The sequence below is a fragment of the Balaenoptera musculus genome, chromosome X (genome assembly GCF_009873245.2).
Source record: "Balaenoptera musculus isolate JJ_BM4_2016_0621 chromosome X, mBalMus1.pri.v3, whole genome shotgun sequence".
NCBI classification, from domain to species: Eukaryota; Metazoa; Chordata; class Mammalia; order Artiodactyla; family Balaenopteridae; genus Balaenoptera; species Balaenoptera musculus.
Window position 1 is genome coordinate 20,356,762 of NC_045806.1, and position 71,784 is coordinate 20,428,545.

Here is a 71,784-nt window from a genome sequence, read left to right on the forward strand (position 1 = left end):
GGGCCGCTTGGGAAGCAGCTGGGAGAGGCGCGGCTGCGGGGCCCGCTGCTGGCTTCTCCCCAGGAGAAAACCGTGGGGCAGCTGCACCACAGCAAAGGGCCCGAGACCCGAAGCGTCTTTCAAAAATATCTGAACCTCTACCGGAGGAGGAGGAGGCGGAGGAGGAGGAGGAGGAGGCGGAGGAGGAGGAGGAGGAGGTGGCGGCGGCGGCGGAGCTCCTGCGGGCAGGTGGCCCGGCTGCATCCCCCCGGGAGCTGGGGCCCTGGTGGCACAGCCTCTCCCCGAGGCCTGGCCTCTGCGACTGGGGCCCACTACTCTGGTGACCTCCACGCCAACGGACGTGACCGTGACCCGGGCATCCGGGGTCGTCCGTGATGAGCCCGCAGTGGACAGGGCGGTGGCAGGAAGCGTGCTAACCGGGCTCAGCTCCACAGAGGATTTCTGGGAAAGACCTGGTGGCTTAGGAGCAGGGCCAGGAGGTGGACATGGCTGAGAGCTCCCTGCCTGCTGTGAACTGAGGCTGTCACCCCAGGAGCTCCTTCCTGAGCGCCCAGGAAGTCTCATGGGTGGAGCTGGATGTTTGGCTCCTCTGCCGGGCACTGAAGACTGAACCCACCCAGTCTTAGGCTGCTCTGGTTCTTTCCCTGGAGAAGGTTGCCCGAGACCGGCGGAGCCACTGGAGCTGTGTGACATCTGCACTGGACACTGGGTGCTCTTCTGGACCGACTCCTCGGGCCGACTGACCACTCTCCCAGCATCAGTCTTTGGCCTGGGCAGGAAACTGCAGGGATGGCCATCTGCGGAGGGGTGGGGGGGAGACAGCTGTCTCTCCCACGTGGCTTCTTTACCGGACCCTTTTCCAGAGGCAAGTGAATTATCAGTCAGCTGCCTGACGGTCAGCCTTGTTGCCTGGGACTGGTAGCCAGCCTCACATCCAAATCCAAGACCACCTTGTACCTCATGCACGGGCCAGACTGTTGGTTGTGAATCATCGTATCCGACAGACTTTTTCCCTTTAGCATATTTCTCCACGTCCACTTGAGAAGGTACGGCCAAGTCACAGGGTCTCTGTTTCCACGTATCTACACAACTTCCTGCTTTAAAAGTTTTGAGGCCGGAATTCCCACCTGTTTTACTTTCTCTTATTCTTTTGCAGGAAGTCAGGGCTCTTAGCTCAGGAGGAGGTGGACGAGACAGCTCCTGCTGCCGATTCAGAGAGGCCATAGAATGCCTCTTGAAGTTCCTTTTCATGGGAAGAGTGTTCAGCTTTTGTTTGTTATAGAGCAGTCTGTTTTCAGTGCAGACCACTGATATAGAAGGGTCTAGACACAGTGGTTCAGCTGTAGCTAAGATCAGTTGGCTCTCAAGCAAAAGTTTGTCCTCCTGGGTCCAATTCTGGTTATCGCTGGCTATGGCCTCTACATCGCAGGCTAAAGTCTGCATCGTGGGACGTAAGAGAATATGCCTGCTTTGGTAATGGGGAGGTTCCCTGCCGCTGGACTGCCTGTAGTCCCGTATTTCTGCTATGACACACCCACGATGAAAAACGTTAACCTGAGACTTTTCCAGGAAATCCACCAAAACAGGAGGTAATTCTTCTGCATCCAAGTATTCGAGCAATTCCCCTTCTTCATAGGGCAGTCGAATGGTCTCTGCAGATGATCCATGTTCCCCCTTGAGCATCAGCGAATAGCCCTCTTTTCCTGGGTACAGGTTGACCACCAAACACGGCAACGACTCTCTCCTAAGAAGCTTCTCTAACAGGTTCACATTGCTTCTTAATTCCTCCGTAACCTCAGGCTCCTTTTCACATTCTTCAACATAAATGTCATAAAGTTTTTCATAGAGAGACTTCTCCCCATTAGATGGGTATTTCCTTTCCGGAGGTCTCTGTTGGGCACTTGCAATGACATACTCCGCACGATCCAAAGCTCTTTCTAGAGCCTGCTGCATTGCGGTACAAAACAAAATGGGGGCCCTAAGAGAAGAGAAAACCTAAGTGAGCGGATGAACCGGGTGAAAACCCTGTCTGCAGTATCGACGAGCATTCTTGCAAACGCGGCCACTCCACAGTGGCGCGACCAGCCTCACCTCAAAAAGGACACCAAGACACCCGCCCCCGAAGAAGCAGCCCGCAAAGTACCTGCGTTTAGGGAAAGACCTAACGGTGTTCGAGCGGCCACCGCGCTGGATCTCGCTCGCCTCGCGCTGCAGCGGATGGCCCGGATGTGAATGCAAGCGTTTCCCGCCCCCCCCACCCCGCCCCGCACGTCCTCCCCGCAGGCGCGCGCATCCGCGTGTGCGCCTGCGCAGATCGTAGGCTCAGGCCTCATCCTTCTATTGCCTGTTGGGCGCAGGCCCGCCCCCCCTCACTTCTGGTTCTCGGGCCCGCACTTCCACCAAGGGCTGGGCTTCGCCACCCTTTCTTTTCTTGGAACCTTGAAAAGCACAAGCAGGCAACCAAAAAATCGATCATTTTTTGGTGCGGCTTTAATACACACCAATTTTCGTGGTACTGCAGTTGCCGGGAAGGTCATGAAAGGTGGTCATTTCTTGGCGATCACTTCAGCAAGCATTATTCACTGTTTTTGGAACGTCTTGTTTGTTCCCGGTGGCAGGACTGCTCCTGGTGTCCGTCGCCAATTTAACACACCCAAAGAGTCCCCATACATAGCTCTTGCCTACATGGAGGCTCGCTGTATGTGGTGCAAGCATCAGAATTCTTCATTGATTCTTCCAGTGATCTCCTGCCTAATGGTTTTCAGAGAGATGTGCACGTAACATGACATTCTTTTACAGAAGTACTTACCTTTTATTTCTCTAGGTATTTCAGAAAGGGCTTTATAGTCTTTTTCAAAGTATGTGGGAGGTATGTTATATCGTCTAAGAATTACATTCAGGATTAAATTGTTTGTTTTAAAAGGTGGTTTGCATCTGATAGGGTTGAGAACTGTTGTTCCAGGTGACGGCAGTACAGTTTAAATGGTTACTCTAACTGTAGACCACAGCTACAGTCCTAGTGGTGGTTTGGAGTGGTATGATTGAGTCCTAGGTAATTTATGGGCCATTGTTTTCCATTAATATTGTTGCCTTGCAATCTGCCAGCCTTTTTGGACAGGTTTTTTTTTTTTTCTTTTTAAAGAATCTCTTGATGTTTAGGTGTAGACATAATGATGATACAATATTCATAGTGAAGTCACAAATGAGAAGAATCCAAGATAAACTGGTGAAATTCCTGAATTACAGACTACCATAAAATAAATGTGTTTTTCTAACCAATAGCAATTATGATAATTACATATTACAGTAGATACAGTCTACTGAAATAGGATTAAAAACTCCTTGACTAAGAGTTCCTTAAACATGTCCCTCGTTCAGGAATGGACAAGAATAATTTTCTCCTGGCATATCAGTTGCCTTGGGGCAAATGTATACAGTCATCCCTCGGTATCAGCGGGTGATTGGTTCCAGGACACCCACCCGCCCCGCTCCGCCCCGCCTCAAGGATGCTAAAATCCTCAGATGCTCAAGTCCTTACAGTAGGCCCTCCGTATCCCCATCCCTGGTTCTCCCTCTGCAGATCTGATTATATTTGATCCGTGGTGGGTTGAAACCGCACATGCGGAACCCGCGGATGTGAAAGGCCAATGTGAATACTTGTGGATGCCTCAGGGGGGGCTTGAAATCGGTTTAGTTTCTTAGCTCTTTTAAGCATCCTTCCCTGTCTCTCTCTTTTCCCCTCCACATGCCCACCTTTAGGCTAAGTGTAAGACTGGATAGTTAAACCATAGTTTGCTATCCAGTCATCCAAATATCCAACTGTAATCCAGCCCAACTGAATGAGGTGAGCAGGAGCTCTGACCCTCACTCAAAGCACTGCCTGTTCTTCCAGCCTGAACAGGTGAACTTAGCTGCCTGCCAGACTCTTGCAGGCTTCTCACCAACCATGATCCCGTTCACCTTCTGTCCTCAGGAATTTGCTGTGTGTTGGGTCTGAAAAAGTACCGGTCTGGGACAGTATTCCGTTTAGGTGGAGAGGCTAATTAGAAAGGGAAAGCTCTGCTTTCTTGGGGATCTGAAGTAGACTCTGTTGGAGGGGAAGTGGCACAGTGGACCTGTGTTTGAGTCAGGTTATCCTTCTAAAAAGTAAAGAAGTGCAAGATTTCTGGGGGCTGCTCCCAGCCTGCAGACCAGGCCCCGTAGCTTCTCAGCATGACAGGGGAGGAGGGCTGGGACTAGGGTGAGGCAACCAGGAGCCTAGGGCGTAGGGTGGAAGGAGACAGCCACCCTCGGCTTGTGCAGGTCCCAACAGGGCCGGTGCCCTGGATGCCTGGCTGGCTCACCTTGTCCCAGCCCTGCAGACAAGGCCCCTCACCAGCCGGCGCCCGTCTCCTCCCCACCTCTTTCCTCTCCTCTCGTTCCTTTGCTTTCTGTGCTCTGAGCGTAGTCACGGGGCACCGACAGGCCCACCCCTTCAGGGCTCTGTGCCCTCTCTGCTTAGTCACCTGCCGATCTCCACCCATCACCTCAAACACCCCTTCCTGACTTCCAAGGAGCTCGCCTCCTTGTCTCTGCTGTTCTGCCAAAGCACACGTACCACACGCCGTATCAGAGCCAGGCTTCGCGTCGGAAGGGAATCGAGTGTTTGCACCGTTCTCCACACCCAGCCTCTGGATTCTCTGAGGGCAGACACGATGCCTTTCCCATCTTTGTCTGCTCACCAACTTGGTCATTCCTTGGCACAAAGTTGGCACAAGAATGAAGGAACGATTGAGCCCCTGCTCTAGTTACTTTACTTCAAGACTCGTGTGAAGAAATATTTCATCCCCTTTCTAGAGGTGAGAAAAGTGTCCCGAGCCGGGTCTTCTGAGTGCTGTGCTGCAGAGCGCCAGGGTGCCTGAGCCTTGGCACTAGTGGCACTTGTTAGGGGGCATTTTCCTGTGCACGGTAGGATGTTTAGCAGCATCCCTGGCCTTACCCGCTAGACGCCAGCAGCACTCGTCCCCCGTTGTGATAACCCAGAATGGCTCTAGATATGGCCCAACAGGCCTTGCGGGGGCAAAATCATCCCCCTGGTTCGGAACCCCTCCACTACCCTGCTCTGTAAACCATGAGCTTGATCCAAATGCAGCCCCTAAGCTGGCGTCCCCGGGTACCCCTCTCTCAGTAGAGAGGTGTATCTGCCCACTCTGTCATGGGACGGACTAGATGTTCACTTGTCGTCTTGACTGTGCCTTTGGTTGGGTTCCCCAGAAGCAAACCCTGACAAGAGGATCCGAGTGCAAGGAGTTTATTTGGGAGCTCATCCCGAGAAACACTGGTCAGGGCAAGGGCAGCTCGGTCAGGGATGGGCAAGAAGGTGATCAAAGGCCCAGTCATGAGCAGAAGCCTGCTGTGGACAACTGGTCCCTGCTGGGCCCTTGGGAGACAGTACAGGACAAGCTCAGGTGGTTCCACCCTAGAGGCAAGGAAGCTGGGCTGTTTCTCCATCCACTCCTCTCTCTCACCTGACTGACGACAGTCCTGAGGGCATTATTTCCCGTCACTCTGGGTTGCCACATGTGAGAGCCACTCACGCTCCTGTGGCCTGGATGCCCTCAGAGAGAGCGTCAGGAGTGCTTGCAGTAACACTCAGTCCTCGTGTACAGGATGGCAAGTACCCCGGGGAGATGGGCAGGGCCCCGGCAGCATCGGCTACACCTGTGGCTGAAGAGCCATGGAAGAATGCGGCCACTCACTCTTGGTGATGGAGAGAGTGTGCTCCGTAATATATCTGGGCGTGTGGAGAAGTGAAACTGTACTCCATCCGAGTGAACTGGGCGATTCCATGTGAGGTTTTCGTCAGCTACTACAGCCCACAATGCCAACAGTGGAGAGTGTGGCCCACGCCTTACTCTTCCCCGGGAGGACCCCCAAGGCAGTCTGGCCACACGTGCACTGGCTGAGGCTCTGTCCCTGGCCGTGCGTGTATTCCAGCGAGCTTTAGTTGGCCCGACAGCGCTTACCATGGCTCAGCACCCCCTGCACTTGAGCTCCCTAATCGCCTGGCTTTCCACAGGATGAGGCCTTTGGAAAACGTTCTCAGTGCCCACCATCTTTGGAGCCTTCCGAGCACACCAACGAGCACGCTGGCTGATTCTAAGGAGTCCAACTGCTGCCGTCCCCTACAGCAGCTCGACAGAGATGCACAAGCTGAGAAAACCCATGGCCAGAAAAGACACGCTAGAGGAGGCAGAGAACTGAATTAATTGCAAGATGATTAACCTAATTTACAGTAGTCAATTGGTTCATTCTCTACCCGCTGAGGTCTAGATCTAGGTTTTTGCCACCTCTCTTTCTGCGGGTAATTAGAGGGACCAGCCACAGCCTTGGAACTGCAGGGATCAAAGACTGGGGAAGGTAAAGAGTCATTGCTTGTTGGTCTCATCTCAGGTTAACCCTCCATCACTGGCATTGAGACTTAATGTGTTACTCCTGTGATCAGGCCCCAGATTCAGTAAAGCAAATCCCAGGGAACGTTGTAGCTCTGTGAGATTATGTGAGCGAAGATCACTCCCACAGCCTGTTACGTCATTCTGTGCTGCCACATCTACTAGTTGTTTATTGAATCTAAGAACTTCTCAGAGCCCGTAAGTGTTGCACTGCATATTTATTTTCCTCTTTTCCCCTTTTCTTGAACTGTGTCTCCCCTCCACCTTCTTCCACTTGTGCACCTTTTTTATCATTTTACTGAAAAATAAATGAAGTCGGATGTTTTTCTGGTGTTATTGCTCTGTTATAAACTCCCTGAGATAAATAGCCATAGCCTGAGTCAGGGTTTCTCAGCCTCTGCTTGTTGACATTGCTGTGGGCGCTGTCCTGCGCAATGTAGGGTGTTCATTAGCATCCCTGGCCTCTACCCACTAGACGCCGATAGCAGCCCCATCCCAGTTAAGACAACCAAACACGTCTGTGGACATGGCTAAGTGTTCCGTGGGGGCGCAAAGTTATCCCCAGCTAAGAATCACGACACCATGGTATCACAAAATAGCTGGGTTTAGAGAAAGGAAGCAGCAATCTACAAACCACAAAACACTTTGCACCTTAATTTCTAGGACAGTTCCAATGATTAGGTGTGACTTTTACATTTTTTGTTTGTTTTTTGCTGCAATTACTGCTAAGGTTGGCCCTGAATTATCTTGCTAATGCTCTAAAATTTCCATTGGACCTGATTAATAAATAGAGTCTGGCCTGTAGGAGAGATGCAAACAAAAATATCATTAAATCTTTAGAAAGTAGATTTTCAAAAATATACTAGCAGAGATTTTCTTTTTTAATTCAGCTGCCTGATAATAGTCACTAACGATTTCCAGATTTTCCAAGTTTATTCAACAATTGAGAATTTTTGCTCATTTCAATAATTTTTCTTTAATCTTCATTCAATATTTGCTCTTTCAATGTATGTTCTCTGCACTTTATTTTGCTTTCTTAATGTCAGACTGTCCCTGGACTCACTCCTTCTCCCACTTTTCTCTATTTACAGTCAATCCTTCAATGACTTCATCTAGTCTCATGGCTTTAGGTACCATCAATACATAGATGGTTCCTCAATTTATATCTCCAGGCTGGACCTCTCCCATGAACTACTCATAACGTCAACCCTCCTATCCAAAAATCTCTACCTGGGGACTTCCCTGGTGGTGCACTGGTTAAGACTCCACGCTCCCAATGCAGCGGGCCCGGGTTTGATCCCTGGTCAGGGAACTAGATCCCATATGCATGCTGCAACTAAGAGTTCGCATGCCACAACTAAGGAGCCTGCCTGCCACAACTAAGACCCAGTGCAGCCAAAAAAAAGGTAATAAATAAATAAGTAAATAAAATAAAATGCTATGATGAATGTGGATAACTGAGAGCTATCAACTATCTGTAAAACAAAAAAAATCAGGACTTCCCTGGTGGCGCAGTGGTTAAGAATCTGCCTGCCAATGCAGGGGACACGGGTTCGATCCCTGGTCCAGGAAGATCCCACATGCCACGGAGCAACTAAGTCCGTACGCCACAACTACTGAGCCCGCGAGCCACAACTACTGAAGCCTGCGCGCCTAGAGCCCGTGCTCCACAACAAGAGAAGCCACCGCAATGAAGAGTAGACCCTGCTCACCGCAACTAGAGAAAGCCCGCACACAGCAACGAAGACCCAACTCAGCCAAAAAAAAAAATCTAGTTTTTAACTAGGAGACCCATGGATGGGTTTCAGAAGGTCTTTGAACTTTCTAAAACAGTAGATGAACTTCAGATCATTCCTGAGAACCTGTATGGTGTTTTTGGGTTTTTTTGAAGGAGGAGAGAAAGCATAGGGTGGCTGAGGGAGGTGAGAAAAAGACCAGAGACTGGTGGGGCCAGGAAGACATATTTCAGCTACCCTACAACTTTCTCATGAAGTGGAGGAAAAGTCACCACCCAGGAAGAGACCACTGTGTGTGTGCCACGTGGGCGGGTGGGACAAGCTAAGCCAGCCTGTGGGACTCATGGGCTATGGCCTAAAACATTACCCCTGGGAAACTGTGCACAATAAAACCACCAAGGGAGTTAAAACACTAAAACCAACTGTTCAAGAACGGCCTTTTCCTTCCTAAACCCTGTAGGCCAGATGCCACTTCCCAGCTGTTTCCTTTCATAGTTTCTCTGCTTCTGTGGATCCCTCAGGGGCCTGTTGATGAGTAAAGAATGTGGAGATCAAATGATAGCCCAGCCCATTCGAAAAGGGTAATTCAAGAAGAGCACAGGTCCCCATTGCTGCTGCTTCTGTCTGCCCAACCTACCAATCACCAGGTGAGTTTCCTTTGGAAAGCCGCAGACCTAACAATAAGGGCCGATGAAAACCATCCTGGAATTCATTTTAGAAAGAACCACTTTCTCCAAGTGATCTCTTCAGTGAGTTTCCCCAATCCCTGCACAAGTGTCCCCTCATCACAAAAATGTTCACTGGTCCTTCTTATTCTGGACAGTGATGTCAGCATTGGCAGTGAGTTTGTTTTGAACTTCTTTCATTAAGCTGAGAGTTTTCTTCCTGAATTATAGCAGATTATTTAATGTAGACAAAGACCTTAGAATCATCATAGTAGACACTCCATAAATAGGGCCTATGTGCCACATAAAATAGGTGATATGCTTCCCAGTTTATAGGCAAGGAAATAGGTGCCCGGAGACTAATCAAAATCATCCTGGCTGACGACGGTCAGCCTTTAGAGCAGAGGTTTGTACCCGTGGCTATTCATTAAAGTCACCTAGGGAGATTTTAAAACTAGCAACACATGGAACCACCCCCAGAGATTCTGTTTCATTGGTCTGGGTGGTACCTGGGCATCCTTCACTTTCAAAAGCTTACCAGAGGATTCTAATGTGTAACCAGGATTGAGAACCAATACTTTAAAACTTCACTCTAGTCTACAAGCTCTATTTGCCTCTTCCAGACAGCATTTGGTCCAATGGCACAGTTTCACAGATGAGAACACTGAGGTCCAGGGGAGATGAATGATTTTCTTAAGGCATCAGAACTGGAACTAACCATTTAAAAAAATCACAATTTATAACCCTTCTTTGCCTCTGCATCATCTAAACGCAAACTTGGTTGAGCATAAGAATCACCTGATTGCTTGTCAAAAATAAAAACTCCCATGTTCCTCCCCTGGATATTATTATTAAGTAGATCTGTGGTAGGGTCCAGCTGTCTGTAATTTAATAAGTATCCCAGTGGTTAATATAATGTGGCCAATTTGTCCGTTCTGTATCATTTTTGTTTAAGATTCCACATATAAGTGATATCATGTGATATTTGTCTTTCTCTGTCTGGCTTACTTCACTTAGTTTGATGATCTCTAGGTCCATCTATGTTGCTGCAAGTGGCATTATTTCATTATTTTTTTTTAAATTTTATTTATTTTTGGCTGTGTTGGGTCTTTGTTGCTGCGTGCGGGCTTTCTCTAGTTGCGGCGAGCGGGGGCTATTCTTCTTTGCGGTGCTCAGGCTTCTCCTTGTGGTGGCTTCTCTTGTTGCGGAGCAGGGGCTCTAGGCGCGCGGGCTTCAGTAGTTGTGGCTCGCGGGCTATAGAGCGCAGGCTCAGTAATTGTGGTGCACAGGCTTAGTTGCTCCGCGGCATGTGGGATCTTCCTGGGCCAGGGATCGAATCCGTGTCCCCTGCATTGGCAGGCAGATTCTTATTCACTGCGGCAACAGGGAAGTCCCTATTTCATTCTTTTTTTTTTATGGCTGAGTAATATTCCATTGTGTATATACACCACATGTTCTTTATCCATTCATCTGTCGATGGACACCTATGTCGATTCTGAACTAATGTGACGGTATTTTCTTTCTTTCTTCCTTCCTTTCTTTTTTTTTCCTGCAAAAAGCTTTATTGTTTCCATTTGGTCCAAGGCTTGGGAGAGGGCTCCAGGGTGGTTAAAAAGCTGCCTAGTGGGGCTTCCCTGGTGGCGCAGTGGTTAAGAATCTGCCTGCCAATGCAGGGGACACGGGTTCGAGCCCTGGTCTGGGAAGATCCCACATGCCGTGGAGCAGCTGAGCCCGTGCGCCACAATTACTGAGCCTGCGCGTCTGGAGCCCATACTCCGCAACAAAAGAGGCCGCGATAGTGAGAGGCCCACGCACCGCGATGAAGAGTGGCCCCCACTTGCCACAACTAGAGAAAGCCCTCACACAGAAACGAAGACCCAACACAGCCATAAAAAAAAAAAAAAAAAAAAGCTGCCTAGTGGCTGCAGAGAGGGGCTTCAGGCAGGAGCCCTGACGCCAGAGGGGCTCCTCAAAGGCCGCTGGGCTCCGGAGGCTCCTAGTCGTGCTGGAGGGTGAGCCTTTCGACGAGGGACTCGCCCAGCCCCGCCTGGGGACCAGCCGGCCTGTGGAGGTTGGTCAGGTGATCGCGCATCTTCTGGATGAGTTTCACCTGCTCATCTAGGAGGCGGCTCTCCAGGAAGTCCCAGAGGCGGGGGTCTGCGCGGGCAGAGCCCAGGGCGTGCAGGTGCGCAGGGGCCTGGTTCAGGTTCTGCTCCATGATAATGGCGGCTTCCACAGCGTCCTGGGTTTCACCCCGCTCATCCTGAGACGCTTCTGCACGTCCTGGAAGAGGGCGCGGCCGCCGCGCTGTTTCTGCATTTTCAAGAGGCGCTTGGCGCCCTCACGCTTCCCCTTGGGCACTTCGCGGAGAAAGTGGCCCAGGCCCTCCAGAGCGGCGTCGTGGCGGTGGAAATAGGAGCCCAGAGAGAGGTAGGTGCGCGAGGCCCGCAGGTGCATGTTGACCAGGCGGTTGACGGCGGCCTCCACCTCGGCGGAATCATTCTGACGAATCTGGGAGCTCGTGGTGGATCGGTAATACGGCGTTAAGCTCAAAATATGGTGCTGGCGGTCCCGGTGGCCGAGGACAGCTGAGCGGCTGGTTCCGAAGGTTGCGAGTGGAACACAGGTTGGAGGTGGTCGGAGGCGGGAGCGAGGGGCGCCCCTGGGTCTGTTCCGTCCACACACCGCCGTAGCAGGAGACGGAGCCGCGGGACTGCCCAGCGCACTGCCTGTTGATATTTTCTAAGCTAAAGAAAATGTTAGCTCTTTCACGGTGGTACAAAAAAGAACTTAAATATCATTTTAATGATTTCCCCTGTGTGAAGACATTAAGAAAAGGTAACAGCCCTGCTTTATCAAACTCTAGGCTTTAGTTACAATTCCGTAATTCTTATTTTGTTTGGTTGTTGTTGTTGAAGTGGGTAGTTCTTTACGCAGAAGAACATGGATATTCGTTTCAGTTTGTAATGAGTTGTGAGCTGAACTCAAATGGTTATAGCTTCCGGAACAGAGAATAAACTGGCTACTACTGTGACCAATTATAATGACACATGCCACTCTGTTCTCTGCTCCAAGTTTGGTGGTTTCCAGCCAGGAAGGGTGAAGCAGCCGTAGTCTTAGGTGGCCAAGCGAAGAGTGCAGCTCAGCAACCATTTGTCGTAGGATCCCTGATGACCATGTGACTCCACAGGAATGCCCTTAAACTCCACTCTTCCAGGCAGCTTTACTAAGAGGTGCGGTGCAAAGAGCCCTGGAATCCAACTCTGAAAACCTAGGTTCTGAAATATTGTTCTCCCACCTACTTGCTCTAGAACTATGATCACATCATTTGACTTCTATGAGGCTCATTTCCACATCTGTAAAGAGAGGATAATGATATCCGTTCTACTTATCTAGTGAGGGATATTTGAGTATTATATTAGCTAACATATTAGTTAGCATTTGCCTTGTAACAATCACAAACCTCTGTGGTATATGACAATAAATATTTATTTTTCATAGATCTACAGGTTTTAGTTAATCTAGGCTGGGCTTCCTGGGCAACTCTGCCGATGTTGGCTGGATTCACATGCCTGGAACATTGACCGATCTCCCCGGGGCTGCACAAGGGTGATTAACCCAGATATATCCTTCTCATGGAAATGGCAGGAGTGCAAGATAGCAAGAGAACAAGCCCCATTGTGGAAGCACTTTTACAAGCCTCTCCTGTGTCATATCTACCATTGGTCAAAGCAAGCCACATGGCTGAACTGAAACTTAAGGAGTGGGCTTGTATACCTGGCCTTTTGATGGAAAGATGTGTAAAGTCACACAGTAAATGGTATGGTTACTGGGAAAGATGAAGAAATTGGGTTATTAATGCAGTCTAACACAGCTGATGCTTATAAAGTGCTATGCAAAATATATTAATGTAATGAAACTTCTGTGATCCAGAATATGTAAATTAACCATATGTGAACTAACTTGTGAGTAACTTTTATGGATAGAAGAGAGTATAACTCAGTTTATATTCCAAATATTTTCCGTTTTAGTGGGTTTATAGGTAGCGTTATATATAGTGCCTTCGTCAATTATTGTGCTGCTTGATTGGTAGTATGGGACACAAGTTTAAATGACTTGGTTGTCTGAGAGAATTTTTTCTTTTCTCCTGGATTAAGATCTTGAAGAAAGCCAGTTGTGTATGTCAGAGTTTCATTTCACAGTTTAAAACTATGTGTCTCTGGCTGATTCCAGGGAAGGAGCAAGATCGATTCAAGAGGAGCATATGGAATATCATGATATGTCAGGAAGTAAGGAAGTGATGAGAAAAATGTTAGGGACATGCCACAAGTACAGAGGAGCCAGCCTGAAGGGGCTTCTGCTGGCTAAATCTTGGACAATTTGAGCACCAAAATAATTAATTACAGTACTGAATTATAAACCAATGGAAAAACAGGTATATAAATGGATAAATGGGGGAGAGGGGTGGTGGGCTTTTGCTTACAAGTACAATGCCAAGGGTCAATGTGGAGGGAGCCCTAGAGTTGGAAGATTATCATTTTGCAACCATCATAATAAAGCCTCGGTCAGGCAAGAATCATCAATGGATACTAAATGTAGGGGAAATTTTGATGGGCAGGATATTTCCATGGTTGTTAAGTGTCTCCCCAGAGATTGCTCATTAGTAGCAAGGGAAGGAAAAAAATAGTAATTATACAATGGAAAAATTGGACAACACCTAGACCAGGTGACCAAAATTAACATCACCAGTGAAGGAGAGATGGATATCATGTAGCTCCAGAGGTGATACCCTGAAAAGGATACATGCGACCTATGTAGTATTTTGAGTGAGAATGTATAATCTGAATCTAATCCTGAGGAAATATCAGCTGGACACAAAACAAGGAAAAGGAGGTGGGACAGTATTCTTTCAATGTCAGTGTCATAAAAGACAAAGAAAAGCTGCAGAAATGTTTGAGATTAAAGGAGTCTGAAAAGATATGACAGCTAAATGGCAACACCTGAGCCTAAACTGAACCGTATACTGCAGGGGAAGTGAAAATACCATAAAGGACATTATTAGGTCAACTGACAAAATTGAAATATGGACAGTAGATTAGACAGAAACATTGTTCTGACCATGATGAAGTAACAGGGACCAGATTTACCCTCCTACCTTAAACAACTAAAGAACCAGATAAAATGTACAAAACGATGGTTCGCAGACATTGGACAATAGGCAGCACAGGACAGAGATCCCTAAGAGAAGAGAAACAAACAAGGTGAACCCTATAATTGCCCCTGTTTACTGCCTGGAGCCAGTTTGCAAGCCTCAGTGCAGGGACGGGAAACGCAAACAGAACCCCCAGGTTTCCGGAGTTGAGGAGACATAGTTGAGAATTTGGAGAGGCCACGGTGGCTAGGATTCGCAGGGCAGGGGACCAGAGAGGAGAGCGCTGCCTGGAGATTGAACTCTGGAGGTCTGCAGAGGGGCTCCCTTGAATCGTCATCTTAGTGCTGATCTGTACCTGAGTTGTTTTTTTTTTTTTTTTGTACATGAGTTTTTAAGGAAACTAGCTGAGGCCAGGGAAATAATCTTCCAAAAGTATCAAGTGGAAAACTTCTTGGCCATCACACAGGTTTGGGAGTAGTTCATCTTCCCTTTAGCTAGACTGGAGAACCCTCGTACTATGTGGGCATTAGGTAGAGTACTTAGAAAGGTGTTATCTCAATAGTGGGATCAAGCTAGGCCTAGACTAAAGGCTGCTCTGGTCTGATTCAGCCTAACAAAGCTGAAAAGCAAGATTTGAAAGAATCAAATTATTTCCAAGTAACTTAACTGCATCCCAGAGGAAAGCTCAAAATTATTTACCAAGAATTACAGAATATTACAAAAAGTACTTTTAAAAAACCCAGCAGCTAACAATGAACCCAATGTCTGGCATCCAATTAGTCTGTAACTGTACTGTGGTTATGTAAAAGACTATCTCTACTCTTAGGAAATATACTCAGAAATATTTAGGGATCAAGGGCCATGACGTATGAAATTTGCAAAGAGAGAGGGGTGGAGAATAGGTGAATCTGGGTAAAGGATATACAGGGTTCTTTGTACAATGTTTATTTTTACAGCTTGTGTATTTGAAATTATTTCCAAGTAAGTTAATTCAGAAAAGAAATATAAAAACGGTGTTTCTTATACCTCAGAAACCAGCAGAATCCTATTTGGATAGTGCTATGATGGTGCTCAATCAATCCACAATACTGTGTATAACTTTCAATTATCAACTGCTACAGAGAATTCAAAATAGCATTTAGGGGGGATCCTGCAAAGGCAGCAAATTGGGGGAAAAAAGAAGAGAAATATAACAAATAGCTATTTGTTACCATGATGGGCATTTGGAAATTCTTTAAGTGTTGGCTTTTTCCCCTCATCAGCCAATTCCTATATTTTGCTGAAGTGAGGGATTTTCCAATTTGCTTTTCTCCACCCTGTCCTGACATTGCTATCTATTGCATTCTGGATGAATGGAATCTAGAGCCTTTCTGATGTAGGTGCTGAGGCAATCTGACTTACTGCGCAAGGAAGGAACAGCTTCTAGTATGAGGCAACCAGCGACAGGGAGACCAGTTCCTGGTCTCAGTAGAACACAGCAGTTCCAGGTGGAGCCAACAGTTTTCTGCAGCACTTGATGCTACAGTGTTTCCACATGTTCAGTCAAAGGTGGGGGCATGTGAGCATTCTGATGGGAACTGGATTTGTCCGAACAATAGGAAATAGACTTAACCAGAGAATTCTGGTTCCTTCTCTTCCTGGATAACCCTTGAGGTCCTGCAATGTGGGTCTAATGTTCTGTTGAGGTCTTCATTGTTCTTATCCTGTGACCAGTTGGAATTATTTTTCTACATCCTGTGATCCTCAGCTGCAAGAAGAAAATCCCTAAGTTTATGCTGCATCAAGGTGATGAATGTAAATTCCCTGATCAGTTTGGGTTTTGTGGCATCTGTAATATACTAGCATTTGGGCCTGAGAGAGAGGAGGAAGTGTCACAGGTTTTGAAGCCAATGGAATAGTCCCTATTTCTGATATTTGGGAATAAATTAGACCAAAGGAAATAGGTTATTAGTGGTGTGTGTGTGTGTGTGTGTGTGTGTGTGTGTGTGTGTGTATGTATGTATGTATGTGTGACAGTCCCTGTCTTTAATAGCCCAGGAACTTACCCCTCTAAGATGCCCAGAGAGGTGTTCATTGACCATTTTTCTGTCTCATGGTCTATTGATTTGCTTTAATATGAAACTTCTATTCCCATGTTGGGTCTTTCCTAATCAGAAACATTAAGCAAGCATAAAGTATTAAGTAATTTTATTTTGGGAAACCATGAAATTTAGTCTCATCCGTAACTAATGAAAATTTATGATTCAGACAATCTCTAAAAGTTCCGAAAACCATACACAAAAATCACTGACTAAGAACAAAATGGTCAGCCTGGCAGATAAAGAGGATGTTGAACGGCATTTATCAGATTCTATGCTGTATGAAGCCCAGGGGGATCTCAACTCTGGCTGCACATTAGAATCATTTGGGGAGCTTTAAAAATTCTATGACCAGGAAGCCAAACACTGGATTGATTAAATCAGAATCTCTGGAGGTGGCTTGGGTATTAGGAGCTTTTAAAGCTCCGCAGTTACATGTGGAACTTAAAAAATAAAACAAAACAAATTAATGAATATAACAAAACAGAAACAGACTCACAGATGTAGAGGACAAACTGTTGGTTACCAGTGGGGAGAGGGAAGGCGGGAAGGACAAGATAGGGGGAGGGGATTGAGAGACACAAGCTACTATGTATAAAATAAATAAGCTGCAAGGATATATTATACAGCACAAGGAATATAGCCAATATTTTATAATAACTATAAATGGAATATAACCTTTAAAAATTGTGAATCACTATGTTGTACACCTGAAACTTACATAATATTGTACATCAACTATACCTCAACTAAAAAAAATAAAGCTCCCCAGTTGATTCCCACGTGCAGCAGCGAGTATTGAGAACCACTGACCTAGAGTGATATCTGATTTTCACCTTCACCTTGCGGCAGGTATTTCAAAGAAGAAAACCCAGGGGATGATTTTCAGTTGTTCTACATACATGTATCAATTATGGCTATTTGTCCAAACTATAAACCCAAATTCCATTCTGTGCCTATAAGCAATTTCATCTTCATAGATTACTTTTTAGGGGATACAGAGACCACTATTTTACCACTATCTATAAATTTAAGGACCCATACATGAAAAATGAACGAGTGGATGGAGATAATGCACATAAAGTGCGTAACAGGACATGTTATTAATACACTGCATTAACAGTTAAAATCAAGGAAAAGTCTGTCTTAATTTCAGCCAAGAATTAACCAATAGAGAAGGCTTTAAAATAATGTTTCTTATCGGGTGTCTTAGCCCATTCACGGAAATGTAGGCTTTTCCTAGCGTGCACCTCAAAACTCCTCTAGTTATTACCCTGTTCCAATGCCGCTTCCACATTTTTATGTATTCTTTTATAGCAGCACCCCCATTTCTTGGTACCAATTTCTGTCTTAGTCTGTTCAGGCTGCTGTAACAGAATACCATAGATTGGGTGTGAGAAATAAAATACTGCCTGCCGTATCAGTAAACAAAGCATGTCACGGTCACCTCGGAGGTGAGCTGATGAGCCCTGCGGGAACTCCGGAAGGAAACAAAGAATACCTGCCATCTAGCAGCCATCAGACTGCAGCCACTCCCCACGGTGAGCCCTGAGGGAACTCAGGATGTGAAAACACAGGATACTGGCCCCAGAGAGCTGAGGTGCATATCAAAGGAATGGTTTCAGTGAGCCCAGACTCTTGCATCTTCCCATACAAAGAAAAGTGCTAAATTCCTTAACTTGAGATTTCTAGCTTTCTTTAATTAACAGTAATCTTTTGTTCCTACTACCTGCCCTTTGTTGCAAAACTATTCTATATCCTAGCTCCCCACTCGCCTCCTCAGAGCAGTTTTTTCAGGGTTACCTGAGATGCTGCCTCCGGGTTTGAAGTCCTCAGTATGTCCCCCGAATAAAACATAACTCTCAACTTTTAGGTTGTGCATATTTTTTTAGTTGACAGGTGGCTTATAAACAACATAAATTTATTTCTCACAGTTCTGGAGGCTGGGAAGTCCAAGATCAAGGTGCTGGCAGATTTGGTGTCTGGTGAGGGCCTGCTTCTTGATTCGTAGATGGCCATCTTTTCACTATATCCTCACGTGGCAGAAGGCGCCAAGGAGCTTTGGGAGTCTCTTTTATAAATGCACTAATCATATCCCAAAGGCCCCACCTCCAAATACCATCTCAGTGGGGATTCAGTTGCAACATGAATTTTGGTGGGTCATAAACGCTCAGTCTATGGCACTGGGGATGAGAGGAGGGAAGCAAAGCAACGTCAGAATCACCTGAAAAGTTTGTTCAAACCATACATACTCCTGACCATCCTAGGTTAATTCATTCCCTCCTTTTGGAATCACTGTCAACATTCAATCTTGGAGAAAAGTGTTAAGGATGGTTATATCAGTAGGTTGCTTTTGATAGCAAGTGACAGAAAATGTAACTCAAAATGGCTTAAATAATGAAGGGATTTATAACCCATGCAGGCAAGAAGTTTACAGACTAGGTTGGCTTTTGGAGAGCCTTGATCCAGTAGCCTAAATACATCAGCAAGGATTTTGTCTCTCCACTCTGCTTTTTGCAGAGTCATTCAACCTAAAGACGCATCCTGTTGCAGTCTCAGGATGGCTGCAGGCAATACCTAAGGTTCCTTTTTCTTCCTTCACTTCTAGCAGGAGAAAGAGAACTTGCTGCCTTCCCAGCAGCAGTTCTAATATTCACTCCGATTGGCCTAGAGCATGCCACATGCCTACCTCTGAACGAATCATTGTATAGAGAGATGGAGTGCACTTACGGGCTTAGTTTTGCTCAAATGCTCCACCCCTGAGAAATTGATGGCTGTTGGAAGGGAAAGTTGGGGGGTGGGGATGAGGAATTGATGTTGGCAGTGCAGCCAACTGAGGCCATGGGATGGTCTCAAAGGTTAAGTGTGAATATACTTCAGTAATAAAAAAAAATAATGAGACTCATTTCACCCATCCTTACGACCAGTCTTGATAGTTTATAGCAGGAGTTCTCAACCTTACAACTATTGGCATTTGGGGCTAGATTTTGTTCTTGCTATGGGGGCTGTCCCATGCGTTGTAGGATGTCTAGCAGCATCCCTGGCTTCTCCGCACAAGATGCCAGTAGCACCCTCCACCATCACCACTCTCCCACATGTGGCAACCGAAAATGTTTCCAGACATTGCCAAATGTCCTCTGAGGGACAAAATTTCTCTCTTTTCAAACCACTGTTTTATTTATTTATTTTTTATTGAAGTATAGTTGATTTACAATGTTGTGTTAATTTCTGCTGTATAGCAAAGTGACTCAGTTTTATATATATATATAGACACACACACACACACACATTCTTTTTTATTTTCTTTTCCATTATGGACATTGAATATAGTTCCCTGTGCTATTCAGTAGGACATTCTTGTCCATCCATTCTATATGTAATAGTTTACATCTGCTAACCCCAAACTCCCAGTCCATCCCTCCCCCACCCCTTTGGCAACTACAGGTCTGTTCTCTATGTCTGTGAGTCTGTTTCTGCTTTGTAGATAGGTTCATTTATGTCATATTTTAGATTCCACATATAAGTGATATCATATGGTGTGTGTCTTTCTCTTTGTGACTTACTTCATTTAGTATGATAATCTTTAGACCCATCCATGTTGCTGCAAATGGCAATATTTCATTCTGTTTTACGTCTGAGTAGTATTCCATTGTATATATGTACCACATCTTCTTTATCCATTCATCTGTCGATGGACATTTAGGTTGTTTCCATGTCTTGGCTATTGTGAATAGTGCTGCTATGAACATAGGGGTGCCTGTATCTTTTAAACCACTGTTTTATGGTTGAACCTCCTAGATAAAAATCTCTATTGCAGAAGCAGAGATCAGTTTTCCTCTGTTTCTCCAAGGTTTAGGAAAATAATTTAAACTATAGCATGAAGAAATAAGTTAGATATAAAGCAGAATCCCACCATTACACATGTGCATTAAATATTAAATTTATTCCTGTATTGCTATGTTATTCTTTACTGGAATTCTTTTTAAAAATGTTCTCGGGCTTCCCTGGTGGCGCAGTGGTTGAGAATCTGCCTGCCAATGCAGGGGACACGGGTTCGAGCCCTGGTCTGGGAAGATCCCACATGCCATGGAGCAACTAGGCCTGTGAGCCACAATTACTGAGCCTGCGCGTCTGGAGCCTGTGCTCCACAACAAGAGAGGCCACGATAGTGAGAGGCCCGCGCACCGCGATGAAGAGTGGCCCCCGCTTGCCACAACTAGAGAAAGCCCTCGCACAGAAATGAAGACCCAACACAGCCAAAAATAAATAAATAAATAAATAAAGTAAACAATGTGTAAAAAAAAAAAAATTAAAAAAAAAATGTTCTCACATGTTTGAAGTGAAGCCCATCTAAGATGAAAAGTGTTACTAGATCACTTTTCAGGATTCTTCCTAAGCATCAGTTTGTAAGATTTCTCAGCCTCTTTCAGAGGAGAAGCATTGCACTGAATATTTGGAAATATAAATATTTGTAAATATTATAAATGTGGATGCTTCATTTTGGATCACACTTTGAGTAGCAAAAAACTATAATTTGGCAGAATTCATTTGGGGACCTTTGGGCTCTGTTGGGCTCAACTTAGCTCCATGTGTCTTCTCATTCTGGAACCCAAGCTGAAGAGCAGATACTATCTGGAGCTCTTCTCATGGTGGAAGGCAGAAGGTCAAAAAGGGGAACAAAGCCATATCGAAAATAGCATGAGAGCTTGTATTAGGATGTGGTATAAGTCATAAATGTCCATGTTCCATTGGCTAAAGCAAGTTACGTGACCAAGCCCCAAGTCTGTGGTGCGGGGGAATTCCTACATGTTAGAAAACACAGGGTGATAAGTGCTGCAGAGCATACACAAGTGGCTCAAAGGAGATAGTTCTACCTGGGAGAGTCAAGGAAGACCTCAGAGAGAATATGATGGTTAAGCCAGATTTTGAAGGATAAGTAGAAGTTCCCAACAAACCAGGAATGGGGACCAAGGTGGGAGAGAGGGCATTCAAGACAAGGGAAGAGCATAAAGCAGAGAGGTACCTGTTCTCCAAAGAAGATCTCTATAATCACATGGAAGTATGCTCAGCATCATTAATCATCAGGGAAATGCAAATCAAAACCACAATGTGATACCACGTCACCCCCACTAGGATGTCTCTCATCAAAAAAAACAGATAGTAATAAGAGCTGGTGAGATCGTGCAGAAATTGGAACCTTCATACACTGTTCTTGGGAATGTAAGATTATATAGCTACTTTGGAAAACAGCCTGCTAGTTCCTCAAAAGGTTAAACATGGAGTTACCATATGATCCAGCACTTCCACTCCAAGATACAGGCATACCTTATCTTATTGTGCTTTGCTTTATTGCGCTTCACAGGTACTATGTTTTTTACAAATTAAAGTTTGTGGCAACCCTGTGTTGTCAGATGACGGTTAGCATTTTTTAGCAATAAAGTATTTTTAAATTAAGGTATGTACATTTTTTTAGACATAATGCTATTGTGCATTTAATAGACTACAGTATAGTGTATACATAACTTTTATATGCACTGGGAAACCAAAAAATTCATGTGACTCGCTTTATTGTGGTATTCAATTTATTGTGGTGGTCTGGAACCCAACCTGCAATATCTCCAAGGTATGCCTGTATATACCCAAGACAACTGGAGACATATTTTCACACAATTATTTGTACATGAATGATTCATAGCTGCATTATTCCTAATAGCCAAAAAATAGAAACAAGCCAAATGTCCATCAGCTGAAGAATGAATAAATACAATGTGGTATATCCATACAATGGAATATTATTTGTCAATAACAAGAAATAAAGTACTAATACATGCTATATCATTATGCAAATGAAAGACACCAGACACAAAAGGCTAAATACATGATTCCATTTATGTGAAATGTACAGAACAGGCAAATCCATAGAGACAAAATGTATATTGATGATTGCCTAGGGCTGAGAGGGGATTGGAGAGAAATGGGGAGTGACAGCCAATGGGTAAGGGGTTTCTCTTGGGGCTGATGAAAATGTTCTAAAATCAATTGTGGCAATGGTTACATAACTTTGTAGATATACCAAAAACCATTGAATTATACACTTTTGTGGGTGAATTGTATGGTATGTGAATTATATCTCAGTAAAACTGTTAGCAAAAAATCTTCCACGTGGTAAGGCACAGAGGCACAGGAGCATAGTGTAGTCCAAGAACCTAAGCAGATTGGCATAACTGTTACAGAATGGGAATGGATACATCTAGGAAGGCAGGTAAGGATCAGATCATAGAGGATCTGAGGGCAGCTTGGAGCAAGAAGAACATTTTAGGAATATTAATTCATATGTGGAGACTGGGTTTGAAGGAAAAGGATGCAAAGAGGATGGGTAGTTAAGACTACTGCAGTAGATCCAATATTAGTTCACCAGGGCTGAGTCAAAATGATGGTGGCAGGGATGTAGAAAGGGAAGAGAGAATCCAAGAGATTTTTTAAAATATTTATTTATTGATTTATTTAGGCAGGCTGCGCCAGGCCTTAGTTGCGGCATGTGGACTCTTAGTTGCAGCATGCATGTGGGGTCTAGTTCCCCGACCAGGGATCAAACCCGGGCCCCCTGCATCGGGAGCTCGGAGTCTTACCCACTGGGCCACCAGGGAAGTCCCTCCAAGAGATTTTTATGAGGCCAAAATAATAGGATTTTGTGGGCAGGGAAGAAGGAAAGGAAGGATCTTTCTTACACATTTTTTTTTGTCCCCAACAACTTAAAATGTCTGACACAAAACAGTGCCCGATAATGTTTAGTGAATTAATGAATTAATGGAGTGGATGGTTACAATTTCAGAGTTTCTGTTACCAGATAGAGAACTTTGGGACACAGCAAGGTATTTTTTGGGGTGAGCTCAGGACTGTAACATTTAGAAAAAGGATACTTTTCGTATGAGGGGAATGGCTATTTCAGGGAGAGAAAGAAAATAATGGTAGATCCAAAGGTACACTTCATCTCTCTCAGTTTTGCCTACGGCCAGCCTGCTGTGTGCCTGTGGAATTTTTTTTTTAATGAAGAAGTATAAAAAGCCAGTAAACTCCACCTAACTCTGGTGCCTTCAGGCTTTTGTACCCATTAGCCAAGTAGACAAAATCTACTCCCACATGTAAGACAGAACACAACATGCTTTACAATATGTATTGACCAGATAAATATTTTAATGAGGCTCAGTAACTAAGATACAACTACCAGAAACCACTTAGATAATTTTATTCATTTCCTCCTGGTCAGCTATGGCCACCCTACTCCACTATGATACATCCTTAGATGCTCACACTGGAAGATCTAGCTTTCATATACTATAGCTTTGAGTTAAAAGTTGTGACCTAATTTCCAAGCAGAGCAGAAGAATCCTCTCTGGAGATGGATTACCTACAAGGAGATGAAGTGTTTATGTTTGTAATAACAGCATGCCTCCACAGAAGACTATGTTCTATCTAATGATCGAAGAACAACTTTTATTTGTGGATTTGCAGGGGTAGGGTGGGGAGGATTGCACATTTGCCTTATTCTGAGCCATCATCAACCTATTGGCTATGACAAGGTGACTTCCTATGGACTTCCTTTCCCTGCTTCAGTAAGAGAAGCTTGTGGATGAGTAATGGAAAATCCTGCATTTGCCTAGTATTTGAAGTATTGACAAGGTAGTCCTGGGTCTAAGCTTGTGGGTAGTACTTGGGCTTACTTATGGCAAAAGGAAAGAATGCAAGGAGTATCTGGGGGTCTCCCTAGGGACCAGTTGCTAATTAAAGTGATTGAAACCAAGCACGACAGTCAGGGACATTGTAGAAGAGGTGACTTTTGACCAGGTAAGCCTTCTGAAGAAAGATTTCTTCTTTCTTTTTCTATCAAATGGTCTTGAGTTAAAGTACCACCAGCAAACTTGGAATGTGAACCAGGGTGTGGATTTGAGTAGTAGTGAAAAATAATGTTGCATCTTTTCTAGGGCTAAGGTTCTGGTTCAAGAACTTGTGACCATCTAGAAAGACCTGTCTATCTCTCAGTGGAATCATCCTGTCCCCTTTGGGAAATGAAACCCCATCTGGAGTGACTCTACCCTAATTTGGGCTATTCATGTCTTTGGAGCTCCTGGGGTGTCCCCTGATGTGGCTCAACCCCTAAGGGTTGTGGTCTGAAGATGTTTTCACATTGAGTGTGCTCCTTGGACACCCCAAAAATTCAGCTATACTTATTGCTATATACCCATCGTTTCTGAGCTAACACAGGGATCAAATTGGCAAATCAGACTTACAAGAATCACACATCTTACCCAACATCAAGCTTTACTGATAATTTCAAGGATACAAGTAATGAGCACAGACGAAGCGGGGGGAAGTCAGGGACTACCAGTGCAGCTCTCCTGGCCCGTTCTTGCCACATTAAGACACATACCAGGTCCGATTTAACATATAAGATCTTTTTTTTTTTTTTTACTTCACAGACACACACTGTATTTTATTTTTACAAGAGATAAATAGACTGACACCAAGCATTGTACATGGATGACCACAACAAAAGCAACAATGATTGCAATTACCAAACACGAAACACACTCATACTATGTCATAATATTGACATTCAGTCCAGTAATCCTCCACTGTAACAGCTCCTTTACTTTGCAGTGAAAATTGATTTGTATATTTTTTGCCTCTGAGTCCTTGTGGGATTTTTTTTTTATTCAAACAGAATGTCACAAAAATTATAATCATCCTCATCAGTTCACTCAGTCCCATGTAATTTTTTTCATCTTGATCTTTTGTTAGCACTTTTATGAGTTCATCACTTTTTCATTAGAGTTCTGAAAATGCTTATTCATTCAGTTCAGCAGCACAGTCAGTTACCAGAAACCTGTACTTGTCAGTCTTTTCCATGAATTCCTTGAAGATGAAACCCTTTTATAGGAACATATTTGCAAAAGCATCAGAGTACACCCAGAACTGTCTGTAAATGACAAAAGACTTAAAAATGACCACGGTTAAAGATTTGATGAAAGTTCATAATAATGCAATTGACAAGGAGATTTAGTTATTTCTGAGATATACATTTTAAAGTAATAACTAGAATTATGACTTATAACATTATACCAGAACATATAAGATTTTTAGAAATTTCATGTAATATCTGAAACATTTATATTAACATATTTCCATACAAATAACCCAATGAAAGTTTAGTATTAGTTGTTTTATTTGTTTGTGTTTTTATACAAAAAAAAACCATATAAGATCTCTAAGCAATGTATGCAGTCATCACTTACAAGAAAAGAAAGCTACTTTGGTGATGGTATGTCTCCATTTTTTCTACTCTGATTGTTACATAACTTACATTTTCCAGGGAGCCATGCCCCATAACTACGTATGTTCCAGGTTTGTTTACCACACACAATGCCAGACAAACCAAGTACATCCTCCTCAAAGTATTCCATAGATAAAGACTCTCCTACTAGTTAATACTATTAGAGTGTTTGCTAGGAGGTCTGTCATTAGCATGTGTACAAGGAGATCTGACTGGCTCAATTTCTTTCCTTCCCAGGCAGTAGTCCTTCAATAGAAGGAAAGACTAGAGTGCACTCTTCTGCTTTCCTTCCCAGATTCCAAGGGACAGGCATGGGAGGCAGAGTGCCTTCTGTGTCTGTTTATAGCTGCCCAGATTGTGGAAGGTCTGGGGCACTGGGGGAAATGCATGTTTTGAAGTTGGACATATAGACGAATGAAGCTCAAATCTCAGTACTTCCCCTTTCTGGGTTACGTTAAAGAAGTCATTACAGCTCAGTCACTTCATCTGAGGACTGGGAATATTATCTGCCTCACTGGTTTGTTGTTATACCTACATGAGTCTTTTTGTGTGAAAATACTTCTTAAACCATAACAGGCTATGTCCATGTACTGTATTACTGCTGTTATCAGTGAGAGTCTGCAGTCCTTTCTGTTTGGGTGTTCATTTGTGACCTGTGCCGAGGTTGGTGGCTCTGGGCTCTGAGTGCAAAGCCTCTTAGTGGTGAATGTGTGCAATTATATATTTGTATAGAAACAGTAACAGTTAACATCATTGAGCATTTACTACATGCTAAGTACCCGTCTGTGCACTTTAAATGTAATATCCCATTTAATCCTTCCAACAACCCAATGAGGTCATTATTTTTCCTTTTTAATAATAGATTTTAATGATTACAGAAATAAAGTTGTAGTATGTGTTCAAAATGCTATGTTCTGTTTTGATCAATTAGTAATAGATTGTGAGAATTTTTCTGTTACAGTCACCGTGGTTATCTTTTAAAAAGCTGTTGGATTTTTAGGCTGTCTCTAATTTTTCATAGGGATAAATAAAACTATAAAGAACATGTTTGTGCATAAAAATTGTCTTTTATCTAAATCTGTCTTTTTAAAAAATAAATGTATTTATTTATTTATTTTTGGCTGCGTCGGGTCTTCGTTGCTGCGCGCGGGCTTTCTCTAGTTGCAGCGAGTGGGGCCTACTCTTCGTTGCGGTGCACAGGCTTCTCATCGAGGTGGCTTCTCTTGTTGCGGAGCACGGGCTCTAGGCGCGCGGACTTCAGTAGTTGTGGCTCGCGGGCTCTGGAGCGCAGGCTCAGTAGCTGTGGCGCACGGGCTTAGTTGCTCCGCGGCATGTGGGATCTTCCCAGACCAGGGTTCGAACCCGTGTACCCTGCATTGGCAGGCGGATTCTTAACCACTGCACCACCAGGGAAGCCCTAAATCTGTCTTTTAACTTTGTTCCTATAGTTTTTTCCCAACTTTTTATGGAAATGTTACCTACATGTAGAGGAGTTCACATGAATGTTCAGCCCAATGAATTTTCACAAAGTGAGCACATTCGTGTAACCAGCAGCCAAAGAAGAAACACAGTATTACCTGAACTCTGGAGTCCCCCCCATGTCTCCTTCAGGTAATCACACCCTCACTCCTCACCAAGGGTAACCACTATCCTGACTTCTGACCCCATAGATTTCATTTTCCCTCTTTTTGAACTTTACGTAAATGGAGTCATACAGTGTGTACCCTTGTGTTTGGCTTCTTTCATTCAACATTCACCCATGTTGTGTGCAGTTACAGTTGGTTCATCTCAAAGAGGGTCGGTATTATTATTAATCCTACTTAATAGATGAGAAAACTGAGTCCCAGAGAGGTTAAGTGAACTTGCTCAGAATAGCAAGTGGCAGAGCTAGAATTTGAACCCGAGTAGTTTGAAGCCACTCTACTAACCATTATGTTATACTGCTCCTATTTATTTAATGTCCATCTCCTCCACTATACTGTAAGCTCCATTTTTTACTCAGCACCTAGCATTTAGCACATACCACATAATCAGTAAATATTTCCTGAGTGAATGAATACGGATGAATGAATGAATGAATATCAGATAGGGCTGCTTCTGCAATTCAGTGTTTTTGCCTAGGTTGCTAGAAGTGCGTGAGAAGGTTCTGTATCTTCCTTTCGTTCACCTTGATTATGGACATCTTCTCAGAGTCACTCCCACCACCTGTGGTCTCGGCCCCCTGTTATCCATTCTGCAGCAGACCCCTGTTGAAGAAAGATTTGCTTCTGTGTCTCGAGCTTGGAGAGTTCCTGGGCCTCATCTTGTCTTCCCACATGAGGGAGACTCAAGGGTAGTACCACTTGAGTGCTGTTCTGGGAGTTGGAATGACCCCTCTACAAATTGCTGCCTCTACAAGTCCCAGCGCAGTTAGAAATGATTATTGCACTTTTAACCCTAAGCTTCCTGTGCAGAATTTTTTTTTTAATTTATTAATTAATTTATTTTATTTTTGACTGTGTTGGTTCTTCGTTTCTGTGCGAGGGCTTTCTCCAGTTGTGGCGAGCGGGGGCCACTCTTCATCGCTGTGCGCGGGCCTCTCACTGTTGTGGCCTCTTGTTGTGGAGCACGACTCCAGACGCACAGGCTCAGCAGTTGTGGCACACGGGCCTAGTCGCTCCACGGCATGTGGGATCTTCCCAGACCAGGGCTCGAACCCGTGTCCCCTGCATCGGCAGGCAGACTCTCAACCACTGCGCCACAAGGGAAGCCCTCCTGTGCAGAATTTTGATGTCCATGAACAGTTGGTCTCCTGAAATTCACAATAACTTTTTTGGTCTGGTTTTCTCTTTCCTTGTCTATCAGTAAATCTTGTCCGTATAATATCCTTGAGGCGGGGACATTTAGAAACTGCTTTCAACTGTATTCCATCCAAAACAATGTGAGGTTGACCGTAGAGTTTGTACATCCCAAGCTTGTGCTTGATCAGGATGAGTGGTAAGACTTCAAGGAACAGCCTACCCTCTCTGAAAATTGCCTTCACAGAAATTATTTTAAACCAACTGTCTTAAAGCCCATAAATGATCACTAGGGAATTTCCAAAACCGAGAGAAGGGGTCACTTTCGCCAATATCAGATTTCTTCTAGCACTCTGAAGCCTGGTGCTATAAAATAATAATAAAAAAATAAATATAGCAACAATTCTTTGTATTATTGGAGAACACTATTTCTTAGAACATTTTAGCCATTATTGTGACAATTCTGTATACTGGGCAGAAGTAAACTACTTAGATGGAGAAAACCATCCCAAGAGTTAATACCCATCTAGTGGTCTTATTCTCAATGTTTTCTCCTTATTAGATGAACACTATATTCAAAACAGGAAATACATATTTTGAAGAACATACCTGAGAGTATTAAAAGAAAGCTGATTATTTGCACTTCTTATGGTCTAGGATGGGGGTCAGCAAACTTCCTCTCCGAAGGACCAGATAGTAAATATTTTAGGCTTTGAGGCCCGTACAATCTGTCACAACTATCCTAGCCTGCCCTTCTAGTGTAAAAGCAACTGTAAACAATATATAAATGGATGGGCATGGCTGCGTTCCAATAAAACTTTATTTACAAAAGCAAGGGCAAGCTGTATTTAGCCCACAGGCCATAATTTGCTGATCCCTTGTCTGGGAGATCTGACAGAAAAAATTAATCCAGGGAACAAAATCTTTGTAAAACTTAAGTGGAGAAGTAGATATCTTCCTTAAAATTGATAAATCTTTTATAGAAATATTTATGTTGTCCATGGTACCCTAAATAAAACAGTTGAACATGATAAAGAATGATTTCAAATGAGGATATGTGCAGAAAAGAGTTCACATAGCAGGCCTGACTGCAATCCTTTGAAAAGCCTGCTTATGTTGGCAGCTTAGGTTGCCTGCTAAAGGCCTGCTTAGGTTGGCTGTTGACTGGCATCTGGAAGCTTCGATTGTGGAGAGAGTTCCCACTCTTAGCTGATAAGACTAGCTCACTGTGCCTGCACTGTACAAACAATATGGTTTATGCTGAACACCTGCTTTCCTTCCAAGAATCTAGAATTTTTATACATGCTAGGCAGAGGCTGCCTATGTGACCAGCCTCCAGTTAAAAAACCAGCTTCCAATAAAAAAAAGTTCTGTGAGTTCTAGTGAGTAATCGAACCTAGGGGTGGTCTTGGGTACCTCCCAACACAGATACATTCTTTTCTACCTTGTCCACTTAATATATTCTCCCTTCAGATATGAATCATTGTTAAAGAAAAGTATATTCAAGACCCTCATGATAGGTATAGGGCCCACTGGAGGAGAGAGATTGGATTCCACTCCAAATATGGCATGGGCAAGTGGGAATTTATTGCCAAGGAGCAGGGTGGGAGGTCAGTGGATAGAAAATTACTAAGGGAAAACATCAGGGGTAAGGGGGGGTTCTAGCTAAACTGACCTAACAGGATTCTTTACTGAAAACAAGGCAGGGTGGTCAGACATTACCTGGGGGATGGTGGAGGATGAGGAACCTGATCATATATTGAAGGCGATCAGATATCCAGGGGAGGGAGTTCTGGTTAAACTGATTTAGCAGGGTTCTTGCCAAAAATAGATTCTACAAGAAAGTGTGCAGATGGGCCTAGGAGAAGGTTCAAGAGCCTGACTGAAGTTTGGTCAAGCAAAGAATGTCTGTCACCATCAACTTTTAATTATGGAGATGTTCCTGATCACAGTGACAAACTCTGGGTTTAACAAAGTAGGAGGTTTGCAGAATCCTGAGCCATGAGGGTATGAGAAATTGCAAGACAGTGTGTGGTCAGGGCCCCACTAAAAGGAACTGAGCAGCCACTTACTGGAAAACTGGTCCAAATCAGCAGAAAAATGGCTTCATGATGCAACTGTGACTTTTTGCAGCCTATATATAACTCAACTGCATATCTGGGGTCAACATAACAGACTTGATGGGTAAACACAGTTCCTAAAAACCACAACCAGACTTGGGGTTCCGTAAATGGCCTGTGCCCGGCTTCATTACAATGAACCAATCTTGAACTGACAAGCTTGGTCTTGTTCAACCAGTCATCCTTTATGAAACTTTCTAGGTTTGATTTTTATAAGTCCCACCCTTGCTTTTGGTCTGAGAGGGTCTCCATGGCAGCTGTACTCCCTTGTGTAGTCTCTAAATATAAGTAAATCCTCAATACTTTAATTGTCTCTGAATTATTATTTGATAGTTAGTTTGAAGACTCCATCCCATAGGACCTAATCCTGCTGTGTTCGATCAGGTTTTCCCTCTCTTGTTCAGAAGTAAATTCACCTTAATACTATGTCTCAGAACTTCCCTGGCGGTCTAGCGGTTAAGACTCCACACTTCCAGTGCAGGGGGCGCGGGTTCAATCCCTGGTCGGGGAACTAAGATCCCACATGCCGCATGGTGTGGCCAAAAAAAAAAAAAAATACTATGTCTCAAAGTCTTTATATTTCCTTTATCATCAATTACCTCAAAGGTTGGGTACAGGGAAGCCTGGGATGATCTGAATCATGCAGATATCACTGACTGGAAAAATCAAGGAAACCACCAAGATGAACACATACAACAAAAGAGAGGAAGACAAAATCCAAAACTTGTGAAAAAAAACTAAAGGTGTTCTTTTCCACATCTTAAGATAAAAGCTGTTTCTCTAGGACCCAAGAAAATATTGCAGGGAGAGAGAAACTTTTCCTATATGCTTTTATGTTCAGTAGCTGGGGCCTGCTAATTAAACTGACAATAGACAGATTAACAGGAGAAAAGGTTTATTACATATGCACATGAGGGCCTCACAGAAAAGGAAGTAAAGACCCCAACAGGCACTTAGATCCAGGGGCTTATATTCCATTTTAACAAGGGGTGATAAGTTTGTGGAGAAGTGATAAGACAAAGAACAAGGGGTTTGGGATTCCAGGGGCAGTAAATTGTGGGAAGGTAAAATATATGGGAGAAACAAGTGGAAGATAAAAGCTGTTTAGTAAGGTTTGTTATGCAGACCCATCTTGGGACTGAGGTTCTGTCTCAGGTGATAATGGTGGTTTTCCTCTTCCTGGTGTGGGAGAGGGGAGTGGGAACACTTTTACAAGGAGAAATTTGTGCTCTGCTTCTAGGCAGATAGGAGGAGGGCAGAGAGTTCTTTCTGCATTTGTTGCTTCTTAACTGCCTTTAGCTCAAAATAATCCTTATGTCAAGGTGGCATATTTAGGGGTGGCATTTTCTTTTTCTTTTTCTTTTTAATATTTATTTATTTGGCTGTGCCAGGTCTTAGTTGCGGCCCGCGGGATTTTTAGTTGCAGAATGCGAACTCTTAGTTGGGGCATGTGGGATCTAGTTCCCTGACCAGGGATGGAACCTGGGCCCCCTGCATTGGGAGCGCGGAGTCTTAGCCGCTGGGCCACCAAGGAAGTCCCACAGGTGTGGCATTTTCTGATCCCCTTCTGCTTATGAATTAGTTGTATGTCTTCACTTCTGGAAGGTGATTTAAATTGAAGTTTTACATTTATGCCTCTTAAAATAAATGGTCCTTAACTTAAAACTCCCTTTCTAAAAAACCAGATGACATTCCTCATCTCCCCATCCCCAACGTATTTGCTTGGCAAAGGTCTCAAGCACCCCACCCTAAACCCACTTTTCTTTATGTTTGCTCTGCTCCCCACAGCCCTTTTATACTCAGTCTTCAGATTTCACATCCCTTCCCTCAAAACTTGCCCTGTCCTCCAAATGGAGCTTCACAAAGGGTTTGAGAGCCCAGGAAATGGCATAAATTCCTTACAGTAAAACAATAGATTTTAATGGAAAAAATGTTATTTTCTGGGGTCTGAAAAGCAACCACAGACCTCTCCTTTGTGAGACAAAAGCAATTTAAGATTCCAATTAAAGACCTTTCTAGTCCATGAACAGATGAATGGATAAAGAAGTTGTGGTATATATATGCACAATGGGATATTATTCAGCCGTAAACAAGAATGAAATCCTGCCATGTGCGACAACATGGATGGAACTGGAGGGTATTATGCTAGGTGAAATAAGTCAGACAGAGAAAGACAAATACTGTACGATTTCACTTATATGTGGTATCTAAAACAAACAAACAAACAAAACAACCTAAACTCATAGAAAAAGATATCAAATATGTGGTTACCAGAGTGGGGGATGAGGGGAGGGGGAATTGGAGGAAGGTGGTCAAAAGGTACGAACTTGCAGTTATAAGGTAAAAAGTACTAGGGATGTAACGTACAACATGATGACTATAGTTAACACTGCTGGGTGGTATATAGGAAAGTTGTTAAGAGTAAATCCTAAGGGTTCTTAACATAAGGTAAAAAACCTTTTTTTCCTTTTTCTTTTTTTCTTTTGTACCTATATGAGCTGATGGATGTTAACTAAAATTATTGTCGTATGGACCCTGTTCGGGTCCTATCCTGGGTCAAGGCTCTCTGCCTCGGCAGGGGAGGGTTCTTTTTCCGTTCAGGTTAGAGCAGCCGAGTAATAACAAAACTGAGCTGAGATCGACTCAGCACAAGCTTTATTCAGCCGCCAAAGAATGGAGAAGGGGAACTAAGTTCACAGATCATCTTCTTGCCCACCTGGTGAGAGGGATTTAATTTTAAAGAGTGAAGACAAAGGGAGGAGGAGTGAGGCTAATGGTGGGGAGGCATATGCATTAGTCTACTGGGGAAGGGGCAGGGCTTTTTCCGAGGGAGTGGGGTGCCACCCCCTTTGTATCCTTTTTTGATCCTTAATGTCTGGTCATGGCCACCAGTAGGTGTGTCATTTAAATATGCTAATGTAGTAAAATCAGCAAATAATGAGACTCAGGGTCTGTTGGAGGTCAGATTCGTTGCTGTCTTGGTCCCAGCTGGTTCCATCTCGTGTTTTTTGTTTGTTTGTTTGTTTTTGTAGCTTCCTTTCTTATCTCTGGACCCTTTAATTTAAAGATTATGTTAACTCCTGCTAAAGGCAGTGGTTGGTGGGTTTTGAGCAAAGACCTGGAACAGCTCTGGCAATAATTTCACAATATATGTGAATCAAATCACTATGCTATGTACCTTAAACATATACAGTGCTGTATGTTGATTATATCTCAATAGAACTGGGTAGGGGAGGAAAGAGTTTACACTCTGCAAGCACCAAAAACAAAAAACAAAAAAGGACCTTTCCTTTGTAAAATGTTTCCACTGTTGTCACCCTACCCTACCACTTTACCACAAAGTACTTTTGGGTCTACCTGGATTTTGTTTAGAGCTGCCTTGAGTCACTTATGTAAATGGAAGAACCTAACCCTCAATCCTAATCCCAGGGCTTTCCTCTAGTTAGGAATTTACTACATTATTTTGATGCCTTGTTCCTTTTTACTTATTCAACATGTAAGAAATGTTTATTGATCACCTAACTGTGGTACAGTCATTAGAGATGCAGAGGTGAACAAGAAATAGTCCCTGTCTTTGAGATGCTTCCAGTATAGGGACAAAAAAAAGTAAGCAAGTTTGACAGTATGTACACTAATGGGGTAATTCAGTCATGTTATAAGAGCACACTGGAGGAGCGCTCACCTCAATATTAGGCACTGCTAAACAGTCTAAAGCAGAGAAACTTGCTTCATTTCCATTTTTCAAAATCACTGTCATGAAGACCACTATATTTGGCTGACCTGATTCATTGTATTCTAGTACATCGTAGATGACTTCTTCCATGACTCCTAGACCAGTGAATAATGGTGGATGCAGTAGTTCACAGAGGCTTCTTTGTTCTCAGAGTTCCCCTCGTTCTACTCATCCTTTCTCCTTGCCATAGATGATTGCATCGAGGATTGAAACTCCTTAGTAACAGCCAATCCTACTTTCTCTCCTGAGAATTTGAAAAAACGTTTACAGAGATTAAAGACAGAAGATGCCTGACTTGACCAAAGCAGTGGTTCTCAGCTTCGAGCATGCCTCAGAATTCCTGGAGGGCTTCCAACCCCAGAGCTTCTGATTCACTAGGTGTCAGGTGGGGGTCAGAGCATTTGTGCTTCTAACCAGTTCCCAGATGCTGCTGCTGGTGGTCCTGGCACCATAGTTTGAGAATCACTGGACCAGAGAAAAGAGATGTTTTTTGTCAAGGCCCCTGTTGAGTCGTTGTATTACTGAAAATGGCTCTCAGGGTAGATGGCTTGTTCTTTCACAACAGCATGTGATGGACTTACTTCCTGTGTATGGTTGGCACCCGGGCAGGAGGTAGAAGAGGGGAAGAGAATCAGCTTGGCCAATTATAGAATCTAATTTTGGGTAGAGCACCTCTTTGCAAGTTGTATTGCTTTGGGGAAAGTTTGTCCTCTTTAATCGGATTTAAATTTGTTGCTGAGAATGATTTTTTTGTCCTTGGGGCAGATGTTTATTTGGCCCAGCATTTACCCACTGCGGACTGGAGCAGTATAGTGGCGCAGTTTCATCCCACACTGATGGGGAGAGAACTCAAAAGGATTTGACTTATCACACCAGAGACCCTGGGCTGTTCTGCTGCACTTTGGGAATGTACTGCCTGAGAATTATAGAGCCTTTGACTACACTTAAAAATGGGTAGAAAGGTGCTGCTTTAGGTTGGTTCCCGAGAAGAAGACCCTGAGATGAGGATCCGTATGAGAGTGATTTTTTTAAAGTAAGTGCTTCCAGGGAGACCTTTAAAGGGGTGAGAGAAGCGGGGGACTGGGAAGGGGAGGAACCCTGCGGGTGTGATCTCAGGTGAAGAGCCAGCCTCAGCCTGACCCTGCTGGGGAGCTCTGGAGTATGTCACGCCTCTGAGTTTGTCCCAACTTCAGGCCAGGGAGCTGGGCTTTCACATTCCTGTGCCTGCCTGTCCCTGGCTCTGGCTCTTTAAAGCAGTTCAAAGAGTCTCAAATTTAGACCATTAGAAGCAAAAGCACACAGAAGCCTCGAGAGGAGCGTAGAGAAACCGTAAATGGGATCCAAGAGGCCCTGGATGGGACCCAAAGAGTGCCCACCACAGAAGATGATCAAGCCAGCACAGTGCTAACCCCTGAGGAGAGTGAGTGGAGTTTTCCTATAATGGAGTGAAAACTGTACACTGAACACATTTGAAGAAGGGGGCTCCTTCTCTCTCTCTGGAAGGGTCAGAGGAGAGGGGGCCTGGGAGCAAGGCTGAGAACTGGGATGTACCGTCAAAAGGACCCCACCCTCCTCAATGCAGTGTTTAATGTCCTTTGTTCTTTTCCTTTGGATTATGAGAGAATTCATATTTAGCATCCAGTTAAAAAGTACTTTCTACCCTGTACTATCAATAAGTTATCCCCAACTGGTCAGTAAAGTCTTAAACACATTCTCACCTGCCGTCGTGGGGGAATGGAGGGCAGGCCACCATAGGGCGCGCGGCCCACCCTCCCTGCTCCACGACAGCCTGGTCACAGGGGAGGGAAAGGCTGCCTGGGCTGGCCCCCGAGCAGGCGCTCACAAAGCAGAAAGCGAGGTGCCAACTGAATGACTCTGGAGCAGTCAGATGACAAAGCCCTTTTTCTCCAAACATAGTAGAGAAGAACATCACATTTGAAGAGAGTAGGGAGAAGCTAAGGCTTGGGTTACACTTAGAGTTTAAGTGTCACACCGGATGTGAGAGGTTCTTACAAGAGATGATACCTTCATGCCTTGGCCTTGTAAAGACTAGATTGTTATCAGAATGGTGATGGCACAAGGCATTGACTCTCTGAGACAGATGAACAGATAATGAACGATATTTCCAGAAAAATGTAGGCCAGGAGTCATATCTAGCTTTTATATATGACAAAACTAAAATTATAGTTGGGGTTGTCATCTTTTCTTAGTAATGCATTTCAACTGTAATTTAGTATTAGACAGTGTTACATATTTAGTAACATTAGTCAGCCATATTAAAATGGATCTGATGACAATTTTTTTTCTTTTAAAAATATATTAAGTTTTTACTCTTTTCAAAATGTAGGATGACGAAAAGTCGGAGGTACTTTGTCTGTAGGGACTTCTTTGGGTAAGGTAATGTGGTGACCTTGAATATACACATAATTTTAATATATACATGTATTATATAAATATTAGCATTATATATACCAAAACCTATTTTCCCTTATATTTTTGTATTTACCACATCTATTTATATACCTTATATATTTGTATGCTATTTAAATAATATTTAAATATGGAGTTTTAGCATTTATAAAATTATGAAGTATATACACACATATATACAGATATATTTTTATTTTTCTGAGCACCAAGCATACTTTCCATTTTCTGAGCTACATTTGGTAATTCTTGTAAAAACATGCAATCTGTGGACTGGCTTAGGGATTAGAGTGTTGTGGATAATGAAAAAGGTTTTTATTTTGTTTTTTTTTTTAATTAATTTTTTATTGGAGTAGAGTTGATTTACAATGTTGTATTGGTCTCTGCTCTACAGCAGAGTGAGTCAGTCATACATGTACATCTATACACTCTTTTTCAGATTCTCTTCCCATATAGGTCATTACAGTGTATTGAACAGAGTTCCCCATGCTATACAGTAGGTTCCCATGAAAAAGGTTTTGGTTTTAGCCCCTGTCCTTGGAAACGCTTCCAAGTGGCAGCAGGAGTCCACTTTCTGACCTCAGCAGGTGTGGTGTAGTGGGTGTAACTGAGTCTTTGTGTGATGCTGCCGATCTTGCTTTGCCTCCAGATCCTGATCCTGGATGTTCTTTTCATTATAAGTCTCCTGGGAATGAATCCATTTTGGATCTGCTCATTTTCTTGTGATGTTCCCCGTTCCAGTGTCTTGAAGTTCTGCTAATTGAGGCTCTGATGGACTGTAAGCCTCACCTGAATAAATGCTTCACCTTGGAAAGAATTAGAAATAGGGAAAAAAAATAGAAGCTGTGATTCCTAAAGTCCTTGCTAGAGTATCTGCCATTTTCCATATAAATGTTAGGCAGCCCAAAGGCTTCTAGGCAGCACATTTTAATTTCAGGGGAAAGATAAAGTTTGTCTTCTAGGAAAAACCATATATATTCCTGGATTTGCTCTAATTATGTGAGCTTTGACGAGTTTTAAAACCTTCTGGGTCTCTATTTCCTCATCTGTAAAACTGAGACTATAGTAGGCTTTGAGAGATTAAGGCATGCAGACACTGTACACTGTGAGCACTCAATAACTGTTAGCCATTGTAATTCTATAAAGCTAAACAGAGCTAAAGAACAGGTGATCTCTGTTTACATTAAAAACTCAGTTTATATAATCTAGGTTTACGTCATGGGGTTATCCCTGTCTCTGGTTACACCCAGGGCAGGGAGCTGGATTTGTTGAGCGTAAACTGTGAATTGAGGTCAGAAAGGGGCTGGCAGTGTATGTGCTGAGAAAGTGACCAGGCCAAAAGGCCTGCAGAAATGGAACATTCCCCTGCAGTCCTCCGAGAGGAAAATGGGGAGCTGGTGGCCTCTTCCTCCACGATGCAATCAGCAGTGGCCTGGGAGAAGCACACTTGGAAACAACCCGGTTAGCAAAATATGCCTCTTGGTTTTGGTTTTTCCTGGTTTCAGAGCCTGAGTTCCTACCACTATATTGTTCTGGTTGGGTTTGTTCTGCACTCCCCAAAGACGCTAAGCCTCTTACTTGTTTCTGACATTTGGGATCTTGGAAACAAAGCATTTTATAAAATTAAAGAAGGATGACAGTAGATGTTCTGGGAAAGGCTGCATGCATCTTTTTTCCCCCTCGATTTTAATCAGATATTAGACAACCAGGTGGTACTCTTGTTAGAGAGGCATGAGGTTCTGCAAACCTGGATTCAGTAAACTACAGGCAGCAGTATTCAGGTCTTCACTATTTCTCAACACTGTCTATCACATAAAACATATATTCATTTTCTAGCGCTGCTATAATAAATTACCACAAATGTAGTGGCTTAAAACAACACAAATGTATAATCTTATATTTCTGGAATGCAGAAGTCTGAAATCGATCTCACTAAGAAAAAATTAAGGTGTTGACAAGGCTGCATTCCTTTTTGGAGACTCTAGGGAGGATTTGTTTCCTGGCCTTTTCCAGCTCCTAGAGGCCATCTGCATTCCTTGGCTTATAGCTCTTTCTTCCATCTTCAAGGCCAGCAGCGAAGCGTCTTTCAATCTCTCTCTCTCTCTCTCTCTGACTTCCCTCCCTCCCTCCTTCCCTTATAAGGACCCATGTGATTATATTGGGCCCACCCAGAAGGTCAAGGATACTATCCTCATCTCAAGCTCCATAGCTTAATCATACCCTCAAAGTCTCTTTTGCACTGGAAGGTAACATAGTCACTGGTTCCAAAGAGTAGGATTGGACATCTTTGGGGGGGCGCATTATTCTGTCTACTGTGAGTACCTAGCAAGGCATTGTGCTATGCCCTAGGTAAGCAGTAGTGAGCAAAAATAGCAGTCCCTGCTCTTGTGGCAGTTTACAGTCTAAAGAATGCCACCATTCCCCAACTTCCTACAATCTTGACCCCCCCAAAAGATTGTGAGTTATATGTGATACCATATAAGTTGCCACAAGCCACTCAGTCTCTTAAAGCTAGCGATTCTGAGTCAAATTCAACTTTCCTTGTTTTCAACTCCTATAACCAATTACTTATCAAGCCCTGCTCAATCTACCTGAGAAGTGATTCAAGTATTTCCTTCACATCTTCACTAACATTGACCTCATCATTTGCCACTGGGATATTGCAATCACTTCCGAACCTGTTTTTCCTGCCATCAGTCTCACCCTATTCCAGTCCATTGTCCTCACCATGGTGCCCCACTGTCTTAAAGAAATAAAAGAAAAGGCAATCGGAAGAGCGGTGGTGAGGGAAAAAATGGCTAACCTTTAATGAGTTCTCACTATGTCCCAGGCATTTTTCTACGGATATGGTTTATATGGACTATGTCACTTAAACTTCAAAACAATTAAACGAAGTAGACATCATCATCATCATCAACCCAGTTTATAAATGAAGAAACAGGGGCACAAGAGAATCAAGTAACTTGCTCAAGGGCACACAGATAATTAGTGGAACTATGGTTTAGACCTGACAATCTGTAGAAATTGACAAGATGATTCTAAAACGTATGAAAAGACAAAGGACTAGGATAGCCAAAATTACTGTGCAAAAGAAGAACAAAGGTGGAGCTTTATCACTACCTGGTGTCAAAATTTATTATAAAGCTACCGTAATTAAGACACAGTGGTATTGGCACGGAGATAGACAAATAGATCAGTGGATCAGAATTGACAGTTCAGAAATAGGGCTTCACATATATGGTCAATTGATTTTTTGCAAAGGTGGGAAGGCAGTTCAATGGAGAAAGGACAATCTCTTCAACAAATGATACTGGAACGCTTGGACATCCATATGTAAAAAATGAACTTTGACTTATACTTGACACCTTATACAAAAATGAACTCAGAATGGATAATAAACCTAAATATAAAGCTTACTGCTATTAAATTTCTAGAAGAAGACATAGGAGAATAGCCTTTTTTAAAACAAAAAATGTATTTATTTATTTGGTTGCGTGGGGACTTAGGTGTGGCAGGCGAGATCCTTAGTTGTGGCATGCGAACTCTTAAGTTGCAGTATGCATGTGGGATCTAGTTCCCTGACCAGGGATCAAACCTGGGCCCTCTGTATTAGGAGCACAGAGTCTTATCCACTGCACCACCAGGGAAGTCCCAGGAGAATAGCTTTGTGACCTTGGGTTAGGCAAAGATTACTTAGATCTGATACAAAAAGCATAACCTAGAAAAGAAAAAAGTGATCAATTGGACTTCGTAAAAATTAAGAAATTCTGCTCTTCAAAAGGCACTGTTAGGAGAATGAAAAGACAGGCTACAGACTGGGAGAAAATGTTTGCAAAACACGTATCTCCTAAACGACTTGTATCCAGATTGTATAAGGACTCTCAAACCTCAATGATAAGAAAACAACCCAATAAAGAATAGGCAAAATATTTGAAGAAACACCTCAACAAACATATAAATGGAAATAAGCTCATAAAATGGTACTCAGTATCACTAGTCATTAGGGAAATGGAAAATAAAACCACAATGAAATACACTAGACACCTATTAGAATGGTTTAAAACAAAACGAACCTGTCAATACCAAGTGCTGACAAGGATGTGGAGCAACCGAGACTCTAAACATTGCTGTTGGGGATACAAAATGGTACGACCACTTTAAAAAACAGTTTGACCGTTTCTTATAAAGTTAAATGCAGACTTACCACGTGACCCAACATTGCCATGCCTGGATATTTACGCAAGTGAAATGAAAACTTATGTTCACAGAAAATCTTGTTTGCAAATGTTTACACTGACTTTGTTCATAATCACCCCAAAGTGGAAACAACCAAAATATCTTTCAACTGTTAAATGGGTAAGCAAACCCTGGTACATCCACAGGATGGAATACTATGCAGCAATAAGAAGGAACAAACTAATAATAAAAGGAACAACATGGATGAGTCTTAAATGTAGGTATGTTAAGGAAGCCAGTTCCCAAAGCTATATGAATTATGACTCTATTTGTATGACATTCTGGAAAAGGTGATATATAGGCACAAAAACATTGATGGTTGCTAGGAACTCTGGATGAGGGAGGAATTGACTCCAAATATGGATGAGGGAATTTTTATATAGGGAACAGTTTTATATCTTGATGTGGTGCCTGCATGCTTGACAACATTTTTCAAACCTCCCAGAACTGTGCACTGAAAATGGTAAATGTTACTCTATGTATATTATAACTAAAAAAAGTTTCACGCTTGACTCAGTGAATATGGAACAAACCGGTTGACTACTGTAAATTAGGTTAATCATCTTGCAATTAATTCAGTTCTCTGCCTCCTCTAGCGTGTCTTTTCTGGCCATGGGTTTTCTCAGCTTGTGCATCTCTGTCGAGCTGCTGTAGGGGACGGCAGCAGTTGGACTCCTTAGAATCAGCCAGCGTGCTCGTTGGTGTGCTCGGAAGGCTCCAAAGATGGTGGGCACTGAGAACGTTTTCCAAAGGCCTCATCCTGTGGAAAGCCAGGCGATTAGGGAGCTCAAGTGCAGGGGGTGCTGAGCCATGGTAAGCGCTGTCGGGCCAACTAAAGCTCGCTGGAATACACGCACGGCCAGGGACAGAGCCTCAGCCAGTGCACGTGTGGCCAGACTGCCTTGGGGGTCCTCCCGGGGAAGAGTAAGGCGTGGGCCACACTCTCCACTGTTGCCATTGTGGGCTGTAGTAGCTGACGAAAACCTCACATGGAATCGCCCAGTTCACTCGGATGGAGTACAGTTTCACTTCTCCACACGCCCAGATATATTACGGAGCACACTCTCTCCATCACCAAGAGTGAGTGGCCGCATTCTTCCATGGCTCTTCAGCCACAGGTGTAGCCGATGCTGCCGGGGCCCTGCCCATCTCCCCGGGGTACTTGCCATCCTGTACACGAGGACTGAGTGTTACTGCAAGCACTCCTGACGCTCTCTCTGAGGGCATCCAGGCCACAGGAGCGTGAGTGGCTCTCACATGTGGCAACCCAGAGTGACGGGAAATAATGCCCTCAGGACTGTCGTCAGTCAGGTGAGAGAGAGGAGTGGATGGAGAAACAGCCCAGCTTCCTTGCCTCTAGGGTGGAACCACCTGAGCTTGTCCTGTACTGTCTCCCAAGGGCCCAGCAGGGACCAGTTGTCCACAGCAGGCTTCTGCTCATGACTGGGCCTTTGATCACCTTCTTGCCCATCCCTGACCGAGCTGCCCTTGCCCTGACCAGTGTTTCTCGGGATGAGCTCCCAAATAAACTCCTTGCACTCGGATCCTCTTGTCAGGGTTTGCTTCTGGGGAACCCAACCAAAGGCACAGTCAAGACGACAAGTGAACATCTAGTCCGTCCCATGACAGAGTGGGCAGATACACCTCTCTACTGAGAGAGGGGTACCCGGGGACGCCAGCTTAGGGGCTGCATTTGGATCAAGCTCATGGTTTACAGAGCAGGGTAGTGGAGGGGTTCCGAACCAGGGGGATGATTTTGCCCCCGCAAGGCCTGTTGGGCCATATCTAGAGCCATTCTGGGTTATCACAACGGGGGACGAGTGCTGCCGGCGTCTAGCGGGTAAGGCCAGGGATGCTGCTAAACATCCTACCGTGCACAGGAAAATGCCCCCTAACAAGTGCCACTAGTGCCAAGGCTCAGGCACCCTGGCGCTCTGCAGCACAGCACTCAGAAGACCCGGCTCGGGACACTTTTCTCACCTCTAGAAAGGGGATGAAATATTTCTTCACACGAGTCTTGAAGTAAAGTAACTAGAGCAGGGGCTCAATCGTTCCTTCATTCTTGTGCCGACTTTGTGCCAAGGAATGACCAAGTTGGTGAGCAGACAAAGATGGGAAAGGCATCGTGTCTGCCCTCAGAGAATCCAGAGGCTGGGTGTGGAGAACGGTGCAAACACTCGATTCCCTTCCGACGCGAAGCCTGGCTCTGATACGGCGTGTGGTACGTGTGCTTTGGCAGAACAGCAGAGACAAGGAGGCGAGCTCCTTGGAAGTCAGGAAGGGGTGTTTGAGGTGATGGGTGGAGATCGGCAGGTGACTAAGCAGAGAGGGCACAGAGCCCTGAAGGGGTGGGCCTGTCGGTGCCCCGTGACTACGCTCAGAGCACAGAAAGCAAAGGAACGAGAGGAGAGGAAAGAGGTGGGGAGGAGACGGGCGCCGGCTGGTGAGGGGCCTTGTCTGCAGGGCTGGGACAAGGTGAGCCAGCCAGGCATCCAGGGCACCGGCCCTGTTGGGACCTGCACAAGCCGAGGGTGGCTGTCTCCTTCCACCCTACGCCCTAGGCTCCTGGTTGCCTCACCCTAGTCCCAGCCCTCCTCCCCTGTCATGCTGAGAAGCTACGGGGCCTGGTCTGCAGGCTGGGAGCAGCCCCCAGAAATCTTGCACTTCTTTACTTTTTAGAAGGATAACCTGACTCAAACACAGGTCCACTGTTCCACTTCCCCTCCAGCAGAGTCTACTTCAGATCCCCAAGAAAGCAGAGCTTTCCCTTTCTAATTAGCCTCTCCACCTAAACGGAATACTGTCCCAGACCGGTACTTTTTCAGACCCAACACACAGCAAATTCCTGAGGACAGAAGGTGAACGGGATCATGGTTGGTGAGAAGCCTGCAAGAGTCTGGCAGGCAGCTAAGTTCACCTGTTCAGGCTGGAAGAACAGGCAGTGCTTTGAGTGAGGGTCAGAGCTCCTGCTCACCTCATTCAGTTGGGCTGGATTACAGTTGGATATTTGGATGACTGGATAGCAAACTATGGTTTAACTATCCAGTCTTACACTTAGCCTAAAGGTGGGCATGTGGAGGGGAAAAGAGAGAGACAGGGAAGGATGCTTAAAAGAGCTAAGAAACTAAACCGATTTCAAGCCCCCCCTGAGGCATCCACAAGTATTCACATTGGCCTTTCACATCCGCGGGTTCCGCATGTGCGGTTTCAACCCACCACGGATCAAATATAATCAGATCTGCAGAGGGAGAACCAGGGATGGGGATACCGAGGGCCTACTGTAAGGACTTGAGCATCTGAGGATTTTAGCATCCTTGAGGCGGGGCGGAGCGGGGCGGGTGGGTGTCCTGGAACCAATCACCCGCTGATACCGAGGGATGACTGTATACATTTGCCCCAAGGCAACTGATATGCCAGGAGAAAATTATTCTTGTCCATTCCTGAACGAGGGACATGTTTAAGGAACTCTTAGTCAAGGAGTTTTTAATCCTATTTCAGTAGACTGTATCTACTGTAATATGTAATTATCATAATTGCTATTGGTTAGAAAAACACATTTATTTTATGGTAGTCTGTAATTCAGGAATTTCACCAGTTTATCTTGGATTCTTCTCATTTGTGACTTCACTATGAATATTGTATCATCATTATGTCTACACCTAAACATCAAGAGATTCTTTAAAAAGAAAAAAAAAAAAAACCTGTCCAAAAAGGCTGGCAGATTGCAAGGCAACAATATTAATGGAAAACAATGGCCCATAAATTACCTAGGACTCAATCATACCACTCCAAACCACCACTAGGACTGTAGCTGTGGTCTACAGTTAGAGTAACCATTTAAACTGTACTGCCGTCACCTGGAACAACAGTTCTCAACCCTATCAGATGCAAACCACCTTTTAAAACAAACAATTTAATCCTGAATGTAATTCTTAGACGATATAACATACCTCCCACATACTTTGAAAAAGACTATAAAGCCCTTTCTGAAATACCTAGAGAAATAAAAGGTAAGTACTTCTGTAAAAGAATGTCATGTTACGTGCACATCTCTCTGAAAACCATTAGGCAGGAGATCACTGGAAGAATCAATGAAGAATTCTGATGCTTGCACCACATACAGCGAGCCTCCATGTAGGCAAGAGCTATGTATGGGGACTCTTTGGGTGTGTTAAATTGGCGACGGACACCAGGAGCAGTCCTGCCACCGGGAACAAACAAGACGTTCCAAAAACAGTGAATAATGCTTGCTGAAGTGATCGCCAAGAAATGACCACCTTTCATGACCTTCCCGGCAACTGCAGTACCACGAAAATTGGTGTGTATTAAAGCCGCACCAAAAAATGATCGATTTTTTGGTTGCCTGCTTGTGCTTTTCAAGGTTCCAAGAAAAGAAGGGGTGGCGAAGCCCAGCCCTTGGTGGAAGTGCGGGCCCGAGAACCAGAAGTGAGGGGGGCGGGCCTGCGCCCAACAGGCAATAGAAGGATGAGGCCTGAGCCTACGATCTGCGCAGGCGCACACGCGGATGCGCGCGCCTGCGGGGAGGACGTGCGGGGCGGGGTGGGGGGGCGGGAAACGCTTGCATTCACATCCGGGCCATCCGCTGCAGCGCGAGGCGAGCGAGATCCAGCGCGGTGGCCGCTCGAACAGCGTTAGGTCTTTCCCTAAACGCAGGTACTTTGCGGGCTGCTTCTTCGGGGGCGGGTGTCTTGGTGTCCTTTTTGAGGTGAGGCTGGTCGCGCCACTGTGGAGTGGCCGCGTTTGCAAGAATGCTCGTCGATACTGCAGACAGGGTTTTCACCCGGTTCATCCGCTCACTTAGGTTTTCTCTTCTCTTAGGGCCCCCATTTTGTTTTGTACCGCAATGCAGCAGGCTCTAGAAAGAGCTTTGGATCGTGCGGAGTATGTCATTGCAAGTGCCCAACAGAGACCTCCGGAAAGGAAATACCCATCTAATGGGGAGAAGTCTCTCTATGAAAAACTTTATGACATTTATGTTGAAGAATGTGAAAAGGAGCCTGAGGTTACGGAGGAATTAAGAAGCAATGTGAACCTGTTAGAGAAGCTTCTTAGGAGAGAGTCGTTGCCGTGTTTGGTGGTCAACCTGTACCCAGGAAAAGAGGGCTATTCGCTGATGCTCAAGGGGGAACATGGATCATCTGCAGAGACCATTCGACTGCCCTATGAAGAAGGGGAATTGCTCGAATACTTGGATGCAGAAGAATTACCTCCTGTTTTGGTGGATTTCCTGGAAAAGTCTCAGGTTAACGTTTTTCATCGTGGGTGTGTCATAGCAGAAATACGGGACTACAGGCAGTCCAGCGGCAGGGAACCTCCCCATTACCAAAGCAGGCATATTCTCTTACGTCCCACGATGCAGACTTTAGCCTGCGATGTAGAGGCCATAGCCAGCGATAACCAGAATTGGACCCAGGAGGACAAACTTTTGCTTGAGAGCCAACTGATCTTAGCTACAGCTGAACCACTGTGTCTAGACCCTTCTATATCAGTGGTCTGCACTGAAAACAGACTGCTCTATAACAAACAAAAGCTGAACACTCTTCCCATGAAAAGGAACTTCAAGAGGCATTCTATGGCCTCTCTGAATCGGCAGCAGGAGCTGTCTCGTCCACCTCCTCCTGAGCTAAGAGCCCTGACTTCCTGCAAAAGAATAAGAGAAAGTAAAACAGGTGGGAATTCCGGCCTCAAAACTTTTAAAGCAGGAAGTTGTGTAGATACGTGGAAACAGAGACCCTGTGACTTGGCCGTACCTTCTCAAGTGGACGTGGAGAAATATGCTAAAGGGAAAAAGTCTGTCGGATACGATGATTCACAACCAACAGTCTGGCCCGTGCATGAGGTACAAGGTGGTCTTGCATTTGGATGTGAGGCTGGCTACCAGTCCCAGGCAACAAGGCTGACCGTCAGGCAGCTGACTGATAATTCACTTGCCTCTGGAAAAGGGTCCGGTAAAGAAGCCACGTGGGAGAGACAGCTGTCTCCCCCCCACCCCTCCGCAGATGGCCATCCCTGCAGTTTCCTGCCCAGGCCAAAGACTGATGCTGGGAGAGTGGTCAGTCGGCCCGAGGAGTCGGTCCAGAAGAGCACCCAGTGTCCAGTGCAGATGTCACACAGCTCCAGTGGCTCCGCCGGTCTCGGGCAACCTTCTCCAGGGAAAGAACCAGAACAGCCTAAGACTGGGTGGGTTCAGTCTTCAGTGCCCGGCAGAGGAGCCAAACATCCAGCTCCACCCATGAGACTTCCTGGGCGCTCAGGAAGGAGCTCCTGGGGTGACAGCCTCAGTTCACAGCAGGCAGGGAGCTCTCAGCCATGTCCATCTCCTGGCCCTGCTCCTAAGCCACCAGGTCTTTCCCAGAAATCCTCTGTGGAGCTGAGCCCGGTTAGCACGCTTCCTGCCACCGCCCTGTCCACTGCGGGCTCATCACGGACGACCCCGGATGCCCGGGTCACGGTCACGTCCGTTGGCGTGGAGGTCACCAGAGTAGTGGGCCCCAGTCGCAGAGGCCAGGCCTCGGGGAGAGGCTGTGCCACCAGGGCCCCAGCTCCCGGGGGGATGCAGCCGGGCCACCTGCCCGCAGGAGCTCCGCCGCCGCCGCCGCCTCCTCCTCCTCCTCCGCCTCCTCCTCCTCCTCCTCCGCCTCCGCCTCCTCCTCCTCCTCCTCCGCCTCCTCCTCCTCCGGTAGAGGTTCAGATGTTTTTGAAAGACGCTTCGGGTCTCGGGCCCTTTGCTGTGGTGCAGCTGCCCCACGGTTTTCTCCTGGGGAGAAGCCAGCAGCGGGCCCCGCAGCCGCGCCTCTCCCAGCTGCTTCCCAAGCGGCCCCCGCAGTGGCCCTGCGCCCCGCCTCCTCAGCTGCCGGCATCCCAAGGTCCGGGGGCACGGGGTCCGGGGGCACGGGGTCCGGGGGCACGGAGTCCAGGGACACAGGGTCCGGGGGTACGGGGTCCAGGGACACAGGGTCCGGGGGTACAGGGTCTGGGGGCACAGGGTCCGGGGGTACAGGGTGCAGGGGTACAGGGTCCGGGGGCACAGGGTGCAGGGGTACAGGGTCCTGGGTCACAGGGTGCAGGGGTACAGTGTCTGGGGGTACAGGGTCCGGGGGTACGGGGTCCGGGGGTACAGGGTGCAGGGGTACAGGGTCCAGGGGCACAGGGTGCAGGGGTACAGGGTCTGGGGGTACAGGGTCCGGGGGTACGGGGTCCAGGGGTACAGGGTCCAGGGACACACGGTCCGGGGGTATGGGGTCCGGGGGCACGGGGTCCAGGGGTACAGGGTCCGGGGGCACAGGGTCCGGGGGTACAGGGTGCAGGGGTACAGGGTCCGGGGGCACAGGGTGCAGGGGTCCAGGGTCCGGGGGTACAGGGTCCGGGGTCACAGGGTGCAGGGGTACAGTGTCTGGGGGTACAGGGTCCGGGGGTACGGGGTCCGGGGGTACAGGGTCCAGGGACACACGGTCCGGGGGTACGGGGTCCGGGGGTACGGGGTCCAGGGACACAGGGTCCGGGGGTCCGGGGTCCGGGGGCACGGGGTCCAGGGGCACAGGGTCCGGGGGCACGGGGTCCGGGGGTACAGGGTGCAGGGGTACAGGGTCCGGGGGTACAGGGTCCGGGGGCACAGGGTGCAGGGGTACAGGGTCTGGGGGTACAGGGTCCGGGGGTACGGGGTCCGGGGGTACAGGGTCCAGGGACACACGGTCCGGGGGTACAGGGTCCGGGGGTACGGGGTCCAGGCGTATGGGGTCCGGGGGCACAGGGTCCAGGGGTACAGGGTCCGGGGGTACGGGGTCCGGGGGCACAGGGTGTGGGGGTATGGGGTCCAGGCGTATGGGGTCCAGGGGTCCAGGGTCCGGGGTCACAGGGTCCAGGGGTACAGGGTCTGGGGGTACAGGGTCCGGGGGCACAGGGTGCGGGGATACGGGGTCCGGGGGCACAGGGTCCGGGGGTACAGGGTGTGGGGTTACGGGGTCCGGGGGCACCGGGTCCGGGGGCACAGGCTTCAGGTTCACAGGGCGCCGCCGTTTCCAACTGGGTCGTGCGTGCCCAGCAAGCCTTGGTCGTTCACCTCAGTGAAGTGGGCGGATTCCTGCCGCCCCAGGTGCCCTTGTTGTCCCCGCCGGCCTCTGGCTGGAGCCGCCCCGGGCTGAGCCCCCTGCAGCAGAGGGGCCGGGCCTCCGCGGCCCCGCCGCCGCAGGTGCACTGCACCGTGCACGGCGCCGACTTGCCGCCCCCTCGGGGCCCGCAGCCCAGCAGCCAGGCCGCGGGGACCGCGGATAGAGGCCCGCCAGCCGCTCCCAAGCCCTGAGGCCTGGCTGATTTCCTCTCTTTTTGAAAACACAAGAGCAGCGACCGAATGCATTGCGAGTTTCACCCGCATTTGGGGGTTTTTTAATGTGTCGCTCTTTTACGTTGTTAGACGTACAGACTTTCTGCAGAGGCACAAGCCCGTGATTTTTACATAGAGATGGGGAAGTGCTTTACTAAACTGGCATGGTTTCGCCGAAGCCATCGCTTGGGCGGTGGCTGTTGACAGTTGTTTTTATTGCGATGTTCTCAAGTGTATCCAGATCCAAACTAGGGTCAGTTTAAACTCCTGAAGCCTGTAATTTCTCTCAAGCAATAAAACTGCAACACCAGTAAAGTCAAAATTAGTATTATTCTAACAAGATGTGACTAACACATAACTGTCGCAGCTTCACCCTTTTACGTGTACAGCTCAGTAGTGTTAAGTGGACTTTTGTCGTTGCTGTACAACAGATCTCTAGGGTTGTTTTCTTCTTGCAGAAGTGAAGCTGTATCCCCGTGAGCACCAGCTCCCTGTTTCCCTCGCCCCCAGCCCTGGCCCCCACCCCTCTATTTTCTGTGTCTCTGAGTGTGACTGCTTTAGATACTTCGTAGAGGTGGGATCGCACAGGATTTGTCTTTCGTGACGGGCTCATTTCACTTAACGTCCTGTCCTCGAGGTCCATCCATGTTAGCGTGCCACAGGAAGGTTGTAGCTGTTGACAAGTGCTTTCAGTGTACATGAGATATACTGAAGCGGCCTATGAAGTATTAGAAACGTCCTTCGGAAGAGAGTGCACTTTCCTATTTGTTTATTTAGTTTAAAAGCTTTTTGCACCAGTGTATGAAATGCAATTTTTATACATTTGGTTTGGGAAAAAAACAAAAACAAGCTAACGCTACCAAAAATTGATGCTTGTCATCTTGATATTGAGGCCATGGGATACCTCCAAGTGCGCAGCATGCTTTAGGGGCACTTGCTTGCGTGGATGTCCCCAGCCCTTTAAAAGGTGCCCCTCCCCTCCCCCCACCCCCCAGCCCAGCTCTTCTCCTCTAGGCTGCAGTCACTGGCCTTGAAAGGGCACTTCTGGGATGTTGTCTTCTCTCTTTATAAAACCATTTACATTTTTGAGGACCCAGGGTTATTTGCAGAAGGTAAATATCTAAACATCTGGAAATGAGTTTGTTTTTCAAGTGTTTTCAACTTTGGTACGTTCTGAAGTGGAGTCCCTCTCCCCCGCGTTCCTTCTTTTCCCTTCCCTTGCTGAGTGATCACCAACTGGTCAGCTGTCCCTGCTTCCTCATCTCTTTTTACCTTCTTTCTTGTTCAGTGGGGCTCAGAAGACCCCTGAAGTTTTCTGTTTTCTTTTTCCGTTTCTTATTGTGGTATAATTTACATAAGAATCAACCATTTTAAAGTGTACAATTCATTGGCATTTACTGCATTTAGAATGTTGTGGGACCACAGCCTCTGTCTGCTTCCAAAACATTTTCATCGCCCAAGAGAAATCTCTGTACCCATTCAGCACTCACTTCCCAGCTTCCTCTCCCCCAGCCCAGGAAACCACCAATTTGCGTTCTGTCTCTACGGACTCCCCCATCTCGATTTTTCCTAAAAATGGAATCAGAGACTATGTGACCTCTTCTGTCTGGCCCCTTTCACTTGGCATAATGTTTTCGAGGTTCATCCACATCGTAACACGTATTGGTACTTCATTCCTTTTTAGGGCTGAATAACATTCCCTGGCTTGTGTACGCCACATTTTGTTTATCCATCATCTGTTGATGTACATTTGAGTTGGTCCCACCTTTTGCCATTGTGTATAGTGTGGCTATGAACAGTTGTGTACAAGTATCTGAAGGCCTCTCGTATTTTGTTCTTACAACTTTGAAGGACAACCTGTGTATATAAAAGTATTTTTTCCAAGTACACATGTACGTTTCCCTGCCTTTTGCCCCAACCAAAAAAAGGAAGTTTGGCAGTTCCAAAAGAGATGAGTGAAGAGGCAGGTAACCGGTGATTCTTAGTGCATTAACCCGGCTGCACTAACGTGCTACCGATCCTGTTAAGGGAAGATTTGGTCAGCTTGAAGCCAACATCGCAGATATGCCAGCGGAGTGACACTGAGCCCAGTAGAGCTTTATGTAGCCCACCCTGGACATCTTTAGGAAGGGTGCCTGCACTTTGAAGAAGCGACCAATTGCAAAGAAGAGTTTATACTCAGCCTTGGGAGCCAACCAGACAAGTGAACTCTGAATCTCACTAGGTTTTGTGTACCTTCTCCGTTTTTGTGCTCACTCTCATCCTTTCAAGTACGACTGCACGGAGAGACCAGCTGACGTTGTGCTCCCTTCCCAGGCAAGCAAATAAATGCAGCTTTGTTTCAGATTACCATTTGTCGGTCTTCATTTCCTCCTACTAATCCTCACCAAGGTTGGTACTTGATACAGGATCCCTTTTGAGCATATTAGCTGTCTGTGTTATGTGAATATACTTTTCACTGATTTTAGTATCATGAGCACCTGGAGCCTCTCCCCTACCCCAGGTCAGATCCATGCACTTCATCTGAAATTAGTTTCCTGCAGGCTGTGTCTTCACGACTTAGGCTGACCGTTCATAGTGAGGTGGTTGTGTGAAAGCAGATGGCCTCAGAATTTTCCCATAGACAGCAGAGAAACTGACCCAGGTGGTGATCATACAGGAAAATCCAGGTGGAGCCGGTACAACCTAACCTGTTTCGCAGAGTTGGGGCCCTTGTCACAGGAAGGGGCTTTGGGATCAGGATTATATTCCTTGAGGATAGTATCAAGTGAAGAGAGGACACTGGTTCTAGGTCAGCACTGTCTGAAAGAAATAGATTGTGAGTTCTATATGTTTAGAATTTTCTACTAGCCACATTTTAGTAAGTAAAAGGAAGCAGGAGAACTTACCCTTAGTAATTTATCTAACCAAATATATCCAGAGGATTATCATTTCCACATGTAATCAATATTTTAAAATTCTTAGTGAGACATTTTATATTCTTTTATTTTTACTAAATCTTCAAAATCCAGACATTTCCAGCCTGTCTAAATTCGGATGCAAAATTTTTATCAGAAATCCTGGATCTGTATTTAGATTTTTACGTAAAATTTACAGTTGAAAATGTAGATTCTTCTTCCAAATGTAGTTTTCCAAAAATTGAATTAAGTACCAGTTTTAAAAAATTTTATTTATTTATTTATTTATTTTTGGCTATGTTGGGTCTTCGTTGCTGCACGCGGGCTTTCTCTAGTTGTGGCGAGCGGCAGTACTCTTCATTGTGGTGCGCGGGCTTCTCATTGTGGTGGCTTCTCATTGCAGAGCATGGACTCTAGGCGTGCAGGCTTCAGTAGTTGTGGCTCACGGGCTCAGTAGTTGTGGCTCACGGGCTCAGTAGTTGTGGCTCGCAGGCTCAGTAGTTGTGGTGCACGGGCTTAGTTGCTCCGCAGCATGTGGGATCTTCCCGGACCAGGGCTCGAACCCGTGTCCCCTGCATTGGCAGGCGGATTCTTAACTACTGCTCCACCAGGGAAGCCCCAAGTACCAGTTTTTAAATTTAAATTAGTTAAAATTAAAGTTTCTTCCTCAGTCTCACTAGCCATGTTTCAAGTAGTCAGCAGCTGCCTATGGCTATGGAGTTGATCAGCGCAGTTCTGGACGGAAGAGCAAAGCAGATAATAGAGACAGAGCCTCAGGCATGATCTGGATACCGCTTCTGGAGATAAGGCAGGAGCCGATCATCAGAGCACAAGGTTGGAGTGGGAGAGGTGACACTGGTTCCATGTGCTGTGCAGTGCTCCCAGGAATCCCCACTGCCTGCGGTCACCTGGGCCTGGACTTGCAGGTAGAGGTCCAGTGGTCACTGGAAAACAAGGGTCAGCCTTTTGCTAATTGTATTCCAAATGGCGATGCAGAGGCACTAGCCGTCCCAGCAATGAATTAAAACTCACCTATCCCACGTGTACCCTGAGGAGCTTGGAATCTGAGGGAATTCGAGAGCGGAGATGCACCATCAGCTCTTTCCTTTTCCTGTCACTCCTCCTCCCTGTCCAGCTTTGGGGTCTCTAGCTCCTTGGCACAGATGAAACCAGAGCGACCATGAGCTGGGTGATGGGTATATGGAGGCTCATTCTTCTTCTTCTCTCTACTTTGGTGTATATTTGAAATTGGCCATACAGGTGTAAATCGTTTTATTGCGTCGTGACTAATTTAAGGTTTGTGGCAACCCTGCGTCAAGCAAGTCTATCGGCGCCATTTTTCCAACAGCATTGGCTCACTTTGTGTTTCTGTGTCACATTAAGGTAATTCTCGCAATATTTCAAACTTTCTCATTGTTATTGTATTTGTTATGGTGATCTATGATCAGCGATCTTGGATGTTACTGCTGCAACTTGCTGAAGGCTCAGATGATGGTTAGCGTCTTTTAGCAATAAAGTATTTTTAATTAAGGTATGTACATTTCTTAGACGTAATGCCATTGCACACTTAATAGAATACAGCATAGTGTGAACGTAACTTTTATATACACTGGGAAACCAAAAAATTCGTGTTACTTGCTTTATTGTGATATTCGCTTTATTGTGGTGGTCTGGAAGTGAACCCGCAGTATCTCCGAGGTCTGCCTGTATGTATCCATTTGAAATCAAGTTCCTGATGTTCCTGCAGCCCCATTTCACACCTTGCCTCATCCTAACCTTCATCTTGCACCCAAAGTCCTGCTGGGCCCTGGCCCTCGGCTTGCCCTTCCTTCTTCCTGGCTTTGCTGCCGTAGCCGCAGGCAGCAAAGAGTGTGCAAGTTAATTGTTAAATTCAGTTCAACAAGTTCCTCATTAGGTACAAATTACCTGAGTTTGAAATCTGCTAATTTTCCAATCAGAGTGAGTGTTTGCACTTGTGATTTGGAAATAATTACCATATGGTAAAAAGCAAAACCTATGTGGGGATTAAAGTAAAGGTGAGGGAGGACAGGAGCTTATTTCAGTATCTTCCCCAGGAGCTCGTGGTAGCAAGTGCAGATTAGTGGAGGTGCCTCTGGGGTTGGGGTGGGACAGCTCACCTGTAGCACCATTTTGTAAAGGCTGTTTGCTTCCTGGGCTAATACCCCTGAAATGTGACCTTGGTCTTGAGGGGAGAGCTCTGTGGCCTTCACAGGCCTGAATTGGGTCTGGAAAGGGAAGAGTCCTTTCAATTTAGCTCTTTCATCTAAAAATACATCTCTACTTTTGCTTAGATCTGTCCTCTGCCTAAAGCTGCTGCATGAGTTACAAATAAAAACATTTGCTTGGGGGTGGAAGTGGTGACTTTAAATGCCCTTTGTGTGATCTTACAATGTATGTGTTAGGGAAAGCTCATCTGAGAGAATTTGAAGAATTGTGGGATAATAATTGCTGCAGAATACCACTGTGATCCGAAGTGTAGAAATGTGGGTCATTCACCTTCAGAAGTTTGTTCCAGTCCCAATTACTGTATTACTAGTTCTAAAGCTTTGGAAACGCATGGTAAAGAATAGTCAAGGTTTCAGGTAATTTACAAGCCAATGTAGAAAAACTTCTCCTGAGATAACTGCTTTTGAAATTTGGAACAAGAAAAGCTTTTCACCCCTGAGAAGGTAGTACCCCTCCTCCTTTCAGATAACTGGAATTGTACACGTTCTCAGGTTTCCTTTTGCACCTTGGCTGCCAGGAAACTCAAAACCAAGTTTGAAATAGAAATTGCCAAGTTTATATTTATGGTTAGTATCTCAGCGTTCCTTGCTCCTTATTGCTTATTTCTGTTGTTTTTTGTTGTAGACTATTTCAAATCTTCTGTCAAAGGAAACTGGGAACAAATGGCTCCGTACATGCATAAACGTGCATTAATAAATAGTAGCTTCTGTTCGTTTATATATACACTGCCTCTAATCTTTTAATAACCTTGCCTATTAGGTATTACTGTCCTCTTACAAATGAAGAAACTGAGGCTCATATAGGACTTGCCTGAGGCAATAAAGCTATTAAGTGGTGCCCGTGGTATTTTCTGTCTTCTTCTGAAGTCCTGTGCCTGGGTACATGTAACTAATGTGTTGACAGGTCTGGATTCAGTGGCGGACTGTATACATGGAACTGTTTTATTTTTTCCAATCACTGCTTTCAGTGCAGCACCAAGCCCCTTTTCCCATTCTTTAATGATACCTTGGGCAGATCTCATAACTTTCTGGGTTATCTTGGTTGGTAAAGCTGACCAGTCCCAATTACAAATTCACCATGGCATCCTCTGGTCTGGGGAGCAGAGAGGCCAGACATCTTCTGTGGATATGGTCCTTTTCCAGGTCTGATGCTGTGATCTGCTGAGGGGGGGAGGGGGGAGGGGGGGCGGCTCCGCACAGGGGGCTGTTCGGTTTTGCACCTGGGCTCCTCCTCCCCTGGGGCCTCCCTCAGAGAAGAGCAGCTTTGCCTGCTGACTCCCACCCCCTTCTGCAGGTTCTGTCTCCCATCTCTTGGACAGCCCTCTAAGTAAGCCCTGTGTTCCTCCATATGCAGCTTTGGGAATTGCTGAGGTCCTTTTTTTGAACTCTGAAGGCTGTGGGGTCATGGATCAAGGTGGGCGTGAGGTTCTCGTTTTCTTTCCAGGCATACTACCCCTCAGTATCTTTGGAGCCGCTCTCGTTCAGATATCTCTCGACCACAAGGGGGCACCAGACTCCAGGTTCACACGCAACACGCAGCACGGGGAGGATTCGTTAAGCTCTGGCAAGAATTCCCTCCCCAGAAGCTCCCCAGGCTGCGGGGCGGGCAGCCGGGTCTGTGCAGCTCACCCGGAGTTCCGGCAGGAAACTGAATGCCCACTTTCCCTTCGTGCGGACCTGCCCCTCTTCTCGACCAGGTCTCTTGGAGTTCTCCCTTGCGCGTCTCGGCTTGGGGGAGCCGGGGGCACCCCTACTCCTCCTCGCTCCCCTTCCCACTCGCCCCCAAGAGAAAGCAGTCTGTCACCGGGAGCCCTTGGCTCTCTTCCCTCACCTTTCCGGTCCTCCCGTATTTACACAGGGTGGCGCATGGTGGTTGCAGGGAACCACCACGTGGCCCAGGTGTGATAGGGCCACGTATACCAGTCCTTAGCACTCTCTCTGAGAGGACGTGTTGGCTGGCTGTTTGGAGTCTTTCTTCAGGATGTGGGAGCCCCTGATGCTTTTCGTTTCCAGCTTTGAGTTAGCAACTCTGGGACAACAGGAAAAGACCCACTGCATACACACAGAGACACACACACACACACACACACACACACACACACACACACACACACACACACACACACACACACACACACACACACACACACACACACACACACACACACACACACACACACACACACACACCATCCCAGCCTTCTCCCATTCTTGTCTATTTAAAAGCTCTGGCTTTGCCCTCCCATTTTCCAGTGGCATAGGGCAGAGGCCTATGGCTGGTGAAACCATTTCTCAAAGGACTGTTTTGGGTGAGTTTTCTAGAGTTTACTGTAAGACTTGAATAAGAAGTCATTGGGGAGGATGGGGTGCTGCTTGGGAAGCTTTAGCCCTCCACCCCTATAGTCACTATGGGGGACATTCTTTGATATGGAAAAGTGACATTCTCTCAGGATTGTGTAAAGAGTTATGCAAATATAGCTTTGAAACAAATCCCCTCATGCCTGTCCCCACCCAGCAAGATTCCTCTTCGGTTCTAATTGGCTCCTGTACAGAAGTGTGGTAACTTCTACTGGAAGTAAGAGTTGGAGAGGAAAGGGGATGCTTTTAGGAAGTGTTATTTGGGGCTATGAATCTTCTTCATGCCCTTCGAGAAAGCAGAGTTGTTTTTTTTTTAAGATTTATTGATTGATTGATTGATTGATTGATTGATTGCTATGTTGGGTCTTCGTTTCTGTGCTAGGGCTTTCTCTAGTTGCGGCAAGCGGGGGCCACTCTTCATCGTGGTGCGTGGGCCTCTCACTATCGCGGCCTCTCTCGTTGCGGAGCACAGGCTCCAGACGCGCAGGCTCAGTAGTTGTGGCTCACGGGCCTAGTCACTCCGCGGCATGTGGGATCTTCCCAGACCAGGGCTCGAACCCGTGTCCCCTGCATTAGTAGGTAGACTCTCAACCACTGCGCCACCAGGGAAGCCCAGCAGAGTTATTTTGAAGTTATTTTTTTGGCATTGTTTGGAGAGTGGGGCATTTGAAGCTGAGATTATGGAGGCCTATGGTTATTGTGGAGGTTTTTGGTCTCAGGTAAAACTATGGGAGTGTCTGCCTGTTGGAGGTGGTGAACACAGTCATTGGAAGAGAGGAGGTCAAGGAGACCAGGGGCTAGGCTACCGGAAGGACCATCTGTGTGGATACTGAAATCAGCAAGAAGTGTTACAAAGTGTTGGAGAGTGACCATGAATCAGGCCCTAGAATCTTCAAGGTATGCGGGGGAGTTGAATTCCCACAGTGGGGAAGAAGACTGGTTTTGTTTTGTTTTGCAGGTCAATTAGATCAAGATGTCCCTTAATGTTGCTTGTGGGAGACTTCCTCAATGTTGTCTTTTGATTATTGAGAGCTTGCTTGCATGCAAGGCCTTTTGCTCGGTACTTGGAGGAGGAGTAAGGTGCATTCTCTGTCTTCAGTGGGATTAAAGCCTACTCAGAGAAAACAGATTGTAACTATGTGAGGTGGTAGACATTACTTAAACTTATTGTGGTAATCATCCATTCATATATATATATATATATATATATATATATATATATATATATATATGTCAAATCATTATGTTGTACACCTAAAACTGATACAGTGTTATATGTCAATTATATCTCAATAAAATTGGAAAAAAATAAAGCCTACTCAGAGAGAGAAGGGAAGTATGCAAATGACTATAAATCAAGGGCACTGTGGCAAACACTGTTAAAAATCAATCTTACTGGATCTCAGATGGAGAAAGACAAATACTATATGATATCACTTATATGTGGAATCTAAAAAATACAACAAACTAGTGAATATAACAAAAAAGAAGCAGACTCACAGATATAGAGAACAAACTAGTGGTTACCAGTGGGGTGAGGGAAGGGGGAGGGGCAGAATAGGGGTAGGGGATTAAGAGGGGTAGGGGTAAGGGATTAATAAACTACAAGAATATATTGTGCAACACGGGGAATATAGCCGATCTTTTATACGTATAAATGGAGTGTAACCTTTAAAACTGTGAATCACTATACTGTACACCTGTAACATATAATATTGTACATCAACTATACTTCAATTAAAAAAAAGATAAATCTTACTGGATGGACTTGGGGAAGGCCTCACAAAGAAGGTGACCTTTGGGTAGATCTTGGCTTGGATTTGGTAGGTTGAGATGGGTGTGGGAAGAGGGTGTTCTAAGTAGGGGAACAGCACTAGCTAAGGAGCGGTGGAGGCTGATATGTGCAGAAGAGGAGCTACGTATATAGCTATGTGTATAGCATGGTGTATGAGCAGAGTGGAAGGGAGGGATAAGGCCAAAATGACCCTGGCTCACACATGATGGTTGGCTCCACATCATGGATCTTCTTGGTAATTTAAATGAAACAAAGACTCCGCTGTTTACGTAAGGAAGGCAGCAGAGTCACAACAGGACTTATAACACTTTCGTGCCTAAAGGGAGACAAAGAGATTCCAAAGTTCTTCTTCCACTTAACAGAGAAATCTGTTAGATATATTTGTTCCCTTATGGAAAGCAGAACTGACAGTTTAAGTATTACTATTACCAGAGCAACACATTCAACGACATGACCAATCATAGTTGCAGACCTTTAGGTGTTACAGTTTCCATTTTACAAGGCGTAGCAACAAACTCTGATATTCAGGTATCTTAAGAGATATATTTCTTTACAGATAACACTCCCAAGGACAGTTTTATAGTAACAGAGAACAAAACAGGACCACAGCCTTTCACTCAAACCTCCACACTGGCCAGGAGATGGGGACAGACAGATCCTTGAGTCAATGTTCCCAATTCTAATCTTGTGACACAGAACTGGCTTCACACCACACAATGGTGTCTCTGTACCTGTGGGGGAAGAGGGAACATTTTCTCTTTATCTTTCTGAGGTTATCCGCCAACAACTGGGGCTGGCAGTTTTAAGATTAAGCATTAAAATTTTGAGAAGCTTAAATCTTTACAATATGGAAACAAAAAAAGGCTGTAGAGAATTTTAACAAATTAAATATGAGATAGATAATATTCGGTTGAACCGTATGAAATTGCTGATATTTGGCCATTTTTGCCCAGTTAAAATGGCAATTTCATACGGTTCAATCTAACAGCTAGTTTGTCTTGAATGCCAGGTGAGATATATGAAGTTAATTTGGTAAATATTGGGGAGGCAGCACTGGGGGAAAATGGTCTCATTGGAGCTGTGGTTTAGCACAGTTTATGTGGCAGGAGTGTGAAGGAGAGACTGGAGAACGCAGCCTGCAGATTAAACCTTAGCTTCATACTCATCGTACTTGAAATATACCCCTAGATCCATATCCGTAGTATAAATCGATTAAGAAATGCAATTAGCCTTAAACTTAAGTTAAAGGTTGAGAGTTTAAATTTCTCCCCAATGATAGGCTACAATGGGTGGACTGTAAAAATGGGCTTTTATGCCCCAGTAGATCCAAATCTTGGCGAACTGTTCTACCAACTTGATTTAAAAAACACTCACTCGGGACGTCCCTGGTGGTCCAGTGGTTAAGACTCCATGCTCCCAATGCCGGGGGCCCGGGTTCCATCCCTGGTTGGGGAACTAAGATCCCACATGCCGCAACTAGAGAAGCCCATGTGCTGCAATGAAGACCCGGCACAGCCAAAATAAATATATAATAAATTTTAAAAAAAACCACTCACTCATCTACCTCCATCAAGGGGGAAAGGAGGCGTTTGGAATATTCCATGCTTCTCCCCACTTGCCTTCACACAACCACAGATCCCACACAGCCTGTTGTGACCCTTCCCTCAAACGAATCCTCTTGAGAAACACAGATTTATATCTACACAGTAATACTGTAAGTGGCATTTATCATTTTAAATACTTTTTTGAGAATAAGGCAGACTGACAAAGGATTAAGGTCCATGGGCTTATAAACTACTCTCAGGGCTTTGGGGGCAGGCCTGTGGTAGCTGTGTGGCATCTCAGAACAAAGCCAAGTCACAGAATAGGCTCGCTAGCAGGTAATACCCTTATTGTTTCTCAAAATTTAGTGTACACCAGAATCACCGGGGGATGGGGGTGGGTGCCTGAGAATGTGCGCCTCTAACAAGTTACCAGGTGGTACTGATGCTTCTGGCCCTGCTGACCTCTGGAGTCCTTGGCCTGCAGCGGCTTGAAGCAAGATTTCGGTTCCTGGCCAGAGATTGAAGTCAGGCCGTGGCAGTGAGAGCGCTGAATCCTCGCCACTAGACCAGTGGCCAGCGACAAGGCCCTGGGCTGTCAGCTGTGTAGAAATGAATTTCCACAGAGAGACAGAAAGTAGTGAAGCAAGTAAAGTGTTTACTCGGAGGAAAAGGGTATGTGTGGGTAGACACAAGGGCGGGCTTAGTGAGAGAGCCCGCCCCCTCGTGGTAGTTTGAATCATTTATGTGGGACGTTTCTTCCGGGTTTCCTTTGGCCAATCGTCTTGCTTTGCCTGGTTCTGAGTCCGTTTGGTTTATCTGAGGGTCCTCCCATGTGTGCACACGCATCTCTTAGCCAAGATGGACTCTAGCAAAGACGCCTATGGATAGGTTGACATCACACCCTTTTTGACCTCCAAGGAGCCTTTCTGCGCGTGTGTAGTCAGGAAGGTCTCCTTGACCTCGAGAATGAGAAGTATGTGGTCTCTTCTCTGGGCAGGGCTCAGCTCCTCTCTCGCTCCTGCTATCAATATTTTGGAGGATCTGTCCACAGGGGACGAACTCCAGCTGCTCAGCCTGGGGCCCATCTGTCTCCTGCCTCACTGGGACCACACTTTGAGAACCACTGCTCTCTTCCATGGGGAAAGGTCTGAATATGCCAGTGAGAAGGGTTCTCTGCTTCTGAAGAAAGAAAGAGAAACATAAAAGGTTAAAAAAAAAAAGGCCAGAATACTTAGGTAACTGAAGTCATCCAGCTAGGTCTACAGAGTGAGCCCTGAGAATCAGCATTTCTAAAACTCTCAGCTGCTGCTGCTGCTACTGCTGGGCCAGGGGCCACCCACACTTTGAGGACTACAGTCTGTGTGCCAATCACACCCGCCCTCCAGGGCGAGTGCCCTATTTCCAAATGTAAACCTGAGCTATACTTAGGGGAAATGCAGGTTCTCTGGGCAGAACGCCATTGTGTTCCAGACCCAATACCTTTTCTTAGGGAAATGGGTAGAAAAGACAGAGAAGGAACCTGTGGGAGGGGGAGGTGGGAGAGGACAACTATTGCATCACCTAATAATCTCTTGCTAGAGAGACCCATTGGTTCCCAAGCTGCCAGATCTCCAAAGCTAAATATAGATCCATGTGAGTATTGTAAGCAAGGGAGAAAATAGGAAAATATCAAAGGTGATGGTCTAGACACAATGTTATTAAGATTCATTTTTAAGCCTGCTGGCTATGTTTGTTACATTAAAACCTTTTGAAAGAGAAAAACTACAATCATTACTCTTTGACCTGGACATTCTTGGAAACTGGAGGGCCTTGGTTTTATAAGAATCAACCTGTCTTCTGGAATGCCATTTACTTCATAAAAATACCATGTTTGCTTTCTTTGCTATTCCAATTTTAAAATCCTTTCCTCTAGTTAAGAATGTTATCAAATATCCACTTAATAAGTTACTGTCAAATAATACTTTATTATATCAAGGATGAGCTTGGAGGCCTCAAGAACTGGTTTCTTATCAATGCCAAAGAGGAGATACTTATTGGCAGAGAGTGAGGCCTACAGTGAATGGAGGTATAAGGGCACCTCTATTTGATCACATCTTGAAATTATAGGGTTGTTGGGAACGTATTATCAAGTCTCCCTGAGAACTGGCAATGTTCTAGTTGCTATACTTTTTGTTTTGTTTTTGAAGCAAAGCATAAATACAGTCATAAGAAAAGAATCTGGGTCTTGTTTTTTCCACTTCCTATGATGACCTTAATGTGGTAGTCACTCATTGATGTAAGAAAGGGATTAGACAATTAAGGAAGGAAGGTTTGCTTTCTAATCAGTGACATGACCCACAAATACCATTTCTCCCTGCTACAGTCCTAGTACTTAGGACCATCACAGCCTGTCTATGGAGGATGGATTCAGTTGCAGAGAAATTAGTATGACTCTATGAATGATAGTACAATTTTCACTTTTTAGTCATCATTTATACTGATTTTCCCAGACATTATTCCTCTGAAAATTGTCTTCAAAAAAGAACAACAGCCAGGCACCCTTTCTGGCCAAGATAAGGTCAAATCTGCTTCCTCTGGTCATGGGTAGAGAACCTTTGAATCAAACTCTCTATTGGAGGAGGCAAGGTCAATGTTACTGGGAATCTGTAACTAGGGTTGCCAGATTTAGCAAATAAAAACACAGGACACCCAATTAAATTTGAATTTCAGGTAAACAACGAAAAAATTTTTAGTATAGCTATGTCCCACATGTGGCTATTCAAATTTAAATTAATTAAAATTAAATAAAATGTAAAATGCAATTCCCCACTTGCACTAGCCATATGGTCAAATGCTACATGTGGCTAGTGGCTACTGTATGTACTGGACAGTGCAGATCAGTGTGGATTAGAGAAAATTTCCATCATCAGAGAAAGTTCCGTTGGACAGTGCTGCTTAGAGCAAACCAGGAAGATGGAGCCGGGTCCCCAGGTAGGTAGGCTAGGCTAGCAGGCTCTTGACATGCCATCTCTTCCTTCTTCACATATACAAATGCAGGGGATCCCCAAAGACCATAGGGAAAGGGATAGCCCAACCCCCTGCCTATTAGCAGGGCTGATAACTCAGGATCTCAGCAGAACCAGTTGTTAAATTCTCTGCCTAGCTGCTTCTGAGAGAAATAAATCCTTTATGTTTGTATAGGGCTTTGCAGAAAACGGAGCATTTCCAAGTCCACACAGGATTTTATTCCTGCAGTAATGGTGGGTGGTAAGCGGGCCCATGAGAGAAATGAGAACATGCAAGGAAAACCGGTGCCAGAAGCAATTGCCTCATGCTACAGTGGGGTCCTCACATTTGAGCATGCATCAGAATCTCCTGGAGGGCTTGTTAAAACACAAATTGCTGGCCCCCAGCCCCAAAGCTCCTGGCTCAGTAGGTCTGGGCTGGGGCCCAAAGATTTGTATTTCTCACAAATACCCAGGTCAAAAATGCCAGTCCGGGGACCACACTTTGAAAACCACTGCTATTGTGTCATGGCCCTACCCCAGCCTAATGATGCAAGGAGTTTGGGCTTTTTGTTCCTCTGACCCTGTGGACAGCTTACTCTACTAGGGCTGCTTTGACAAACTACATCTGTTCACTCATTGGGATCATTATCATATTTATTATCCTTTGTGCAGCTTTTATCCATCAGCTGGTTTGATAGTAAATTGAAGTGAAAGCAATGTCTTTGCATCTGACTGTGGTGTGCCCACATCGTGGTCTGGCCAAGCTCACTGGGTAGATGTTTTAAATCCTCATATATATATATACAAACTGAGCTTCAGAAAAAGAAAAAGGAAATCATTCACTCAGGGTCACAGAGCTAGTGAGAAGTGGAACCAGGATATGAATCCAAGATTTCCAATTTCAATTTTGGTATTAAGAATGCCCAGGGGGACTTCCCTAGTGGCACAGTGGTTAAGACGCTGTGCTCCCAATGCAATGGCCCCGGGTTCCATCCCTGGTCAGGGAACTAGATCCCATGTGCATGCTGCAACTAAGAGTTTGCATGCCGCAACTAAGGAGCCCTTGAGTCGCAACTAAGGAGCCTGCCTGCCACAACTAAGACCCAGTGCAACCAAATAAATTAATTAATTAAAAAAAAAAAAGAATGCCCAGGGATTTGTGAAGTGTTCTGAGGTTCATGATATTTAAAAATGATAGTGAAGTCTGTTCTAATTTCAGTTGTAAAGGCCTCCAAATGTGGAATAGGTGTCTGGGGCAGTGAGTGGAGATCAGCTGGGCCTGTTTCAACATCAGCTATTTTGTTGTTTTATCACTCAGCTGACTATTTCACCTGCTACAATGGTGGTTTTCACCATTTTATAGCTTTCAATTTTTAAAAAAATTATTTATTTATTTATTTTTGGCTGCACTGGGTCTTCGTTGCTGTGCGTGGGCTTTCTCTAGTTGCGGCGAGCGGGGGCTACTCTTCCCTGCAGTGCACAGGCTTCTCATTGCGGTGGCTTCTCTTGTTGCAGAGCATGGGCTCTAGGGCACACGGGCTTAGTTGCTCCTCAGCATGTGGCATCTTCCCGGACCAGGGCTCGAACCCGTGTCTCCTGAATTGGCAGGCAGATTCTTAACCACTGCACCACGAGGGAAGCCCCAGCTTTCAATTATTTTTATTCCATTGTTTAACACAACGGCTTATTGGTTAAAGAGAGGCTCAAGAATACTGATTTAGTGAACAGAATGAGCTACTGAACTGTGCACTTAAAAATGGTTAAAAAAAATAGAATAAATGAGCTAATGAGGGACATAAACACCGTCATTCTGGATTTTGACCTCAGACCTGTAAGGTATATTCATATCATTGCTTAGTACATCAGGATATCTCTAGTTCTTCAGAACAGAAGTTAAAAGGAGAAATTTTTATCCAGTTTGGCTTTTTCTTTATGGGTAATAAAATTATCCAAACCCACAGAGTGTTATTTCTGGAGAAGTACTTGCAAATAGCAGCCAGAAAGTGCTCACGTCTCCTCTTTTAGAAACAAAACATGAAAATTATAATAATAAGGTAATTGATTTTTTTATAGTGCAAAATTCAAGAATTCCAAATATCAGGTCATGGAAGCAGTTTGGAGGGTTGTAACACATAGTTAAATTTCAATCTACATATTAATATGCATTTGGTCCCCAAACACAATATTATTATGTCATTTTGAATTTGTAGATAAACCATGCTCCTTCTTGCATACTTTTTTTCTTCTTGCCTACTTAATTTAAAATAAGTTAAGCAGCAGGCATCACTTGTTAAATGGGAAAAAATCGAACTTTGTCCTTATATGTTATGAATATTACTAAACAATACATTAAAATGGAAATTATAATGCGACCTTTAATAGTACACTGATCTAAATTCATTTTTTTAAACTTAAATTTGCTTCCTCTTATACTCCACACTAAAATAACACAGTCATTTAGCATTTCCGTGGGGAGTTGCTGAGATTACAGATTTCTGTGAATGTAGTTTATAAGGGTGGAGAGTGGAAGTGTGTGGGGTGACTACCGTGGAGAGGGTAGGATAGGTTGGTGTGTGTCTGAGTGTGTGTTTTCCGTCAGGGCTTGTGTGCGACACCATTTCTAGTGCAAGTAATAGAAATCCAATTCAAGCCAGTTTAAGCAAACAGAGGGATTTACTGGCTCAGGAAACTGGCACATCCAGAGGTAGAGCTTGTCTCAGGGACTCTAAGGTGTCAAATGACATCATAAGGGCTATCTGTCACCCCTTCTCTCCCCTCAACTCTGCATTTCTCTTTATATTGGTCTCTTTATTGCCTAAATATTCTTCCATGTAGTGGGGGAAGAAGGCAAACTCATGTCATCCCAGCTTAGTTGACCCCAGAGATGAGAGCTTCTCTCTTCTACAATCCATAGGTGGATGGACAACCAGATGATAGGAAGGAAGCAAGAAAGGACAGAAGAAGGAGATAAAACTCCAGGGAAGAATCCCACTGGGCTCGACTTGGCTCATGCTCCCACCCCCAGTGACTGGGGAGATGGAGTGTCATGACTGGCCAGGCCTTGAGGACATGCCACCCTTGTCGTGGGATGGGGATAGAGAACCACACAAGTAGGAGAAAGGCAATTCCACATAACAAAGCAGCTTCTGTTACCAGAAGAAAGAGGGCTGAGGTGCTGGACAAAGACAAGCTACAGGGAACTTCCCTGGCGGCCTAGTGGTTAAGAATCCGAGCTTCCACTGCAGGGGGCATGGGTTAGATCCCTGGTCGGGGAACTAAGATCCTGCATGCCTCGAGGCAAGGCCAAAAAAAAAAAAAAAAAAGACCAGCTACAGACAGTGGCTCTGGTGTGTGTGTGTGTGTGTGTGTGTGTGTGTGTGTGTGTAAGCTAGAGGTCTTCAGGATCTCCAAATAATAGCTTGGAAAACAGTTTGAGCTCCTGGGCTGGATATTCTCCATTTGTCTCTCCAGATCCCATCTGAAGGGTGGCTCCTTCTGTTGGGTCCAGTCAATGGGGACACTGGCAGGAAATTGGAGGCAGGAAGAGAGGTCGGGGTATTTACTCCCCCAGCTCCTGCTTGCCTGGCTGGGCTGGAGAGCAGCTGTTTTTCTCTAGTGAAGGCCACACCTCCTACCAGGCAGCCCTCTCCCCGAGCTACAACTGCCACGAGCTACAACTGCCACCACTTTCGGTGACTACTCCCTCCTCTTGCCCCTTCAGGCCTAGGTGTGAGGCTGCTTCCTCCTCTTGCCCTGGTGTGTTTCCCCATCCCTTGTTGATTTCCTCTAACCCTGCGCTCATTTTGTACTTCGTCTCTTTATTAAACTCTCCCCACTTCCACTTTTTCAGCATGCCATCTCTTTCCTGCAGGGACCTGCTCGGTACTCTGCCCATCTTCCACACCACCACCGTTCCAGTCCTCCCAGATTCCCTCTTCTAAATATTTCTGCGAGAGCTTTGCTGAAGGCTCCTATACTCCCACAGATCATCCTGGTCAGGGCTGTCACCTCAGCCAGCCTGTGTCTGCAGAGGTTTGGGGTCAGGGGATTTTTGCTCTCTAGAACTTTGCTCCCAGCAATGGACGCAAGCCCCTCCTTTAATTTTCCAAAGACAAACTCACAATATTTGACAAACATTTACTGAAGGTGTAGGGAAAACATAAAGAAATAACAAGGTAGAAAAGGAAAGCAAAACTGAGTCTGAAAGCTCCGGGGTCACGAGTCTCCTTAGACAGCTGTGTGTGCCCTTGGGAACCGCTCTCTAGTTCCTGGGGCCCTGAACAAATCCCTTTTAATAGGCCAGTTTGCACCTGGCAAGAGACGTTGTACTGATTCCCTGGGAATGTGCAGAAGGTCACTTCAGTAGGCCTGATCAGCATAAGCAAGTTCTTTGAGGTGCAGATGGAGCTGGTGTACTGGCAGGAACTGACTACTCAAGTGGTCAGGACTTTAATTGATTTTAAGAGCGGGGTTGACAAAACCGCTGCTGTCCTTTGCTGCCTAAAGGCAGAAAGAATCCAAACAGTTAAAGAATGTCAGCTGTGTTAGTTATAAGAAAATGCATTTAACGTGTGAAAATTTTCTGGATCCCTCTGTAGCCCTGGAGATGGATGCAGACAAGGCTCATGGCCCCCATTTGGTTTTTAACCAGAGATTTCAACAGTGAGAGGAGAAAAGTGTGTTGTGTAGTTTTGTTACCAAATCCAAGCTCGGTCTGCTCACTGCACAGCAGGCCAATAATAGGGAGGTGAGGTGTTGAGGCAAGGAATAGCGACTTTATTCAGAAAGCTGGGTGTCCGAGAAGATGGCGGACTAGCATCCCAGAATACTATCTTATGGGGTCTGGATATTAGTTTCTTTTATAGAACAGAGAGGGGGAGAAGGTGAGGAAGTAAAGTAAAAAGGCCGTAAGTCTTGCAAAACATCTCCTGGTTTGGCCAGCTTCAGGGAGGGGATGTGTTAATTTCTTCTTTTCTGTAGCCATTCACAGGTGGGCAGGGTCAGGGTGTTTCCCTGTGAGCTGAACAAAGGCACTTTAGTTTAACATTCAGGCAGAGGGGCACGGTTCCCTGAGGGAGGCCATTATGTATGCTTAAGGCTATAGACAGCAACCTTTTAGTGATTATAGTAACAAAAGCAATGAAAAGCAAAGGTTAAAGTAAAAGAAACAGATCCAACATGGAGTCAGATTTTGCTCTTCCCTGTTGCAGTTTTGTGTTAAAAAGTTTTACATTCCCAAGTCTTTTGAGGACTGGAGACTCAGGGGAGGTGGGGCTGGCAAACGAGAGGGGATGTACTTGAATGTCCCCTAAATGAAGAAGCAAGGTTGCAACCTGCAAAACTCGAGGTGCCGCGGACATTCTCTGGGACCCGGGGGATCAGGGAAGAGGTTACCTTCACCCCCATCCTCCAGCCTGCGTCTCAGGCAGCATATGAGTAACCCTGTAAATTAGGGCAGACATGAATGGGATTTTAGTAGCGATGTGTGGGAGTCTATAGAATCTGGCAAAAGAGAAATAATTTTATTTAGTCTTCAAGAGAAAAATCAGCTATGCTAGCCTCTGAAGTAGCACTCACTATCCAATAGGACTTCCTGTGGTGTCGGCTGGAAAAAAAAATGCACGATGCGAGAGTTGTGACTTAAGTTTTATTTGGGGCAAAATGAGGACTATAGCCTGGGAGACAGCCTCTCAGCTAGCTCTGAGGAACTGCTGCAAAGGGGTAAGGGGAGAGGTCAGTATTATATATGATTTTAGTGAGGGGGGTACATGCAATCGAGCACACATTTTGGCAGAAGGGTGCTGCCACTTATGAGGAGCAGATGTCTCTGTTCGTGATTTTAGTGCTTTTCTAGATATGAGAAGATGCAAGAAATTGGGCTCATAAAATCTTCTCCTGAAAATATCTATCTGAAGCCCTGTTCTGCCAGTTCTTCCCAGAGCACAGAGTGCCTCATTCCTGGTCTCCACCCTGAGCTCTTTTCAGGCAGGTGTTGAAGGTCAGCCACTGCAGTGGCTAGAGACTTCGTTCTTGTAAAACCAGGTGGAGAGCAACAGTTTTTAGTTGGCAGTGTAAATGTTCTGTATCTGTGCTGTTCCATTCTGGTAGCCACTAGCCACATGTGGCTATCAGGCACTTGAAATGTGGCTAGTGGAACTGAGGAACTGAATTTTTAATTTAATTAAATTTAAATAGCCACATGTGGCTAGAGTCTACCAACTTAGACATCATAGCAAAGTATGCAAAATACATCTTGATTTGGGGCAGAAGACTAGGAGATTTATATAGGCTTAGGTTTGACTAATAGTCACAAAGTTAGGCCTGTATACACACAATATTATATATTGTATAATAAAGATTTAGACAACCTACTGGTCATGCCATGTGATGGTGATGGAACAGGAGGAAGAGAAGAAAGCCTGGGTCTGTAGCCAGAGGAGGTGGTTGAAGAAATAGGACCAAGGCCTGGGTGGGAGGAAATTGGTGAAGAACATGAGGAATCAATATACAAGTGCATACGGGGGCCTGGCCTTGCCAAGGGAGAAGCTGCAGGTGTATGGCCAGTTGGTCCCACCCTCAAGGGGCTTACCATCTTTGGAATTGAGACAAGATCTATCCACATAAAATGCACAGTGAGTGGGCTTCCCTGGTGGCGCAGTGGTTGAGAATCTGCCTGCCAATGGAGGGGACACGGGTTCGAGCCCTGGTCTGGGAAGATCCCACGTGCCGCGGAGCAGCTGGGACCGTGAGCCACAGTTGCTGGGCCTGCGCGTCTGGAGCCTGTGCTCTGCAACAAGAGAGGCTGCGATAGTGAGAGGCCCGCGCACCGTGATGAAGAGTGGCCCCCGCTTGCCACAATTAGAGAAGGCCCTAGCACAGAGACGAAGACCCAACACAGTCATAAATAAATAAATAAATACTTAAAAAAAAAAAAGCCCAATCAATACCCACCTCGCCTTGGCATTCTTTAAAAAAAAAAAATGCACAGTGAGCAAGACAGGCCATAATGCCAGTTATGCCAAACAAATACATACATATGTAAATATGCAAATACACAAATAAATATGTAAATATATAAATACAGTGTGGGTCCGAGAAGGGAGAGAGATCTAGGTCAGCCACAGATGTTAGGACCAGATGGCCTGGATTAATTGCTGGCTCTGCCACTGGTTGTGTGACCTTGGGCAAGTCCTCTACTATCTTTGTGCTCTGATTCCTCCTCAGAAAATGGAAATGATAAAAGTGCCACTATCAAGGGGTTGCTGTGGGGATTAAAAGACATACTAGACATGAAGTGCTTAGAACAATGCCTGGAACGCAGTAAGTGCTCATGAAATCTCAGCAATGACTGAAGGGCAGAGGAAATGGCAGAGTAGGGAAAGGGGCACTGGCTTTCATGACCTCCATCCACGAAGGCACCTCCTTTCATTGTAACTGAAACTGCTTGTGAACAATTTGATACTGAGCAGAGTTATTTATGATGTAACAAGCTATTTTCAAGTTCACTCACATAGCAAAAGTCAGGGAAAAATAAGTAAAACAGGTTTGTAGGTAAATGTCCCCAGGAGCAGAGCCTGAGATGAGGATTCAGGTTTCTTCAGGAGGAAGGGCAGGGCGGGAGCAGGACAGGGAAGGGGAGGAAGGCAAGCAAAGGGTGATCTTGAGCGAAGTCCCAGTCGAGGCCAGATCCCCAGGGGAGCTCTTGAGGGTAAACTCACCCCAAGAGTTTGTCCCAGATCCAAGCCAGGCAGCTGGGCTTTCAGATGCCCATGCCTGGCAGTCATTGGCTGAGTTCTCCCCCAGGAAGCCTACAACCCCAGGCACGTGTCTGCCCTCTGCACTATGGGCAAAGCAGTGTCAGAAGACGAGAGGGCAGGAAAAACACACGAAACTGCCCGGAGGGTCACACAGAAACGGTAAAGGGGATGAAGCACCTTAGCTTGGCTGCTGAGCGCTGTGGGTTTTGCTGAAGGAGGCTGGGCTGGGAACTGATTACGGTAAATTGATGACGCTGATTGCTGAAGGCTCACGCTTCCGAGCGGCTGATTTCAAAGTTCAGGCTGTGTAAGATGCCTGGAGGAATTGCTTAGAATGCAGATTCCTGGGCCTCGCCTGCAAAATTCTTTTTTTTAAATTAATTAATTTATTTATTTTTGGCTGTGTTGGGTCTTCGTTTCTGTGCGAGGGCTTTCTCTAGTTGCAGCAAGCGGGGGCCACTCTTCATCGCGGTGCGCGGGCCTCTCACTGCCGCGGCCTCTCCTGCTGCGGAGCACAGGCTCCAGACGCGCAGGCTCAGTAGTTGTGGCTCACAGGCCCAGTTGCTCCGCGGCATGTGGGATCCTCCCAGACCAGGGCTCGAACCCACGTCCCCTGCATCGGCAGGCAGACTCTCAACCACTGCGCCACCAGGAAAGCCCCAGCCTGTAGAAATTCTGATTCAGTTGGTAGTGTCCAGGAAAGCTCATTTTCAACATGCTCCCCAGATAACACGGATGGGGGGGCGGGGATACTCGGGCCATGCCCTGAGCACCACTGCTTAGGGGACTGACTGTTGGAGGCTGGCGAGGGGGCAGGGAGGGCGAGGAGGGGGCAGGGAGGGCGAGGAGGGGGCAGGGAGGGTGAGGAGGGGGCAGGGAGGGCGAGGAGGGGGCAGGGAGGGCGAGTGGGGGGCGGCTTGCGGGGGCTGGGTTCCCAGGAGCGCTGAGTCAGTGTTATCAGGAGCTCACTTGTGAACCCACGTGGAAAAGCGCGGAAACAGCCTCGTGAGATGCCTTCCAGGGGTGGCTAGTCAGGGAGAGGCTGCTGAAGCACACCACCCGGGAGCGGGAGCGCTCATTATGTGAGCCCTGAGGGCAGCTGGGGGATGTGATTTAGGGAACTACAATCAGGTGTGTCTTAGCACGAGTCCCCCGCGAAGCCCGGAGACTAGG

The 71,784-nt window shown here is 45.6% G+C and overlaps 3 protein-coding genes and 1 pseudogene across 3 annotated transcripts in view; 2 read left to right on the top strand and 2 right to left on the bottom strand.

Moving 5' to 3' along the window:
• The window catches only part of LOC118888968 (vegetative cell wall protein gp1-like), a 3,375-nt gene extending 3,000 nt beyond the window's left edge, over nucleotides 1-375 (top strand). The window contains exons 2-3 of the mRNA XM_036840490.1: nucleotides 1-72; nucleotides 275-375. The exon at nucleotides 1-72 is cut by the window's left edge and continues 1,142 nt beyond it. Of these exons, the coding sequence (XP_036696385.1) occupies nucleotides 1-72; nucleotides 275-375 (173 nt within the window). The remainder of the gene's footprint in view (nucleotides 73-274) is intronic.
• Nucleotides 376-1,953, bottom strand: LOC118889100 (transcription factor SPT20 homolog; the record flags this gene model as incomplete). The annotated part of the gene is made up of 1 exon (XM_036840746.1): nucleotides 376-1,953. A coding segment is annotated over exon 1 (1,578 nt), but the record flags the coding sequence as incomplete, so codon positions are not given.
• An 8,802-nt stretch (nucleotides 1,954-10,755) lies between these two features.
• LOC118888969 lies at nucleotides 10,756-34,113 on the bottom strand (annotated as a pseudogene).
• An 11,437-nt stretch (nucleotides 34,114-45,550) lies between these two features.
• LOC118888970 (transcription factor SPT20 homolog) lies at nucleotides 45,551-47,408 on the top strand. Its single transcript, XM_036840492.1, has 2 exons — nucleotides 45,551-47,188; nucleotides 47,391-47,408. The coding sequence occupies exons 1-2, from the start codon at nucleotides 45,551-45,553 to the stop codon at nucleotides 47,406-47,408; spliced, it is 1,656 nt and encodes a 551-aa protein (XP_036696387.1).
• The last annotated feature ends 24,376 nt before the right edge of the window (nucleotides 47,409-71,784 follow it).

Excerpts from the sequence above, each read along its gene's own strand:
- LOC118888970 (XM_036840492.1), top strand. The coding sequence starts at position 45,551 with ATGCAGCAGGCTCTAGAAAGAGCTTTGGATCGTGCGGAGTATGTCATT.